We start from the raw sequence: 60,948 nt of genomic DNA on the forward strand, positions 1-60,948 counted from the left end.
GGCAACATCACCCGTGTTTAATATCCTACCCCCCCCCCCCCCCCCACACACACACACACACACACACACACACACATTTGACAACTCCAGCGGTAGCAGCTCAGTTAGTGTCTCGTATCCCTGCCTGCAGGCGAACAGTTCCCCCTTTTTGTGGACAGATAGATGTTCTTCTTGTTTCCTGCTGCATGTTCAGCATACCGAAGAGAACATGAAGGTCAGGCCCTGCCCTAGCCTCTCCCCTCATTTGCTTGATTTGGACCGTACCCCCCGGGTTCACCCAAACACACAACCAGACCACAGTCTCAGAAATGCAGTCACAATGTGACCGACTGTCTTTATGCTCCGCTGTTGTAGCCAAGGACAATCGGGAGTGATTAGAGCAATCCGTAAAGAAGGGGGGGGGGGAGTAATTCACTTTATTGAAATGCAAAAGTTTATCATCCTGTTTCTCCGGTTTGTTTGAAGGACAGTTTGGGCTTGTTTGTATGTCTCTGAGCAGAGTAATGCATGTGTTCATGTGGGTAGATGTGATTAGAGGCCAGGACGGACCGCAGCAGGTTAGGAGGTGGAGATGGAGAGGCAGGGGAAAGCCAGGTTAGGACAGGAGGGTAATTGGCTGAGATGAAAAATGAGAGTCCTTGACCTTTTGTTACCTCGAGAGATTGCTGATAGCTTTAGAGCACATCCCATCGGCACATCCCCATGCCCCTCCCTCGCCCATAAAGATCTTTAACTAGAGGGATGGAGGACAGGAGGGATAGAGGTTAAAGAAAAAGGGTGGGGGTGGAGAGGGGTTGCTGGCCTCCTTTTGGGCGTGGCGGTCTTTAACTGTATGTGTGTGTGTGTGTCAGCACTGGTTTGTGTGCATCAGGGGTCTCAGCTGGCTCAGGATCCATTAGCCACTAATAGGGCTGTCATTCTGGGCTTTTAACTCTGCTTGTTAGCGCAGCAGACAACCAACAAGCCCTCACAGATGCAATCCCACAGATGTTTCCATTAGTATTGTTCCCTTACCAGGCTGCTGCAAACACACACACCTCCCGCATGCAAGGTGAGACTCTTACCTTAACCACAACACCCACGAGGAGAAGGAAGAAAAAAAAAACCTCCAAAGAGCGGCTTTTCTTTGGCACGGAACCTGGGCTTCATAATCTATTGTGAAATATAGTTGTAGCATAAATTCCCAAGCGCCCCTGTTATGACCTTCTGTGTAAGATTGCTGCAAAGTGACAGGTGTGTCTGTTAATTAAAGCTCAGAGGTAATAACAGGGAGGGAGGCAGAAGTCCCCTTTGAAAAGAAAAGAGGCCCAGAGGGTAGAGAACTGCTGGCACGGGTTTACAGAAAGACCTATTATCCTTTTTAGCAACAAAAAAATAACCTTTTTGCTTCAAGAAAAGGGTTTAATTCTGAAATTCTGTGTTTGACTCATTAAAAACAAAGAAAATGCAAGATTGTTATATCTGTAAAGTATAACAGTATAACATGGTTAGTTGATGCTATGTTTCAAAAGAAAATGGAAACTAAAATAAGACAAAGAGGGTTGCAAAACTATTCATGCCCCTCGATTTGGACAGATATTACAATGTTATATCCACATAGTTCAATGTTTTTTTGTTGTTTTTTTGCTTTTGTTATGCTTCTTTCTTTCTGTGGATGGGGGGGGGGGGGGTATGAGGAAGAACTGAATGCACCATGCTTCCACCCTCAATGTCTCTGATATAAATACATGAATTAAAAATTTTCAACATCCTATGAAGGTTTCTTTAGTTTCTTTAGTTTCTCATCTATAAATGGAACAATTAAAAGCAAACCTACCAAAACATCAGGGTTCACCCAAACTGGCAGGCCAGGAAAGCAGAGCATTAATCACATAAGCAGCCAAGAGGGCGATGGTGACTCTGGAGGAGCTGAGGGGATCAATGGCTCAGGTGGGAGGACAGGTTGACAACAATTTGCTGTCCACTCTGCAAATCTGGTCCTTATGGAAAGAGTGGTGAGGAGAAAGCTGTTGTTAAAGGAAACTACTAAACTTCATTCACTGGGCATAGACAACATGTAGAAGAACCTGCGTTGGTCAGATGGGGCTTGAAAACCAACGTATGGAGGAAAACTAATGCCACACATCAAGCGCACCTTTTTCTTTGTAAAAGATGGTGGTGGCACCATCATGCTTTGGGAATGCTTTACTTTAGGTAGACTGGTCTCTCTTTGGTCTTCCTTTAGGTCTTCTTCTAGGTCTCCTGCTTGGCAGATCCAGACTCGGCATCCTTCAACCAACATACAGTCCTCCTCACTATCTCTCCTCAGTACATGTCCAAACGATCTCAATTTGGCCTCTCTGGCTTTATCTACATCATCTAACATGAGCTGTCATTCTGTCCCTATCATTCCCGGCCCTTGGTTCGCTCTGCTCCATGTAACCTCACAGTTGCACTTGGGTCCCTCTTATTCACATGCTTGTATTATGTCTTGCTGCAGCTAAGCTTCATTCCTCTCCTTTTGAGGGCAAACCTCCATCTCTCTAGATTTTCTACTATCTAATTCCTGCTCTCAACACAGATTACAAAGTCATCTGCAAACATCAGAGTCCATGGAGATTCCTGTCTAACTTCATCTGTCAACCTGCCCATCACCGCAGCAAACATGAAGGGGCTCAGAGCCGATCCTTGATGCAGCCCCACTTCCTGTTTTTCCCCCCAGTCTCCTGTCTAGCAATGTGGCAATAAGAATTGTTGTCTTAATGCCAAAAAGAGCTCAACAGATTTTACTTTCACAAGTGGAGCAGTGCGGCTTTCGCCATAGTGCTCCGCTTGATTTATGCATGTAAATAGTTTTATTATGATTCATGCAGGGAGTATTTCAAATTATGTGGACGCTACAATGGGAAAGTAGGAGAGGAAAGGAAGAACAAGAAGAGAAAAAAGAAAGAGAAAAGGCGAAAGAAAGAGAATATAAAAGGGAGAGAATGATAAAACGTCTTCAGTCTGCTTCATCACCTGCAAAGAGAGATGTAAAGAGAACAGCAAAACCAACGGATATAGTATAACAGATACAATAAAGTAACACCTTGATACCATTGCTGAATTATATGTATTATTATTATTTAATCTTACATGTAAAATGTGGTAGCTGAAGTTAAAAATATGGGCTTTCTGTACAGAAGTGAATCTCTAAGTACCTGGAACCTAGCACCTGTAGGTGTTTGTGAGAGTGCACTTGTGTATGTAAAGTTTATCCAAAAGAAAAATACTCAATGGTGGTTGTGAAGAGCCAAAGACCCATCTCCCCAGAGCACCGAGGACCCAAAACACCCCAGACGCCCAAAGGGACCCCCAAAGCAAGGGCGCCCAAGAGGGGCCAACTCAGGAAATCAGCGCCCCAGGGGTGCCCCGCCCCCCGGCGGGAGCCCCGACCAAGCCCCGGGGTGCCAGGCCCCGCGAAGCAGCTGCCAGGATTGAGCCGGCACTCGCCTGGGTATCCGCCCCCGAACCCGAGGACCGCCAATGCACCAGTGGACCAAGGCACCAGCCAGCGGAGGTGGGCAGGATGGGGGCGATGGGCTCCGCACTTAGCTGAGACTTGAGATGTTCTTGGGAGAGGGAGCAGTTCAGACCCAAACCTGACAAGTAAAAAAAAGAAGAAAAAAAAAACACAGTCTCATTGATACCATCCCACCCTAGTGCCCCTCTCACAATGCATAGCCTCTCCAAAAAAAAAAAAAAAAAAGACAACGCCATACACACATTTGCACATAACACTCACATCCAATAATCCCAGGTCCGGGCACCACCACAATCCGACCTACCTGCTTCGGTCCCGACACCCCATCCCATACCCGGACCTGACGACCCCCGGCACAGGCCCCCCGGGAATGGGGCCAACATGACCCGTACGGGCCACACAACCAGAACCTCCCTCCCCTCTAAATACCTAACAGGCCCACTCGCCCCTCCCCCTCCATACCCTAGCAAACCCCTCCCCCCCCACCCCTTTTTGGGGAGAGCAGAGGCGTCAGCCTCAGTCCTAACAAGTCACCCGAGCCCCACAACAACCCTCCGCCAAGACCCCGGACCAGGTGGCCCGCTCCTCCTCCAAGCCCCTGACTCCCGGCGGCAATCGGAGAACGGGGGTGTGAGAAAGACCCCGATCCTCCCTATGCCCGCTCAAATGTTGTGTTGTTGCATGTTGTTCTCAAGTGTGTTTAAAACTGGGAATACCGAAGGGGGTGCCCGGAATAGTCCACCACCCCTCCGGAAGGTAGCTGGTGCCAGCGCACCCCCTCCAAGCAACTACCAAGGACCCTCAATGTTGCAGCTCCACTTCCACCTTGAACTCCTCTGTCACAACAACAGAACACCTCACCACTGTCTTACAGCTCTCATCATGTCCTGCATCACCCTAACAAACTGCTCTGCTAGTCTAGACTCTCATATAATACCACAGCTCCTCTCTCAGCACCGTGTCATATGCTTCCTCTACATCTACAAAAACACAATGCAGCTCCATCTGACTCTCCCCATACTCCTCTATGCACAACCTCAACAGCAAATGCTGTGTCTGTAGTACTTTTTATTGCCATGCAACCATACTGTTGCTCACACAGGCTGATTTCCCACCCCAGTCTAGCTTTCACTATTCTTTAGCATAACTTCAGTGTATGACTCATGAACTCTAGTCCGCCGTATTTGCGGCAACTCTGAACATCTCTATTGTTCTTGGAAATTGGTACCAGCCCACTCCTTCATATCTAAATAAAGGGCAACCAGGTAAGAAAGCCCGTCGGACTGCAAAAGTCTAGAGACTGTGGTGCAGCGTCGCCTTCCAGGAGGAGAAGAGCCATGAGCATACAGCCAGAGCTACAATGTTGCTGGTCACAGACTCTTAATATGTCAATAAATTTAAAAACCATGAGTCATTTTTCTTCCACATCACAGTCATGCACTGCTTTCTATCTGTCTACCAAATAAACTTTCAAAAAAGCCCATTGAAGTTTGTGGTTTTAACATGACACAGTGTGAAAAGGTTCTGGAGGTATAAATAGGCATTGTGAATCAATACACAAGACCGTAACGATTGACCTGAAAGAAAGGGAGAACTCTCTATCCATTTAAACACATACAGAAATGTAGAATGTTGTTCATTAACCAGGTAAGCTGATACGTGCTGGCCAGAAATAAAGGAAAGAAAGTTAGGTGAGGCTTTGGGGGAGAAAAATAGAACAGCGGGGAATTGAACGCCAGAGACCAAGCAGCTGTGAGAAGGTGCAGTTTCTCCTTGTTAAATTCACCGCCATATGGACAGCATCTGAGCTGGTTCTGGGGGTGATTTTTACAACTGCTTTTACAGATTGGCCAGCCTGCAATGCTCCAGTGAAAAATAACCTTTACTACCTGCCAATGCATGGCCGTACAGTTCATGAGGAGGAATGACGGGAAATATTATCCTTACACCTACATCCATTGTCCCCAAAATCTGGAACATCTTTTGGGGCGGGATGCACAGATGCAGACGTTCACCTGTGCATACGGTTCTGCTGCTTTTCCTTGTCAACTTCTCCATCCATCATTCATTCCTTGAAGGCTCCTCGGACGATTAAAGGCTCCCAGGGAAATAAATCCATTTAGAGTAAAAACAAACTGTGCTGATTTCAGTTGTCTTTTTCTAGCCTGATGGATGTGCTGCAGTAGCTGAATGTAAAATAAATACGTTCAGCTGAGTGGGTTTTAGCAGCTGAAACAGAAAACGGTTCAGTCTGTCCTGAGTAGGCCGTCATGTGTATCCCATTACTTAGCAATTACAATCAGACTTAAGTGTTCAGCAACAGATTATGCAACATTTAAAAAACAATGATTGCTGTATTTTCAAAATATGCAACATAAGTTCAGCGCCTAATGACTGTTACGCATATTTTACGTCCTCGAATCGCTTAAAAAACCAAAGTTGCTTCTTAGTGAAACCGTTCTATGGGAACCTGCGCTCATTCAGACTCACACACACATAGTGTGCATTATATCTGCCAAGGAGCCCGTTGCTCTTCATCTCTTTCCCACAAAGTTCACTGGGTTTCCCTGCCGTTGTCATCTGAGTTGTCAAGCCTCTCAAGCAAATTGCATTTCTCAGGCTTTTCTCTCAGCATTTGAACTGGAAGTTTGAAGGGGATCAGGTTTCCATTGGGGGGAATTAGGGAGAATGTGCGCTCTCTTCCCATGTGAGACTTGTGTGGACAGACAGTTGGTCCACGCTCTGCGGGCTGTCAGTGCTCACCAAGTGTCAAAAGTCTGACTCGTTCAACAAGTCAACTAAAACTTTCTCAAAACATTTGGACAAATTGGACTCTCCAGCTGCTGGTGGGAGCGGGTAGGTGTGTTCGTTTTCTGCTCAGCCTCTGAACAACGCTTGAGGGCTTCTGTTAATTCCCTCCATGAATTTCTTTGTACACTCATCTCATTGGCTTCTACACTTGAACAAACCATAGTGATTCAGAATGCTTCCCAGTGAGCACAAATGTTTTGCTCAGGTAAAATAGTTTAAAATAAGCTGATGCGTATTTAACTCAGTGGATTTGCTTCCTCACACCTACTGCAACTTTGTATTATAGCAATGACTGGAACAACAGGGTTTCACAAATATTTCTTGAACAATCCCAGAAGAGCTTTATAGATGCAAATGTACTCTCAGTTATTTTGGAGTAACAGTAAAAAAAAAAAAAAAACTATGAGACAAAACATAGAGGAAACTATATACAGCAAACGCAGCAAGTGTGAAAGCACCTGCTTCAACCAAAACATTAGTTCAAATGTGGTCATTGACCCAAATCTGAGAGCATCTGTGATTTTTAATGAGCCTTAACTGTATGAACAAGTTACAGAACGACACATGGACACCAGAACTACACCACTGAGTTTCAGCCGTTTGGGTTTTGGCTACACATCTGCCTCTTGGCACCACATGATTAAACAAATTACCAAAGAGATAAAGAATTTATCTACAGAAATGAAAACCCATTCTGGTAGATAAGAAATATTCAAAAGCAATAAAATCAACAGTTCTTTTGTTGTCTTGAAATTATCTAACTTGAACAATCTCATTCTGGTAAAAACAGCAATGATGTAACCTAAAACTCAGCAAAGTATGAGTTTTAGGTTACAGAACTGTCGTTACATGCATGCTCGGTTTGAGGGATTGCTGCAAAGCCAACGACAATGCAGGCGACTGTCCGCTGTCGCTCTAAGCTTTTTCAGGACCAGTGAATGTTGCTTGTCAATATCTCAATGCAATCTGCTGGGTTTCCTTAGATAGAAACAGTGTTGCGAACTGGCACTATAAGAATTAAATTAAACTGAATATAAGGGTTGTCATTTTGTATCAGTTTATGTAGCGCTCGAGGCTGAGTAAAATAAACTGGAAAAGGCTTATATCTGTGTACATTTTCGTGCAAAGACAAAAACAATCTAGATAATGGGCACCACAGTAAATGCACAGAGGTGGGAACATGAGTGCAAAACCATGCAAGGAAATAACAATTATTGATAGCACCAGTCTGTTGTTGACCAAATCACAGGGTGACGTGGAATACAGGGCTTATACTTGATTTAAGAAGAATAAAACGGAAAACTCTGAGCGAAACATTTCAACTGTCATGAATATAATAGGGAATCCCTGGAAATGTAAAAGGGAAAAGACAATACCACAATAGATTCAGAATCCTAAACTTAGTTAGGCTTGGACTTTAAATTGTCCATTCTTATGCAAGATTATGTTTTGATTTAAACCCATCCACTGTAACCCTGGATGCTGGTTGGGGTCCACTCCGGCTGGAAGGTGAATTTTTGTCTCAGGCTCAAGTGTTTAGCAGCTCTGTCAGATTATCTTGAAGAACTGCACTGCAGCTCCATCCACATTTCCATCAACTCTTCATCCCCACAACACAATGCTGCTACCAGCATGTTTAACTGTTAAGGATGCTGTTTTTATAGGGGAATGTGCAGTATTTCCAATCACAAGCATTTTGCATTTAAGCCAGAAAGATCTACTTTGGTATCATCTAAAACATCACATTCTTCCGTGACTGCTGTGTTCAAGCTAAGGTTTAAACTGGACTTGATATGATTTCATTTCAATAAGGGCTTTTCTCTTGTCACTCTTCCACAAAGACCAGATCTCTGGTGGGCATGGATAATAGTCGCACAGTTGACTTCAAACTTCAATTGAGCTATGACTCTCTACAGCTCCTCCAAAGTTACCATGGGTCACTTGGCTGTGTCGCTGAATATTAATCTTCTTGACTGGCCTGTCAATTTGTTGGACAGTTCACAGTTTTGCTATATTTTGTTTCATATTCAATTCACAGATAAAGGATGATCCAGCATTGTGTAAGATGTCCAACACCAAAATACTGTTAAAGCCTAACCCTGCTTTCATTTTTTATTCAACCTCTATACAAATTGGCTCACTGAGATCCAAGATCTCATTTACAAGAGAGATCTGTTTTGGTAAAACAAAAACAAAAAACTACAAAAAGTTACAAACACAGTAGCAAAACAAATAATTAAAATGTTCAATTACAATTAAATGAGAAAACAACTTATTAGCTAAAAGCATGAGCAAGTTGAGCAAGAGCAAGAAAATTTCTTTTTTCCAAGTTTTGTACTAATGGAGCACTGGAGGGGACAAAGTCTTGAGAGCAGTCTGTGTCTGGACTGAGTGATATTTTGGAGGAAAAATAGGGCGTGAACAACCCAAGAATTGTTTCATAGATGCAAATGTACCATTGCAAAAGTCTATGAATTGATAGTGATGGCCAGTTGACCTGCAAACATAAAGTACAGGATTACACCCTGTTATGAACCGTAATGCTCCGTGATAGACAGCATCCAACATATGCAGAGATGTGTCATGTGCATTCATATGAACAACATCACAGTAATCTAACAAAGGCTGGAAGGTCATTAAAACAAGATTGTTATTTGCACTTAAAGAAAAGCAAAATATATTTCCAAAGAATAACCCTATGTAATGAATTGTATAAGGACAACCCAAATGTAAGCCGGACACAGAGCTGTAGCTTGAAAAAGGGATTTATTAACAAAGAGGTCCAGGGGACAAAAGAACTGGCTTCAGGCAACAAAACAAGGCGAACTCCAAAAGTAGACGAGCCGAAGGTTAAACGGGCAAACGGACAGGCAGGCTAAACAAAAACAGACAAGGAAAAGTACTCTTACCGGGGAACTTGGACAAGGGGATAATACGAGACGTCCTGACAACAAACCAAAAACTAAAGCGAGCTTAAATAGATGAACGGAACAGAAGAGCAGGGCGGGACTAATTAACTAACACAGGTGGAAATAATAAACGGAGCACACAGACTAATAAACCTAAGGTAAAAAGCAAGACAAAGACTGGACAAACACTAGCCGAAATAAAGACTAATACCGGAAATCCAATACAAAACAACACAACACGGAAATAAATCCTAAAACAGAAAAGTCGACTAACTGAAAATAACCAAAACCACAACAGAACATTACAGAGCCCCCCCCTCAAGGGCGGATTCTAGACGCCCTTACGTCTCTACAAAGAAAGCTAAATAAAAGTCTGACCGGGCGGGTGGAGGGGGCTACAGGCAGGAGGGTCAGAATCTGAAAAAGAAAAACAATATCGAAAATACAAGTCCCTCAACAGAAAACAACCCTCAAAGGGCGGATCATAACAAACAGTCTCTCAGAAAAAACAAGAGTCTGAAGGACTTCCTGGGGAACGGCCCCGGCGTGATAGGTTCTCCGGCGGTCGTCCCGGCGGGCGGCCCAGACGTGACAGGTTCTCCGGCGGTCGTCCCGGCGGACGGCCCAGACGTGACAGGTTCTCCGGCGGTCGTCCCGGCGGACGGCCCAGACGTGACAGGTTCTCCGGCGGTCGTCCCGGCGGACGGCCCAGACGTGACAGGTTCTCCGGCGGTCGTCCCGGCGGACGGCCCAGACGTGACAGGTTCTCCGGCGGTCGTCCCGGCGGACGGCCCAGACGTGACAGGTTCTCCGGCGGTCGTCCAGGCGGACGGCCCAGACGTGACAGGTTCTCCGGCGGACGGCCCCGGCGTGACAGGCTCTCCGGCGGACGTCCCCGGCGTGACAGGCTCTCCGGCGGACGGCCCCGGCATGCTAGGCTCTCCAGCGGGCGTCCAGGAGGCCGTCTACGGAGCAGGAACCTCGGAGACCGGCGGCGGAGCAAGAATCTAGGAGGCCGGCGGCAGAGCAGGAATCTAGGAGGCCGGCGGCGAGGTCTGGAGAGAGAGAAGACAGAATCCGGCGCCGGACTACAGGGTAGGGAAGGCGTCAAACTAAAGGATGCGGAAGGCACCGGACTATAGGCTGAGGAGGGCGCCGAACTACAGGCTGAAAGAGGCGCCAGACTAAAGACTACGGGAGGCGGCGCCGTGTTAGTGGCTACAGGCGGCGGCGCCGTGTTAATGACTACAGGCGGCGGCGCCTGGTTAGTGGCTACAGGCGGCGGCGCCTGGTTAGTGGCTACAGGCGGCGGCGCCTGGTTAGTGGCTACAGGCGGCGGCGCCTGGTTAGTGGCTACAGGCGGCGGCGCCTGGTTAGTGGCTACAGGCGGCGGCGCCGTGTTAATGACTACAGGCGGCGGCGCCTGGTTAGTGGCTACAGGCGGCGGCGCCTGGTTAGTGGCTACAGGCGGCGGCGCCTGGTTAGTGGCTACAGGCGGCGGCGCCTGGTTAGTGGCTACAGGCGGCGGCGCCGTGTTAATGACTACAGGCGGCGGCGCCTGGTTAGTGGCTACAGACGGCGGCGCCTGGTTAGCGGCTACAGGCTGCGGCGCCTGGTTAGCGGCTACAGGCGGCGGCGCCTGGTCACTGGTTCCCGGTGCGGGAGCCTGGCTACAGGCGACTGAAAAAGGAGCCTGGCTACAGGCGACGGACGAAGGAGCCTGGTTACAGGCGACCGAAGGGGGAGCCTGACTACAGGCGACAGACGAAGGAGCCTGACTACAGGCGACAGACGAAGGAGCCTGACTACAGGCGACAGACGAAGGAGCCTGACTACAGGCGACAGACGAAGGAGCCTGACTACAGGCGACAGACGAAGGAGCCTGACTACAGGCGACAGACGAAGGAGCCTGACTACAGGCGACCGAAGGGGGAGCCTGACTACAGGCGACAGACGAAGGAGCCTGACTACAGGCGACAGACGAAGGAGCCTGACTACAGGCAACAGACGAAGGAGCCTGACTACAGGCGACAGACGAAGGAGCCTGACTACAGGCGACCGAAGGGGGAGCCTGACTACAGGCGACAGACGAAGGAGCCTGACTACAGGCGACAGACGAAGGAGCCTGACTACAGGCGACTGGAGGGGAAGCCTGGCTACAGGCGACTGAAGGGGAAGCCTGGCTACAGGCGACTGAAGGGGAAGCCTGGCTACAGGCGACTGAAGGGGAAGCCTGGCTACAGGCGACTGGAGGGGAAGCCTGGCTACAGGCGACTGGAGGGGAAGCCTGGCTACAGGCGACTGAAGGGGAAGCCTGGCTACAGGCGACTGAAGGGGAAGCCTGGCTACAGGCGACTGAAGGGGAAGCCTGGTTACAGGCGACTGAAGGGGAAGCCTGGCTACAGGCGACTGAAGGGGAAGCCTGGCTACAGGCGACTGAAGGGGAAGCCTGGCTACAGGCGACTGAAGGGGAAGCCTGGCTACAGGCGACTGGAGGGGGAGCCTGACTACAGGCGACTGAAAGGGGAGCCTGGCTACAGGCGACTGAAGGGAATGCCTGGCTACAGGCAGCTAACGTGGGAGCCTGGCTACAGGCAGCTAACGTGGGGGCCTGGCTACAGGCTGCTAAAGTGGGGGCCTGGCTACAGGCTGCTGAGGTGGGAGCCTGGCTACAGGCTGCTGAGGTGGGAGCCTGGCTACAGGCTGCTGAGGTGGGAGCCTGGCTACAGGCTGCTAAGGTGGGAGCCTGGCTACAGGCTGCTAAGGTGGGAGCCTGGCTACAGGCTGCTAAGGTGGGAGCCTGGCTACAGGCTGCTGAGGTGGCCACAGGACTACAGACTACAGAGGCCACCGGGCTACAGACTACAGAGGCCACAGGGCTACAGGCTTCAGGAGACCCCGGGCTGCAGGTTTCAGGAGACCCCGGGCTGCAGGTTTCAGGAGACCCCGGGCTGCAGGTTTCAGGCACCAAAGTCAGACCCTTAGCCACCAGGAGTCTCAGAATCAACTCCTGGAGGGTCTCAGAAAGAGACGTCCAATAAAGTCTCTCCCAGAGCTGGCTGTCCATGAGGGCTATCTGGGGTCTGGACTTGTAAAGAACCCCATGAGGCTCTAGGTCTCCAGGGGGTCCCGGTTGTTGCATCCCCTTCTGAGGTCCTGGATGACCGAAGAGCGAAGGACCCCCCTGGGTTCCAACGTCGCAGGTCCGCGACGGACCACTCTGGGTTCCAACGTCGCACGTCAGCGCCGGACCCCCCTGGGTTCCCACATCGGATGTCTGCGACGGACCCCCCTGGGTTCCCACGTCGGACGTCTGCGACGGACCCCCCTGGGTTCCCACGTCGGACGTCTGCGACGGACCCCCCTGGGTTCCCACGTCGGACGTCTGCGACGGACCCCCCTGGGTTCCCACGTCGGACGTCTGCGACGGACCCCCCTGGGTTCCCACGTCGGACGTCTGCGACGGACCCCTCTGGGTTCCCACGTCGGACGTCTGCGACGGACCCCTCTGGGTTCCCACGTCGGACGTCTGCGACGGACCCCTCTGGGTTCCCACGTCGGACATCTGCGACGGACCCCTCTGGGTTCCCACGTCGGACATCTGCGACGGACCCCTCTGGGTTCCTACGTCGTACGTCTGCGGCAGCAGGTTCTGCTGGACCCCCTCCTGTGAGTTGGGTGACGCCAAGTCCTCCTGGACCAATTCTCGGAAAGTGGGCTTGATGGAAGTCGAGGGGTTGGCCAGACCCTCGGGGAGAGACTCAGGAGCCGGGGCGTCGGCCAGACCCTCGAGGACAGACTTGGGTCGGCTGTAGAAAGCCTGTAGTGCAGTCCTATAATGACCCTCAACTTCCTTTAACTTTTTCTCCAGCTCCTCAGAATACTGGATCAGTAGAGCCTCCCTGAGACGTTTGATGATGGGCGCAAAAGTTCTTATTTTACTCTCCAGTGTCAGATACTCCGAGTCACGAACGCCAGCAGGGGGAGCTGTAGGCTTCTCAACTCCGGGAAGCGAGGAACTCCTGTCTGCTGGACCGGAAGTGGGTCGAGCCAGGGACTCGGCAGCCGGGTGAGGCCGGACTGGCTCATCGGGCGGCTGCCCGCCATTGCTGGATGGGGGGCTGGCAGACGAGCGCTTCCTCCTTCGGCGGCGAGACGGCGGGCCTAGCGGGGATGCCGGTTCCTCCCGACGGGACGGAACCGCCAGCGAAGATTCATTCGCCTCCGCGTCAGGAGGGGGAAACGGGACCGACTCAGGGGATAAGTCGGGACGGAGCTCCCAGATCATCTCGGCGTCGACCTCCAGAAAAAGGTTCGGATCCGGGATGAACGGCGATGAGGCGGACTGACAGGGTAAGTCCAGTGAAGAACAGCTTTGAGCGAGGGAGGTTAGTGGTGCGCCGGGCTGAGTTAGCTTAGCTCCTCCAGAAAGGAGATAACGTGTCGGCTTTGGGTTCATGTTTGGTCAGGACGTAATGTAATGAATTGTATAAGGACAACCCAAATGTAAGCCGGACACAGAGCTGTAGCTTGAAAAAGGGATTTATTAACAAAGAGGTCCAGGGGACAAAAGAACTGGCTTCAGGCAACAAAACAAGGCGAACTCCAAAAGTAGACGAGCCGAAGGTTAAACGGGCAAACGGACAGGCAGGCTAAACAAAAACAGACAAGGAAAAGTACTCTTACCGGGGAACTTGGACAAGGGGATAATACGAGACGTCCTGACAACAAACCAAAAACTAAAGCGAGCTTAAATAGATGAACGGAACAGAAGAGCAGGGCGGGACTAATTAACTAACACAGGTGGAAATAATAAACGGAGCACACAGACTAATAAACCTAAGGTAAAAAGCAAGACAAAGACTGGACAAACACTAGCCGAAATAAAGACTAATACCGGAAATCCAATACAAAACAACACAACACGGAAATAAATCCTAAAACAGAAAAGTCGACTAACTGAAAATAACCAAAACCACAACAGAACATTACACCCTAGTTTAATCATTAACTTCTTTACAACATATTCAGTATATGACTTAAACAAAAGCTTTTTGTCAGTTTCCATGCCAGGGTACTTACAATAAAATACATCCATCCATCCATTTTCCGACACGCTTATCCCTGCTGGTGCCTATCTCCAGCGTTCACTGGATGAGAGGCGGGGTTCACCTTGGACAGGTCGCCAGTCTGTCGCAGGGCAACACAGAGACAAACAGGACAAACAACAAGCACACACTCATACCTAAGGAGAATTTAGAGAGGCTAATTAACCTAACAGTCATGTTTTTGGACTGTGGGAGGAAGCCGGAGTCAGTAAAATACAATACAACTTTATTTATAAAACACTTTAAAAACAACACGTTGACCAAAGTGCAGTACACCAATAAAAACAAATAAGATACAGAAATATAAAACAAATAAAAATAGATAAAAAATATTAAAAAATATATAATTAATATATAATAATTAAAAAAACAACTTCTCAAACTGAGTTAAAAAGCCCAGGAGAAATAATGTGTTTTAAGGGAAGATTTAAAAACAGCAATTGAATCAGCCTGTCTTATTTGCAGAGGCAGCTTATTCCACAAGTTGGGGGCAGTGAGTAAAAACGCTCGGTCACATTGTCCAGTCTCACACCCAGGTCTGTTGCTGTTTGAGTCAAATAATTTGATAAAGGACCCAGCTCAGTATGCACTTTAGAAACATTACAGGGCTTGAACGACAATACCTAAGTTGGTTTTTTTTTATTAAAATGCCAAAAATTCTATAACATCCATGCTTAGATTTCAACAATACAATCCAGAAAGGGAATTACGGAGTACTGCTTTCCTTGTTTTAGTGGCATATAAATTTGAATGTCATCAGCATAAAAATGGAAGGCAACATCGTATTTACAGAGAACTGAGCCAAGAGGAAGTAAAAAGAGCGAAAACAGTAAAGGGCTGAGTATGGAGCCTTGAGGCACTCCACATGTAAGGGGCTAGTGATGACTCAACATAACCTAATAGAACACAAAAACTTTTCCATGTTAATTACAATTTAAACCACTTAGAGCAACACCATTAATGCCCACCCAGTTCTCCAAGCGAGTTAAAAGGATTACTTGTAAATCTCAACGTGCTCTATTAGTATGTCTGTCACTGTTTTTATGGAAGGGAGAGTTTGTGGACAGCAAACAGCAATTCCTTTATTTTATCAGCATTCAGGACTAGTCTCAGAGGAAGCAGGTCGAATTGAATAAAGTCAAATGCAGACACCCAAGCACAGCAGTAACAATTTTTGCAGGACAGTAAACCACAGTGTCATCAGCATAAAAATGTACATAAGCAGTAGTGACATTTTCACCAACACTTTTTGCATAAATTGAAAACAGCTTTGAACCTATGAAACCCTGAGTTACAAATTTTGTGATGTTTTCTGACAACAGACCACTGTGTTGCTCACATTGTCTAAGATTTGATAAATAATCAGAAAACCAACATACAGCGTTATCTGATTAATCAATATCAGACAGCTTTTGATAAAGGACAGTGTGATCAAGTAAAAAAATGGCTTAGAAAAGTTGATGAAAAGAGCAGCACAGTAGTTCTTGACATCCAAGGCATTAACAATGTCATTTACAACCTTTATGGTGGCTGTAACTGTACCGTGCTGCTTCCTGAAACCAGATAAGCTGATTAACATGACAAGATGTTGGCTGCACACAGATCATTTTTAAACTTTATGACTACTCCATGATTGCTCTGCTTTGTTTCCTGGTCTTCACGATGCAGGTTCTTCTCTAATGTTATCTAACAAGCCTCCGAGGTCTTCACAGAACAGCTGGACTAATACTGAGATTAAATTACACACTTTCATTTTTGGATGTCATCTAAAAGCAGTTGGTTACAATGGATTATATTTGGGGGTATCAGAAAAAGAGACCAAAATACAAATGTGTACCACATTTTTCACATTTTGAAAACCACGTTCAACTTCCGTTTCTCAGTTATTCGCTGTTCTGTTAGTCTATCAAATAATAGACCAGTTCACGCGTGACGTCAGAGCCAGATCCGGGTCCCGCGGGTAGGCAAAAAACAGTACTGTTCTCGTCTTCTACATGACAAAACGGGTGATTTAGAGCGTACTTTTAGTTAGTTTATTTTTGGAATCTAAACAATGTCTACGACTTGTTGTGCTCCCGGTTGCACACAGAGGCGTTCCAAATCGTCGGATGTACGTTTCTGTTGTTTACCGAAGGAGGAAGGACGAAGAAAGAAATGGATAATTCAATGAAAAGAGTGCAGGCAGACAATCCCAATGGACTGTGGGAGCCATCATACCACGACAGAATTTGCAGTCTACACTTCATCTCCGGTAAATACAACTTAATTCTGCACCAGTCATTGTTCTACTTAAATAGCGGCGGAGGGGAGGTGGCGATCGCTAGACGGGGCCGGGAGAAGCGGAGTCGATGCGCTGCAGCAGCAGCACGCCGCATCATTTTAGTTTTCTTCGTGCAATCAGTGTGCAATAATGTTCACCAGACAGCGGCTGCATTACGCCCCTGTTCACGCGTGCTAGTACGTCTGTGTTTACGCTGCAACGTCGCCGACACCCCCACCCATTTTAACAAGACAAAAACACCAAAATAATCCGTAGTGAACAATGTTTTTTTTTACCTACCGGGCGGGTCTTCCTCTCTGCTGAGGCGCGGTCTGTGTCCGACTCCGCTTTCTGCTGTTACACAAACATGTCTGAACATCCATCCATCCATTTTCTGACCCGCTTAATCCCTCATGGGGTCGCGGAGGTTGCTGGTGCCTTTGTCCCGATATAAAATAATTGTAGCCGTCCAGTGGTTTATGGGGCTTTCGTGCTCTCTCGTCTGTACTGGCCTACCGTGTTTATAAGGCAGCTGTATATCTCGCGGTACGGAACCCTTGGCCAGCATTTCACAGGCTTACTCCGTCCCTTCAGGCTTTTGCTGTATAAATCTGGCAATCTGATACCATCAACCATCAACTTACTCTTAAAACGATCTTGTGATACGTTCTCTAAAGAAGACAAATACGTGGAGAACTCGTCAGTTTCTCTGTTTGCGTCCGCCATTGTGTTTGCCTTTTGCCAACCAGTCCGGCGCGCATGCTCGAAAAACCCGCATCAAAACAATAACAATGAACTGGTCTATATCCTAAATGAGTGCACTTATGTTTCCCTTTGCAGGACAGTGGAAGTTGGATTGTGGTTTGTGCTACATCTTGGAAAGAAACGTTCCCGTTCCAGTACTCTCTCATGCTGCAAATGAAGCTCTAACCCATTTTACATCCTTGTACACCCCTTTTACCTATTTTGATTTTGCACAAAAATTGTTGTGTTCCACAAAGGGACAGCCAAGAACACAAAAGACTCCTGATCAATATTCACAGATGTTCACAGATGATCTTTTGATATATTCTCATGTTACCCGCCACACATGATCATAGAAGTTTATCATTCCGGCAAAAGTTGTGTCTTTGTGTTTAAAACGAGAACCCGCTGACGCACACGCTGGCCGCTGAGGTGACTGAGAAAAGCGATCTTTTATCTCTGTGTCAGGTAACCACAACAGTGGGGGTTGTGTGAGTGTTTACATCACGATAATAGAGCCTGGGCTCACCACACTGCCTCCCTCCAGCTCTCCTCCTCTTTCATCGTGACGTTGTTTGGTGAAACGTTGCCAGCAAACTGTTCCACGTCTCCTCCAGCTTCCCCTCTCCTCCCGTCACGTATAGTCTGACCTTCAGACACTGATTACAGGCCTTCTTCAAGTCTATGCATTTTATTTATTTATTTGTCAGTGGCAAAAATGGTGATACGGGGGGAGGAAATGGTAGTGAAGAAAGCAGCTGGAGCAGAAGAGCTTTAGAAATGTTTTTTATTCAACAGCAGAGAACCATAAGCTGGGAGGGGAACGGGAGGGAAAAGAGGAGCTGAGAAAAAGGGTGGAACACACAGAAATCTGAATCGCTGCCAAACTATTGTAAGAGTAACCGCTCCGCCTGCAGCTGTCTTGGAAATCTTTCCAAAACCACTCGTTTCCCCCTGCACATCTGTCCTCATCCTTCTTCTTTGTCTTCTCTGATGAGGATCTGATCACTAAAACAGACAAGCTTTGTTTGAGCTTAGGGAAATCTTGCCACACACCAACATTAAGGTGCCTTGAGTGATGTGTTTAGGGGGAAATTTAAAAGGATTTATTTTTTTCTAAAGAAAAGGAAGAAGCTAAATTGATTCACCTCCCAACCTGATGCTTGTGGGGAGAGATGGAGGAGCAAGAAGGGGACGTTAAATGGAAAATGGCAGCGTGCCAAGTGGGAGGGTGGCCTTTCAGCTGTCTGCTTCTTTTATCCAGACTCCCCCATCACCGATGTTGTTTCAGGTTAACTTTATTACAGAAACATTAACACTTTTCCATATTACTACCACACACTTCAAGGTGTTTCTTGGGGATTTTATTTTATGGGCCAACACAAAATAGCAGTGGTAGCATCATGCTGCGGGAGTTGATTTACGTCAAGAGGAGCCTGGAAGCTGCTATGACTTAATGAGAAGATGAATGGAGTTATGGCGGCGAACATTAATCAAGGACGCAGCAAAGAGATCCATGGTAACTCTAGAGGAGCTGCAGAGATCCTAAGCTCAAGTGGAAAAATCTGTTAATGACAAACTACAACTTTTTTTTTTTTTTTTTTTGAAGAGTAGCAAAAGGAAGTAGGCTAATTGTTGAAAGAAACCTCAGAGAAGTCATGCTTGAAATTTGCCACAGGCCACGTAGGAGACACGGCAAACACGTAGAAGAAGATGCTCTGATTAGATAAAACCATTGTTAAACATTTGGGCAACAAGCAAAACCCCACGTGGGGGTAAAAACAATAAACTAAGTGCCAAACAGTGTGGAAGAAACTGGGGTAGAGACTGCAAAAGACTGATTGAGGGGGAGGTTCACCTTATAGCTGAACAGTAGTCATAAAAATACAGCTGGGACTACAGTAGAATGGTTTAGATCAAAGCTTATTCATGTGTTACAGTGGCCTAGTCAAAGTCCAGATCTAAATCAAATTGAGTCTGTGTAGCAAGACTTGAAAATAGATTTTCACAGATGCTGTCCATCCAATAGAGAAAAATTACCATCTCTTGATGAGCTAAGCAGCTAGTGACATGTTGAAATCCATGTATTAGTTGTCTTCCACACCACAATCATCCATTACTTTGTGTTAGTGTGTCTCATAAAATCACTATAAGTTACAATTAAGTCTGGTTTTGATATGGGAAAATGTGAAAAAGTTAAAGGGGGTGTGAATAGTTTTTCAAGACACATTGTACCTGCTGAAGATTTTTCTGCTTACCACAAGCTGTAAAAACCTTTGAATCAAGGTATGGGGGAGGGGCGGGCGACTTTAAAGAGGGCATCTTTTGTACAGCAGCATGACTTCCTGTCAGAGACTCATAAAGAGAGGGGATAACCCTCTCTGAGATGCGCCTTTCAGACCTCCTGACAAATGTGCAATGTGTGTGTGTTTCTGTTTAGGATCATTTTTAAAATTTCTCTATCAAAGTGAGGACCGTTTGTACCAAAGTGAGGACATTGTTCTGGTCCTCACTTTGTTTTATATAGCGGGTCGAGCATGTGTGTGTGTGTGTGTGTGTGTGTGTGTGTGTGTGTGTGCCCTCATACATCAAACCCCACTCATCCCAGTTTGCATTCAAAGAAGCAAATTGTTTGCTCTTATCTGTGCATCTGGGCAGAAGGAGGAAGGAGGAGGGCTGACAGGTTAAACTTTTTCCCTCACCGCTCCCAGGCCGCAGATAATATTCGCCTTCTAGGGCTGGCTAAGGCAAACGACGGATGAGCGTATTGCTGAATTATGGTTGACATAATCAAAGAAAAAGAAAAAAACCTGTAGGCTCGTTTGGTCCCATGTGGTCGTTTCTTACAGACTGAACAGATGTCTCTGTGAGCCAGCTTATGTCCTGATTGTCCAGGTCCGCAATACGCCTCCAAGTCTATCAAAAAATGTGTGGATCTTATTACTATAGTATTGTACTGGTAATGAGTTTAGTTATGGCCTTAAATTGGGTAAACAACGTACAGTGCCCTGCAAAAGCATTAGCTCTTGTTAACAGCTCTCATGTTTTGTCACAATACAGCCACAAACTTTAATGTATTTTATTGGGATTTTATAATAATAAGTCATAATAAATCATAATAAGTCAACGCAAAATTGTGAAGTAGAGGAAAATGTCACAAGCGATGCGGGGGACACAGCAAACACGCCAGAGGAGACCAAAATTAAGCTTTCTTGTCCACATGCAAACTTCTATGTGTGTCAGAGTTACACACATAACCCTGAACAGACTGTGGCAGCATCATGCTAAGGAGAGGATTACTTTTTCATCATGGACAGAGCCTAAAATATGACAAAATAGGGAGAAAAAAAAGTGTATGAATTTGTTTACAAGGCACTGTAATGTTAAAATGGTTTTTAAAAAAATGGGTAGAAAATATGAATTACATACTGCAGGGCACTGGTGATTTTCAAAAGGTTTTCAGCTGCCAAGTTCAAGCCTTTAACAGAGTGTGGCGTTACTGCTCCAACACTGTTCGTGGTAGTACAGTGTAAGTATTGTTCCTTACAGTTCCCAGTAGAGCCGAGGAGATGCATTAAAACACAAGGACCCCTATTTAAAGAAGAGTTGTGAAAATCCTGGAGCAGTGTTTGCCCGGTGTAGTCTCCAAGTGGCATCCGGTAGATGTTAGGTTGCTATTTTGGAGAGTTGAGATAAGAGAAATAGTCGAAATTCCCCGTCATCGTCTGTAGCCCTTTGTGGCTGATTGTCTGTGTCCTGACATGAGAAAGCCCGGCTTGGTGCAGGCCAGCTGGAGCCGCCCTGAGCTCTTCTGAGAGCCAAAGTTACAAAGGCCCACTGTGTCGAAGTGGCACACTGAAACTGCACCCTGGCAGCAGCTCCAGGCAACACTTTAATAGTGACTTTTCCCACTGTCTTTAAACTCAATCTGGTTAGTCTTTCTTTATTTTTCCATGTATACATCCTGTTTTTCCCCCCCTGTTTGTCTTCATGATGTTTGTGGTAATGTCTCTTTTTTCCATCTCAGTTTCTTTTTTGATTCCATTTCTCTTCATCTCTGCGTAGGTCCGGTTTCACTTTTGGCAGCACATGACAGGATTTTCGAGGGAACTGTCTATTTCAAAACAGCTTGCCCTTTCACACAGTGTCCTGTCAGCAGCATATACTTTTATGTAAGAAAGATTTTCCAGCTTGGTTTCCACATGCATTTGTAGTGAAAAAAAAAAAAAAACCCTGACAACAAGGCTGTATTGTCATCACGTGAGACTGACAGACCAGGATTACGTGCGCTCAGGTGTAAGCAAGGCACTAATCCGCTGTAAGAAGGCTAACAGTTTGAATCCAGGTGACAACTGAGAAAACAGTAGGAGTTAGGCATCGGGGAAGTCCCTTACTAACCCCAGCCTCCCTGACATCTCGCCATTACATCAAGGAGCTTTTTATTCTCTTCTAAAACAGGTGGCACTGAGCCTCTTACCCACCTGATGTTACCTACCTAATGAGGTCTCAGTCGGTCCAAATTAATAACGTATCAAGGAAAATCTGATTTATTTTGTTAAGGAAACCAGGCTGACCTGTGTAGATTACCTGTGACTTTTAACCGGATTTGAGAGATTTCAGGTATTTTAAGCAAGTAATCCATGCAGGCTAGGGAATACTGTGCTGTCTGTTGGACTCAACTAGAGATGTAATCGTTTTATCTCCTCAGCTGACCACAGAAAGGGGATTCCCAAAGAACTACAAGCCATGTAAAAGTATGAATAACTAGTGGACTTTTTTTTCCATGTCATCAAATTACAACCATAAAGTTTGTGTGTGTTTTATAGGCAGTTTATGTGTTAGATAAACACAGAAAGGGGCATGATTGCAAAGTGGAAGTTTTTAAAACAGAAATGTCACACGTGTTTGTATTTAGTTCCCGTGAGTCTATGAGTCTTTTGCTTCAGTTACAGCTGCAAGTCTTTTGGAGAGACGTCTCTACCAGCTTTGGAGATATAGAGACTACACTATTAAATCCAATTTTATTTGGAAAATAGCTCAGGCTCAATCTGATTGGATGCAGTACACAGAATTTGATCCCCAAATCAGATTGCTATAGATTTGTTAGTCATTCAACGGTATAAGCATCCCAAATCTGAGATGCCATGATTATCATATTATGCACTAATTAAATTTCTATAAAATTTTATTTATATAGTGCACATTCACAACACGTGTCACATCCCAAGGCACTTTACTTTTTCCACAAAAGTGCCACAAGCGCTACTCAAATGTCAAGTTGCAGAGACCCAGAAATGAAATTGATATACTATGCTATGCAGATGCTCTGTCTGCACTGATGAAGATTTGCTCAGCTCTGGATGCTGAATGCTTGGAGTGGCTTCAACTGATTATGTGCTTCCCACTGTCCATCTTGCTTCCTGATTAAATAATTTAAATCTGGCAATTCTTTGGGGGCTCACATAAGGCATTGGGCTTTAAAAACACCTGACGGTGAGTTGATAATTAAAGGAGCTATACGTAATACTGACATCTAGTGGCTCAAATCGGTACAACAGCTTGCCAATCGCAACAATCTAATGTGCCGTTTTTAAACGGTGTGAAACCCTTCTAAATATTTACTATCATAGGATAGGTCTATGATGTTGTATTCTGTTCTATTTCTGGTCCGCTGCTCTTACTGACTTCCATGTTTGCAGGCTGCAGCTCTTTGGCCAAAATAAAATACCAAACGCTGTGCTCTGTTTTGGGAACCCTGGGGTATCTCATAAGATTTGCTCAGAAAAAAAAAATTATCAAGATGGCGACATAAATGGTGACGCAGTTGAACACTGTGGATTATACACCCATCAGCTCAACACACACACACACAACACTATCCAAAGGGTGGTGGATAAATACTTTGAAGTACATATTACAAACACATAACAGGACTAGATGTTCCACAAAATTGTACATAATTTATTTACATCTAGACCTTTTTTTATGATTTTTGTCATACATCAACATACATGGAAGTACATAAAGACAGTGTGGCAACAACTCAAGATGTTTTTGGTTTTTTTGTAAAAAAAAAAAAGTGTGCTTTCAGCTGCGCCTCTAGACAGATCGTAGCCCCCACCCTTCAGATAACAATAAAGGCCAGATTCTGGGCAGTGACCCCAGAAAGGTTTAACCGAGGCTCGAGGACAAGAGACCGAACTGACGCCAGAATCGTGGCAACCGGGTCAGTCAGAGGTGTGAAGCCACTGACCCAACATCTAACCCTATGTCTCGGTCTTTCTCTTCCCAGCAGTCAAACCCAAACACCAAAAAGGAATCAAAGTCACAGCGGCGCACTTGCACTTTGCCATTTCCCCCCCCTCTCAGATCCACAGACCTACCAATGTAAATAAGAATGTGTACAGGCGCTCAAGTCACCTTTCCTCGCCAACATCTCCCATTTCAGATAAACACACGAGTGGGGAGGAGGGGTGAGGGGTTAATAAGGCCAAGTTTAGGAAAGAGGGGGAGAGAGCAGGGAGTGATGGGGAGCTAGAAAGAAGGCTGGAAGGTAGGGGAGGCTCTGGGGAGCTCATTATACTCAGTCGGAGAAGAAGTTAACTTTGTTAGGAACCACACTTCTGAATGATTTTACCTCACACACGGAGACTTATTACTCTCCACGTGTAGCCTATCCTGGCTTAAAGCTTTTAAAGCGTACTTATTGACAGCGGTAGCCACAACGTCACACTGGTTTCTGGAGGGTTGAAGCCTACAAGCAAAGATTTTACATAACTCTAAAACAAATGGCATTTGCAAAATACAGAACTGGGCAAAAACTTTAAAGAAATGTTTCAAGGAACTAGATTTTCCTGCACTGGGGTTTAAGAATCTACTTTTTTTCCTTTTAATAGAGCAACAATTGTTTTCAATATAGGCATTTGTATTTCATTATTGGCCTGTAAAATATATTTCTTCTTGTTTTTCCCTCCTCTAGCGTTTGTCAGTGTAAGCCTGGCTCTGTATATTTACAAGTCCTCCTTTTATGATCATCGCTTTAATTGATAGTTAACTATGGCTCTGCTCCCCCGCTGTTGGATGAACATAAACAAGCACTAAAGCAAAACATGTGTGACTCTCTCCACCCCGTGTGTACGTGGACGCAAACCCGGGGGTGTGAGAGCCAGGAAAGCCAGACTGGTTTCATTATGATCCTAACTAGCTCATTATGGTTTGGGGAAAATCATTCAAACCCTGAACTGTTTCTATGGCAATGCCATCTCAGCTCTTCCTATCCTCTTTTCTCCTTCCTAACCTCTGCAGCAGTCATTTTTTTTTTCATCTCTTCCTCCTCTTCTCGCATAACAAGCTAAGTGCAGACTACACACACATGCGTGCACAGGAAAATGGCACTCTTTTCTCCCAGAGATAAAGTTTCACAGCGACCCTCCCTCTGCCCTTTTACTCTGGCTGCCTTCTGTTAAAGACAAATAAACTAGTGGAAAAGAAAACAGCAGGTTTTTTGTCTCAGTCTCTTTCCTTTCTGCTTTGTGTTTGTCCATTTTTCTTGTTGCTAGTGAGTTTATGGCCCTACACTTCCTCTTGCTATTATTTTCCAAACCAGGGTTGTGTGTGGGACGTAGCAGCAGGAGTCACCCGGTCAGCCTAAACGGTGGTCATTTGTTTTCAGGTAAAGCTGTTTTTTTGTTTTTTTTGAATGGTAGAGTTGCTTTTTTTTTCTCGAATTAAAACAGAAACTGTAAATTTGCTGAGCTTTATTGTTAATAAACTGTTTATTGCAATTAAGATGATCTATGTTTGAATTGTTTAAGGAAATCCCTCATAAGCTATTGCCCACTCCAGCTGCTGGTGGGTCAAACTGACCTTGGAACATGGGGGAGCCAAATCCAAACCCACAAATACTTTTTTGAATAATCTGCCAAATAAGCATTCAAAACGTTGGACACCGTTCACCTAATGCTCACACTTGTCTGTGCTTCACCCAGGGATATTTCAGCTGGGCACAGAACTGGGATCCTCTAATTAAAAGATGAAGAATCCACCTTATAGTCACAGCAGGGCTAACTTCCCTCTACATTCTCAGATCTCAGATACAAGTCAGATCATGGATAAATTAGTCCTTCACTCACCATAAGGGCAATATCATGCTAACCATTTGGCTCACTTTGGCAGAAAGCTTTTCATGGAGATAGTGTGTGTGGAGTTTGACTATTTTCAGAGCTCTGTTCAGACAACAGCTCTGAAACAGATCCTGGGCAGAGGGAGGCGACACTCCAACGACCCTCTTTGGTCCCCTCACTGTCTTCTGCAGGGCACGCTTGTCTCTCGAATGGCAGCTGGAGTATTATGTTGAGATGCAATCAACACTGTTTGCACTGTATGTTATTAAAGGGTGTCAGAGTAAAGACACCATGCCACACCTTTTAGTTTTATTTATAAAGCATTTTAAAAACCCTGCATTATTTTCATTCCAACCATGTGCTACCATTACAACAGTAATTTTACTGACGTTTATAGAGCATCGGGCAATCAGAAGACCTTTAGCACTGAGAACATGAAAAAAAAATCTAAAATGATAAATTAGAGAGGGTTATTTTTTTTGGCATATGCGTGTGCATATGCACATGTATGATGTCAAAGTACGTTGGGAGCTCAATAGCTGGGATGGGGGACGGCGCTCTTTTGTAATTGAAGGACAGGGGCTCAGGAAAAAGGTTTGGAACCACTTGTGCGTCACATAAAATCGCAGCGAAACGCAGTTTGTGGATGTAATGTCATAAAGTATGAAATAGTTCGAGAGGTTGAATACTTTCAAATAGGCGCTGTAGATGTTGCTTAACAGACTAGCGACATTCGGTTACAGGTGAGGGACTATCTAAAGCAATCATGCTCCCAGGCTGAAAACATTATTGTATGATCAATAACCTTGTGTGCGTACATACATACAGTAGGTACACACACAAGGAGTCACCCTTCATCACAGGAGCGACCATTTGCCTTGTCACCTTGATGAAGCTCTTGGCGCCTCTCTGGAGCTTTTTTAAAGCCCAGACATCCTTAGCCATTACTCAGGTGATACGCCACCGGCCGGTGATCAATGTGTCTCTAATAGCGGGCACAAGATGGAGCAAAAAGCTCGAGAAAGGCAATGAAATTGATAGAGGAAGATAAAGAGAAGCACTGAGAGGGACTGCACTTTTACCACCTCGTTTATCACCCGGCTCATTCGGAGCACTAACCCGCTGCTGTAATAGCCTGCTGTCTGGATGGAGTATTTACAAGGTGCCATCAAAACAGCTGCATTTATCTGGGCACTTGAATCATACACCTTTATCATCGCGCCTGCAGGCCTGTGTGCGTGTCCGCTGAAAAGGACGGCTGACCCTTGCTTTAGCCAGAGTGGGAGAAGCGTCAAAGGCGACGCTCGACCGTGAGGCAGATAATGTTCCTTAAAGTTCAGCCAGATCATGAGGTCATCACTCACGTCGCTGTTTGCCCGCCTGCCTGACCTTCAGTCGGCTTATCTGTCTTACTGCCCATCGGTAAGACTATCGCCTTCGTAATGCTCTTGATGTGCAACACTTTCAGAATGGGAGGCCTGTTAATCATGAAGAAGGGGAGGATTGTGAGAGAGGGGGGAAAAAAACAAAACAAAGGGAGAAAAAAGCGCATGTGCAGGTTTTGGTTTATGCATGGGAAAGGGAAGCTGAAGAAGCAGAAAGTTTGATAAGAAAGCTGAGCGAGATGGAGGAGGGGATTGATTCTGTGCGAGTGTGCAAAGTGTGTGGGAGAGACGGGGGAGAGCGGAGGGTGCCAGGCAATCCTGGAGGGAGAGCGCGAGGGAGGCTGGGCGTCTGGAAAGCATCAACCTGTAGCTCAGCGTATGTGTGAGTGTGCACCGCGCAGCTCCTCTGGTCTCTGGCTCGTTAACCTGGGGGTCACGGGCAGCTTCAGGTGATGAAGTCAATGCCTGGCACACAAGATGGGAATAAAGACCTCTCCCATGGTGAGCACATGTGCATGAATAAACACACATATTTAGAAGCTTATATGCCGCGGCCTCTCTGCACCACAACTCTTTTAAGGGAGCAGTTTGACATTTAAGGGATTGTGCTTATTCAGTTTCTCCCAACCCAAGAGGCAAATAACAGAATAAATTCAGTTTCATGTCAGAATGTTGAAGACTTTGTTAACGTTCCTTCGCAAAGGTTTTCATATCCCTGGAACCTTTCCAGATGTTTTCACGTTAAAACCTCAAACTTTAGCGTATTTTATCTAAAGCTGGGTGTGATGGATCAACACAAACTTGTGTAGAAGTGAAAAGCAAACAATGCATGTTTTCTAAATTCGTTTCTGAAAGGTGTGGCGTACATTCAAAATCAGCTCACTTTACTCTAACACCGCTAAATAAAAGTACCGCTTAATGCCTTCAGAAGTCACTCAGTTCATGACTAAACTTTTTTTTTCTGACAACAAATCCAGTTGTTTGGTGAAGAGAGGTTTATTAGAGAACATTTGTGAACAAACAGCATCGTGATGAACAAAGAACAGCAGACTGATCATGGAGGAAGTTGTGGAGAAGTTTCACGCATGGTCAAGTTATTAAACAAAGGTTTTCAGCATTTCACCTCATTGTTCAGTCCATCATGTGACAATGGAAAGAGTTTGCCTCAGCAGTAAATCACATGGTCATCCATCTAAAGAGCAATAATCAGAGAACAATCAAAGAGGTCCATGTTAGCTCTGGACGAGCAGAGTTATCTTCAGCTTAGGAGGGAGAATCTATTATCAGGACAACAATTTATTTTTTTATCTATAAATGTATTTTTTCAGAGACAATGCAATCAGAACAAAGTAACTGGAGAATAAAACATATTACAGATGTGTTACATGCAGGATTATTTTGCCAGCAGCTTTTTTTAATTGCTGTTTAGGCATTTCCACTTACAATACAACGATCATCTTTATGAAATTCCTTCATCTACGAATTACTAAACAACACATTAAACATTTTTAAGGAGGTGCTCTGAGCAGATGAGATCATAACTGAGCTTTTGGGCCCAAACTACACCGCATGCAGAGTAAAATCTATGCTGCACCCTGAACACATCATCAGCACCATGAAACATGGTGGTGGCAGCATCATGCTGTGGGGATGCTTTTCTCCAGCAGGGACAGAAGACCAGGTGAGAGTTGACGTGACGATGGAGGGACCTAAAAACAGTATGGGGAAGAATCCTAAACACAAAAGTATGCCACAGGATCTCCAATTCCCTGATTTTCTTTTTTTTTTTTCTTTTTTTTTTGAGGGAGACTGTAAAACTTTTGAAAAACCATCTAATATTTCTTTTCATTCTTAACCATGTACTATGTTGTTTTTGGTTTGTTGATCACAATACTCTGAGGTTCATAGCTGTAATGTGTAAAGTAGTGGGAAATATTCCAAGGGGTATGGATGTTTTTACCAGGCATTATAGACAGGTGAACTGATTCAGACCTAGTTTAAGTATATTAAGCATTTAATATGTTCTGGAATAAAAGATCGTAACGCTCCCAACCTTTAAATTTTTTCAGAACTCCCAAAAGACAGGAGCTCAGATCAGGTGTAGTCTGAATAATCTGAACCCAGAGGGTAAACCACAAAGCAACCAGGTAGAACATTTTGATTTTGAAGACCATTCCTTTTTCTAAAGTTATCATTCAAAACCCTCAACATCAGAATGCGTAGGCTTCTAGTTTTTAACATCTTAGATCTGACTTATTTTGAGAACCAGAGTTTGAAGAATTAAGAAAAAAAAAAACAGCTCTGTATTCATGTGGATTGTGCAGTCATAAAGAAAAAGACCAACAACTGGTACGGCGAGTGTATTTTGCCTCATGAGGCCTGGATTGGGGTTGGTGTTGAATTACTTGGAGGAGTTTGGATGAAGGAAGATGGAGTGAGTTTGCTCAATAGCCAAGAAGCGAGGGATGACAGAAGAACAGTGTGATTTGAGGGGGGGGGGGGGGGGCTGGTTTGGTACTGGGTAATTAAGCCAAAGTCTGACACCCAAAGCTGTTCTCATGCTCTGGCACAAGCCATTGTGGTCAGGAATTTGAGAAATGCATTTGATCAGTGCGGTGTGTCCGTGTGGGTGTTATTTTGGATGACTCCTGGGGACAATGAGGCCACTGGAGAAGTGAAAGGGAGACGAGAGGCAGCGGAGGGCTATCTGATGCATGCATCAACTTCATCAGCACCCATTTGGGAACTCTGACATGTAAATCCTCATCTACATAGCATTCATTCAGCAGAGGACGAAGGTCTTATTAAGTTCAATCACTGACTCAAAGGAAGAAGATAAACAGAATCACAGTTCAAAGGAGTAAATAGGAGACCGAAGGACGTTTCGCTGGACCCCTTTGCCTCCCACCTCACTCATCTTTCCCTTTTGTCCTCAGCATCATAGTGAATGTGCATGTGTGTAAGATGAGTGTTCCCCTTTAGACTAAAGAGTTAATATGATCCCCAGCTCGGCGGTTTTGACAGCTGAATAACTCAAAGAAGAAACAGACACCCTGCTCCTGGCTTCAGTTCCTTGCTCAGAGAAAAGGCCAACCTGGTGGGAGGTGCTGGGATTCTTTTTGGTTATGGAGTGCTGTGCAAATACATTCATACCCCTGAAAGCTTTACGCATTTCATCGCATTGCAATCCCAAACTTCAATCTTTTGTGTTGTTTTTGTTTTTTTTTGTAGCAGACCGACCCAAAAAAAGCAAATAGTCAACTCAAAAGAAAATTAATCTTTTTATTTAAAGAAACAAATCTTTAAAATGCGGCACGCATGTGCTTTCAGTCCCCCTGTGCTATGTTATCTTTATCTAGAAATCCAGTGCAACCAACTGCCTGAAGAGGTCGCTTCATTAGGTAACAGAGTCTATGAGTGTGTAATTCAATCCCATGTAGATGAATGACCAAAACTGAACTTTCCGCCTATGTGTACATATGCACCTGAATACTAAGGATCACCATGAATGCACCATCAGTGTGAACCATGGTGGTGGTGGCATCATGCTATGGGGAGTCTTTATTTAGCAAGGTCAACCATGGATTGACAGGACTGAATACAGGACAACCCTGGAAGAAAACCAGTTGAAGGCTGATAAACGTTTGACCATGTTCACCTTCCAGCAGGACGACCCTAACCAGAGCTACAGTAAAATAGTTTTAGATCAGCAGATAATTGGGTTTTAGCATGGCCTGGTCAAGACCTAAATCCATTTGATAATCTATAGCAACATTTGAGATCCATAAAAAAAAAAAAATGTTTCATTTTAAATGAACATTCTGTTACAGCATTTTCCAGAATATGTATGAAAGCCTTAAGAAAATGTTTATTACCAATGTCCTCAGTATGGTTCCTCCAAACTCTGGTGTCAGATCCCTTTAAATGTTCATACAAGGGCTGGTGAGGTCAGGAGATAAGGAAAAAAAGAATATCCTCAAACTCAAGGTTGATGTTTTTCTCAACTTAATGCCTTGCAAAAGTATTATTTTGAGTGATGTGCATGAGGGTTACAGAGGCAGGGGAAGTTACATGATTGTTTAAGAAAAGATGCGGCTGCCATGTACATGGAAAAATTAAACCGCTGTTTTGATCAATATCGCTGTATTTAGCATCGTCCAACAGTTTCATAGTACCCACTGGTGAAAAACATCCCATAGCATGATGCTGCCACCATGGATACTTTTGCAAATCTGTACTCATTAGGTACAGCCTAAATGTGTACTGTACCCAAATAAAAAAAAATAAAACAGTGGGAGGCAGTGAAAAGTTGAGTCATAGCTTCTTTTTATGCGCATGACTGAATATTCACCTTTTTCCCCTCAATTAAGAAGAACTTGATCGTATTTGAGTTTCCTAAAATTTAAACTCACAGCAAGTTAATTGTTTAAATGCATTTCTTTACACAATGTAGACTCAAGTTTATGTCAACATCTGAAAGTTCAAACTCGTAGCAGCCAAACGGGACTCAGGAGTCCTACATAAACACTTACAGAAGGCTTTGTGTTTATTTGGCGAAAGAAAAAACAAAAATGGAGGGAAAGTTGAAACTGATGAAAGTAGACAACTCAAATAAATCCGTTATTCTCCCTCTTAGATGTGGCTTAGAGTGTAAATAGTAACCAGAGTTTATGACTATTCTTGTTTTTAGTTTTCTGCTTTCACTCCGATAAGAGGATACTCGAGTTAAGGTGTACGCTTAGTGCCATCTACTGGCAGAGGACGTTACTGCAGGAAAATAGTTCCTTTTGAAGGTTGGAGAAGGACATCTAGTGGTGCACAAAGCTCTACACAGAATCAGGTGAGTAGTAACTAGATACATTTACTTAACTTTTCGGATAAAATGTAGCTTTACTGCTTTTTAATTTTAAGTCATTACTCAAGTATCACTACTCAAATGAAATTTGATACTCTACCTGCTGCAAGTAACTCTAGGTTTGTCTCTCTGGTCTGTTTATAGTTAAAACTAAGTGTCATTTATTCATAGTGTTATTTGTACACAAACCTTGTCATTTTAATTTTTTACCTGCTGACCTCATTGAGCCATTTGGAGGTTAAATGAACAAACAGTAGATAGTCATTGGAAGTACTTTGCACTGTTCCAACACTATACATTACCTGCAGTAAATATTGCTTTCAACTTTAATGTTGAAGAAAAGCATTTAAAGTGTTTTTCCCTGAATTTGTCATTTGTATGTTTTAATTTGTCTTTAAAATATGAGAATTTGCACGACCTAATTCTTGTCCAACTTTTAAATATTAAGTCAACTGTTCTGATTAGTTACTTAGTACTTTAATCATTTCTTGGCTGACTACTTTTTACTTTTGAGTAAAAAGATGTAGTGCTACTCTTGAGTAGCATTTTGGCTACTCTACACACAACGAACAACATTAGCATGAGAAAGCCAAGTATGGGCAAGGTATATTTTTATTTCTCCATCTTCAGATCTGAGTGTAGCGCAGGTATTTCTTCCCAGATGGCATCTCTTTGGTTGTTACTCCATTGGGGAAGAGAGTGGTCGCTTCAGAATCTGAGAGTGAGGGTACAACCACGACTTTCTCACCAGGCTAAAAAACAAAAAAGCAAAACATTAAGTGTTAAAATAAAATATTAATCCACTCTTTTTAAACAATAGACTGTGCTGACAGTATTAAGCCAGCTGAGCAAGTCTGCAACAATAGTTCTGGATCCACGTGTGCACAATTTCAGCTTGGTACCTTCCAGTCGACGGGTGTGGCCACCTTCTTCTGTGCCGTCAGCTGCAGAGAGTCAATAACTCTGAGGATCTCGTCAAAGTTCCTCCCTGTGGTGGCCGGGTAGAGGATGGACAGCTTCAGCTTCTTGTCCGGACCGATCACAAACAGCTGAAATGAAGCCAGGTGGCACAGGTTGAACATTTAACTTTGTGAACAGGTCCAAGGGCCAGTGCTACAAAATAGGATTAGTCATTCATTGAGGCAGAGTATAAGAGTTTCAGTATCATGACTCTTAGAGCTGACCGAAGAAAGCACTGCCTCTAAACCAAGCAATGCCCTTTGAAAATTAACTGAAGGACCACAGTGTGTGATTCTCGCTCATCTATTAGAACTAAAATTCTTACTGGAAGTAGGGAGAGGGTTAATTGTTCTTAAATCAATGCCCTCCTCTGTGTATTGCATGTTCAGGCTGCAAGCTGTAATCTATCCCTGACAAATATAATGTGGAGGGCACCTTTGTGAGACTGATAAAATTTAAAATATCTATACCATCATTATGCTTATGGTAAAGTTAAACTTGAGGACTAATGGACTGGCAACCTGTCCAGGGTGCACACTGCCTCTCACCCAATGAGTGGAGAGAAGCTCCAGCAACCCCATGGATAAGCAAGCATAGGCTTGTGAAAACTGACCTTTAGCAGACCAGCAGGATTTTAAAGAGTTTGTTTGAAAGGCACGGTGTGAAAAGGTGCTCTGTGATAAAAAAAAGGGGCTAGTGAGCCAAGAAATTAAGTTTGCCAATGAAGTTCTATCGTCAAAAACATAACTTTAGTTTTGATTCAAGTGAAGAAACTTGTTCTTTTGAAATTTAACACGTGTCCTACAGGTACAATATAAACAAAATGGGGCCTAAAGCTGGAACCCTGAGGGACTCTAATTTAGGGGTGCTGCCAGAGGAGCAGTGATCAAGATGACCAGAACCAATCTAAAGCAGCACCCATCAAGGCCAACATAGCGCTTCAATTGAAATAAAGGATATAGCCTATAGTGTCAAATGCTGTTCTCAAAGCCAACTGTTAGAAGTATCATTGAATACTCTAAGCAAACCCATTTTAGAGAAATTGTCTAGAGGGGGGGGGGGTAGAAACAGGTATAAACTTTGCAAGAATACAGTGGTCCAAGTTTTTTTTTAGTGAGTGGGTGTACCATGACATGTTTGAAGGCAGCTGGGCCGTGACCAGTCAGAAGAGAAATGTCTATCAAGGTAAGAATATATGGACCAATGGCAGCAAACTTCTTTAAATAACCGAGCAGGGGGACAGTTCAATGGACAATTTGTCTGTTGAAGTTTAACTACACTAAACAGACAAGAAAACTGGCTCAAACTGATCAAAACTAGCTTTACATTGAGGCACTTCCAGGGGAGCCAAGACCAGCAAAGTGATAGAGCCCCTTAGGGCTGAAAGTTTGTCAGTGAAGAGTTTTAAAAGTTAAAGATTGACAGAAGCTGAGGGGGCAAGTGTATTCCAATGGTTAGTTTATCCAGGACTAAAAAACTTGAGGCCACCAAAGCAACAAGGCATTCTGATTTAGCAGATTTTAATAATATTTTGGTAATTAAGACTTTTTCAGAATTTCAAAAGATACCCATGTCATCCTTTATCCAACACCTCTCAGCTCACCTGCAGTCTTGCCTGAGAGCACATGTAGTTTCATTAAACCGAGGCTCAGAAACATGCCTGAATGGCAAACGGTTGCAAAAATAGGCCACATGTATGCAGAGGGAAGTCCTTTTTGAAAAATTCCAAAAGATGTGGGTGTGTGAGAACAAGCAGCACCATGGCATGCTGACTGACATGCAGTATGATGGGAAGGTGAGTTTACACTCCTTGGTGCAGCCTGTACGTCACTTCTGGTTCAGCTCAAGGTTTGCTTAGTCTGCCATCGCAGATGTTTAGGTGGGCATCAGGTTATTATTGCCTTCAGTTATGAAGGCACCAATGTTATACAAAAAATGTACATGAAAGCGTTTGTATGCTTTTGACTTTAACTTGTGAGAAGTTGGGGTTTGGTTAAAACCAGTGTTTGTATGGACAGTTCAAGCTACAGCCCCACTAATGAATTAAAGTGCATTCAGCTACATTGGTTATTTGGACTCATCTATTGCAGTTGGGTTAGAATAGAAAAACTAAAGTAAACATCTAAGGGCTGTAACAAATGACTTTATCTCAGAGTGCAATCTTCATTTGAAAGGTTAAAAGCAAGCACTGCTATAGACAATGGATGATTCACTTAGGGATGTAGAATACAAGGACAGTAGGGAGGCAAGACACCAGGAAGGTGTAACAGCAAAACAAAAGTGAAGGCGGAAAGGACAGACACTTGAACAGGGAATAAATTCCGAGAACATTACCCCAACACTCTATTTTAAAGCTCATCCAGAGCTGAAATATACCATAATCCTATTCCAGAAGCTTTTCTTTAAAATGTTCTGTTCAAAGCCTGCTGTTCATTTTCTTCATGCCTGCAGAGGTTGTAGTTTTGAGTTCAACAGAACAAGGGGCAATTAGAACATTACCTCCATTTATACAAAGTACAGAGAATATGCCATTTGTTGCTTATGGTCCAAACAAGTTGATGTTTGCAGATATGACGCACTGAATTGGGAAAAAACACACACCAAAACAGAATTTTCAAATATTTGCCCTATAAATTACAAGTCAGACCTGACCCAGGGGAAATTGGCAGACTCGCCATTTCACATTAGTTTTGCAAGTGAGCAGAAAGCACTTACACAACGAGCAGTCAGGGGTTGTCCATCCTTGTCTCTCTCGTCAGGATCCAGCATGCCCAGCTGGACTGACAGCACTCGCTTGTCATCGGCGATGATGGGGTAAGGCAGAGGGCTGCCGGCCTCATCGGCGTACGCCATCACATCCTGCAAAGAGGCGTCCGACACATTTTACACATAACTTGGAGCTATAACTGTTTTTTACTCAACTGTACCAACAAGAGATACAGCAGCCAGCTTGACATTTGTACCAAGTTAAGACAAAGTGCTGCAGGTGCTGTGAAGCAGCACTTTTTAAAGCCAACAGAACATAAAGGAATTACAAGCCTCTCTCACCATTAATGAATTTAAGCCTACATCCCTAACCTCTAAATAATTTAGAACTGCAATTTAATAAAAAAAAATAACCCAAGCACTTGGTTGATGCCGTTAAAGATTTAAAGTGGTGAATTGTCAATTTTGAGTCAATTAGGCAAGTGAAAAAAAATTGTACTGTAGCTGGAAGATCACTGATCATGAAGACAAAAAAAAAAAAAAAAAAAGGCTAATTTAACCCCTCTATATTTGGTGCCTTACTAGTAGTGACATAATCTGTCTGCATTTACTAAGAATCTGAACACTAAAAGTACCTCTTAGTGTTGTAATTTTAGGCAAAATCTTAGAATTTCCCAAACTCATATTTCTTAGAAGTTTACCTCAGTAATAAAAGTTATTCACAAAGAATCTTAAGCCTTCAGAGAGCTCCTAAAGTAAAGTTTTAGGATTAGTGAGGACTTTTAGCCAGCCTAAGAGTGTCTGAAACAGAAGATGGTGGAAACAGCTGTCTGAGCCACTAGCTAAACAGTTGAGGAAATGAGGACAAGCTTCTTTAATCATACAGTTATTAATGTCGAAAAGATAAATCATTCCCATATAGGGAAATCAATTCATTTCAGTGGCCTGACAGGCTAAAGGCACAACTCCAGAGATGTAATTTTAATCAAGGAGAAATATTAGGGGGGAAAAAATACTGAATAATCATGAACAACAAAAGTCATACAGAAAGTATTTTCTGGATTGCATGATAATGCCAATAACCTAAACATTCATCTGTAATTTTGCTTGTGTGATGCCATCTCTGCTCTTGATTGCCACACAGAGGCTTCAGGGAAGCTCTGGCTCCAATGTAGCTCACCACCATCAGGGAGTGAATGTGTGCATAGATGGGTGAATGACTAGTGTTATGTTGGTTGCTTTGCCAAATACAACTGCTTTATACAAGCAGGTAATCTCAGTAAAATGCTGACAGATGAGTGCATTAATGTCAAACAGCCCAAGGGTTAAGATGACTGACTGATTTTTTAACCATGTCCTTTAATTGCTAGGAGCGCATTTGTGGCCATCTTTCCTGTACTATCAGATAACCTCAGCTCTTGTGACAGTGTCACACCTAGCAACGGGTCAACCATACCTCACCAAGATAAAAAATGTATGTCATCTCCTTACTCAGAGTCGCTCTAGCAGTGATCTGAATCATTTAAGCTCAGACTCCTAGGTAGGATTTTTTTTAGGTTAAGAAAGAAGCTCTGAGAATCTTTGTGAATACAAGCACAGGTTCTAATGTGCAAGTCCTGCTCATCTCTGCAGCAATCAATTACATACTGCGAGTCAGAGATCAAACTAAAGTTAGGGTTTCTTGTTAAATATTTCTAAAAGTTTAAGATTACAAACGATGTTTGGAACAAAACCAGAATGTGCTTTGATGAATATTTTAAAGACATTACTTAACACGTAAAAAAAAAAAAAAAAAAGGAATGGAGAGGCGTCTATGAAATAATTGAACTTTGAGCCAACAATAAAAGTCAGGGAGCACAAGCAAACATTGATCCCATAAATCAAAATACAGATCCAATTCGAAGCTTAATGACATGATACTGCCAGCCATGACAGGAATGAAAGATGATATCATGCAACAAAACCAATGTTACGCATTCACCGATAATTAGCCGTCAACCCACAAGCACCTTGGGCCTGCGCCGAGCTGGAGTCACACTGCTGCTTATGCGCTCGCGCTTCCCTCACCTTGCCCCAACTTTTGTGATCCTCGACGCTGTCAATGGACAGGGCGATCATCTTCACCCCTCGCTTCTTGAACTCATCGCGGAGTTTGGCGGCGCGGGCGAGCTCGGTGGTGCACACAGGAGTGAAATCCGCCGGGTGGGAGAACAAGATACCCCAACTGCAAGAAAAATAAATAAAATGCATCATCTCTACTGGACAGATAAACTTAAAGCTACATCATGAACAGATGATTAAAACCCATGACTGCACCACAACAACAGGACCTCAGTGAAGCCTAAAGGTCAGGGCACGTCATTTGAGTCACATATTGGGAAACCTCAGGCTAAGGCACATGATTGTTCATGCTTCCAAAAATCCTCTGGAGGCATAAAAAGATATTTAAAAAAAAAAAGGAAGGGGAGAATGTGCAAAACATATGATCGTGTATGGGCGAGATCAAAAGCAAGACATCCCATTGTTTTATGACTTGGCATCACATGCAGCAAAGGGAATAGAAAGCCAATCCCTCTGGCAGCATGAGGATCACCTGATGCCTGGATGACCAGAGTCCAGAAACCCTCTGGAGCAGGTTTTAAAACTCTGTCTAGAAACAAATCCTTCACACAGACTTACTAACTTGCTTTCCTGTGATTCAAGCTCCCACATTCACTGGCAGGAGCAATTTTAATTGATGAGAAGCATAACAGAAAGGAGGGGGGGGACAAAAACTAGGACACAGCTTTAACAGATGGCTGCCTGTTCCGTTCCAGCAACCTTTCCCACAGAGAAATAAGTTATTGTCCAGTTGGGATGCCTCCTTCACGCACCTGTGCTCATCTACGTGGCGTCCACAAACGCAAAATTTGAATTTAAGAGTTAGACAGGTTTTTCCTGCTTTGCCAGGATTGTGCCCCTGAAAAACTGAACAATTTGTTAGAAAATTATAGAAGTCACAATATATCAAGTTAACTTTGCTAAACGATTCTAATCAGATTGGTTCACGCCCAAAATCATCCTTGTGCAGCATGGCAAAAAACAAAGACTCAACATGCGCACAAAAGCAATGTTTTTTTTTTTGTTTTGTTTTTTTTAAATCAGTCATCCAGGTATGTTGGAGTCTCAGCTTGTTTAAGGCTTTGCATGGGTTCGTTGCTCTTAAACAAACGAAACATGTAGACTGTTATAGGTCTTGTGTAACCCCACAAACTGAGAAAGTACTACTGGGTCAGACAGTCACAGTAAAACGCTTCTCCATGGATCCACTTTAAAGATCACACTTTCCGCCCTAGACTCTGGCCACATGTTACTGTCAGGCCCGCACACTGAAAAGCTGCAGAAGATCGAGTCATCGAAAAAGGCGAAAATTTAGAGCGCTGTGGAGGCTGCGCACTTACGAGTCGCCCAGAAAATCGTGAAATTTGATCCTCCCGGAGGTGGTGTCCGCCTCGAAGTTTGGGAACTCGTCCCCCAGCAGGATGCCAGGCATGATCGGCTCTACACGGACGCTGACACGCAAGGGAACTCCTGATAGATGAGCAGCAGGCAGCCGGGCACAGCAGCTCAGGAGCAGATAAATGTATCCGGGAAGGGGCGTGGCTTAAGAACCGCTCGAAGGCTGACCAATCAGAAAAGAGGCGTTATATACGCTTTTTATTATTATTTCTTTATTAGTAGCGCAATTGATTTATAAAACAAATTGAGATATGAGAGCTGGGAACGCAAATACAAACAGTAAGCGTAAGAAGCATCTTATGAGTTTTCCGTATTTTGATTCATTATGCTTAGTCTTGTAAAGGTGTTTTAGGAATAGTTTTCAACGGGAAGGGAAGCAGAGAGATGCTGATTCTCAGTAAGGTGGCAGAAAAGTGTAGAAAACGTACAATAAACATGAGGAAGAAGGCATTCTAGTCAGATAATTTAATAATTTTTCAGCCAACATGCAGAAACTCACTGGGAAGCTGATCAAAATTAATTTTTTTTTTGCCAACTTCTATACAGCAAATGCTGTCTCAACCCTATTGATCAGGCATGTCCAGCTCCAGTCCCCGAGGGCCGGTCTCCTCCATGTTTTAGATCTGTCCCTGCTCCAACACATCTGATTCAAATGAATGATTTACCTTCTCATTAGACTGTCATCAAGGTCTGCAGAGGCCTGCTAGTTAAGCACTCAATAGGTTCAGCTGTGGTGAACCAGGACAACACCTAAAACATGCAGGAAATGAGGACTTACTGGACTTACTGCTCCTTCTGTTTCTTGACAAGTAGAAAGCACTAAAAGATGCCCCTGTTTGGAAAATTTAGGTCAAATAATTCAGAGATACAGAACAATAGTGTTAAACCCAAGTTGTTCTTGACCTCAGTCCTGTCACTGGTTATTTTTCAGAACAGGGTGCTGATTTTGATCTTTAGACTGGATTAAGATTCCAAACTTGGGGCTCAGTGGCATCTGATTTAAAGATTTATATTGATGGATCTAGAGATCCAGGGTGTAACAAGAGCAATACTTTGTGTTTTCATTACTCGTGTTAACTTTAAAAGATGCACACAGTGTGATAAAGGACTCTCTGTGTTTACCACAGCTATTTGTTTCTTTGAGAAGTGCATCAGCTTAAGGATACTTATCCAGTCAAAGCACTCTTTTGTTCTGCCCCATCAGCTGCATTACTGTGCTTAAAAGATGAAAAAAATCTTTGTTTTATTTTCTCTATTAGGCTGTGTGTTTTTGTTCAGATTTAGGGTAATTGGGAACTCTGTAGTCACAGGGAATGGACCTGCTGGTAACTTTTTCTTTTTAAAAATCAATGTTTCTACACCAGTGGGATGTAGAAGTGATCATAGTGAAAATCAAAAATAATGAACTGGATAGGAAAGAAAAGAATGCCACTTATTTTATGTCTGTCTGTATGATTTGATTAAATTTGACTTTGTAAAGGGCCTTGAGATGATTTAGTTGAACTGATGTACAACAAAAACACCACATAAAATATTCAGGAGGGCATAAAGATTTTCCTATATTAAGGGTTTAGTTTAAATAATTTTTTGAAGTTAGGAAGAAAACATGCATTTGGGCTGCGTGAATGTCCCATTTGAGACAGTGCAACATTCTGCTGAGCCTACATGTTTTCTCCTAAATGGACTGGGCTCAGAATGGATGGGTTGCTTCTTGGATGGAACCTATTTGGGTCAGCTGAAGAAAAAAAACAACTTGTTGGCAAATACCCCTCAGAGGGCACCAAATGGGTATTAGGAAAAATCAGCTCATGATGCACAACACATCTAGAACCTGTAGGAGTCCCACTTTATCTCCAAAATTGTTTTGTTCTGCCTGGACAATCCAATCTGACCCCATCATATAACACGTCTGCTTCCTTCCCATATGGTTCCCATATGTAAATGTTGGCTTGGTGATAAAATAGATTAAAAATCAGAACAAAATGTATTTAAAGGATTATTAGATATCAGGATGTCACTGACTTCTATTAAATCTATGCATGGCCAACACGAGAACAATCAAATGATGGTAAAGGCAGCTTGAATCATCCAGGCGGCACGTGACGATGGACCCACAAGTACCGACAGGAGTAGACTCGATTTCCCAGAGTGCTTTGCAAACAGAGCAACAAATATGGCGGCTCGCTTCCCCGGTACCTGTGGACGTGACGGGGTTTATCAACAGATGAGCTAAGGGAACCTCCGCCGAGCTGCTGACATTATTACCGCTGTTGCACAGCCGCCATTCCTTTCACTCGACTGCACAGGCTGTCCGGCCCTAAACGGAAAGAAATGCCTTCTCCCAAGACCAAGAGCGCCGGCCGCAGGGACGGAAGCCCGGTGCTCGGCAGCTCCTTTGAGTTCGTGTCGCTGACGAAGCCGCTGAACCGGTCCTCCTCCCCGCCGCACCTCCTGCAGCGACAGGGCTCCGACCCGACCGCGGCCCGCCTCCGGGCCTCGGAGAGCCCGTCGCGCCGCCGCGGCTCCGGCTCCTCCACGGGCTCGGCGAGCGGCCAGGGGCCACCTGAGGAGGACGGCATCCGGCTGAACCCGTCGCTCATCGGCATCTCGCTCAGCTCCCTGCTCGCCATCGACCTCTGGCTGTCCAAGCGGCTCAGCGTGTGCGCCTGCGAGGACTCGTCGTGGGGCAGCGCCCGGCCGCTGATGAAGCTGATCGAGGTGTCCGGCCACGGCATCCCGTGGCTGGCGGGGGCTGCCTACTCTCTGTACAAGAGCGACAGCGCTGCAGGGCAGGAAGTCATGCTCAACCTGCTCATGGGTAAGTGCGCTCCGCCGTGCGCGCACTGAGGGGAAAAAAAAGGGAACCAAAAGTGAGTTAAAACACTTAGAATGAGTGTTTTTTCCTTGATTTGAGCAGGTAAATAAGATTATCTGAGTGTTCTGACCCGTAAAATAAGTTAATTACTGCACTTTGAAACGTGATGGAGATGATTTGTTCCCGTTTTAAGTGCAACAAATCTCACTCCATTGGCAGAGCGTTTAAACTTGCCTGCTCAAATCAAGGACAAGTACGCTCATTTTAAGAAAATGTCACTTTTTGTTCCCTGTCAGCAGCGGGATCGTGGCGTTTTTACTCCGTCTCTCATGTATTACTAGTTCAGATAGGAGGGCCTCTGCTCCTCCTCCCGCCTCCAGATCTTGCATCATTGCTATAGTGATGCTGCCGGTCATGATCATTAACCTTTCCTTGGTATGTGGTGGCACTACTCCTTTAACAGCCATCTGTTACACATTTTGACTTTGCTGCCTCTTTGGCCACAGGTTCCCACCGCCCTGCTCTGATCAGGTGCAGATGTTTTCTCCTTGGCTCCTGAATGTGCTGCTGGAACCCAACAGGGAAATGCAAAACGGCCAAATGTCCCTTTGATCCCCCAAAATACATACATTTGACATTCTGGCATTGATAGATTTAGCGGAAGTCTTGGGTTGGCAGGCCGTTCACCCTATATAAAGCATTCTGTACTACCTGAAATGGAGCGAGTTTAAAAAAAATGAAATAAAAGGCGGAGGGAATAGAATGCACCATCTTTGTCTGCATATCAGCGAAGAGAAAATCCTTGTTTTTTATTCATTGGGTGGATTCCCTGCAGCTTTTGGCAGAGTCACCCTCAGCATTGCATGAATTTTTTAGTACTTCAGCGCTTCAGGACTTAACACCACCACCACCCCCATCCCCGAAACAGCATCCTAGAAGCCCTTCTAACCACTGCTGCTGTTGTCGTTCACTTTCATCTGCTGGGGAGATCTCTCCACAGTCGTGGTCCAACGGCGACGTGTGCCGTCGCCACCTCGGCACACAGTACCCGGCTGTCAGATCGAACGGTTTATAACGTCCGCGTTAAGGGCTGGTCAACGTACAACGCCTGCGTCCTCATGCTGTTATTGATTATTTTCATCAGAGTAGGTTATGAGAAGAATGTATGAAATTGCTCCAAGCTGTCGGTGTTGGTACAGGAGGCGCAAAATGATAGAGTTGGTGCAAAACGTCCCGTTGCAGACGGATCCAAAAGGATGCAACGGTGAAAGCGCAAAATGACCTACGCCCTTATAAAACCTTAATATTTGTAGGGTTTGTGTGTGACTTCTCTAGCTGTTAGGTTAACTTTAAAAAAAAAAGAGTAAATGGGTTCAAGAAAAAAGAAAGGCGACTAGCAGAGGGCCAAATCTTTGGTACTGAGTAATTCAATTCAACTTTATTTTTATAGCGCCAATTCATGAAACATGTCATCTCAAGGTACTTTGAAGTCAAATTCAATCATATTATACAGATTTGGTCAGATTATACAGATTAGTCAAAAATGTCCTATATAAGGAAACCAGTGGATTGCATCAAAGTCCCGACAAGCTGCTTTCACTCCTGGAGAAGCGTAGAGGTACAGGTAGAGTCTGCATTGTCCATGGCTTTGCTGCAATCCCTCATACTGAGCAAGCATGAAGCAACAGCGGAGAGAAAAACTCCCCATTAACGAGAAGGTAAAACCTTCTGCAAGAATCTGCTGTAAGACGTGGTCCTGTGCAACTTCCCTGTTTCATAATGTCTGGTTTTTAGTAACTGGGCAACTTCCCTGCCAGCAGCGCAGCTCAGAGGCTTTCAGTCACCAAGGTTGACTTTCTGGATGACTGAAAGGTGGAGTAGCAAATTGACCCGCTACATGAAATAACTGGAGTCAAGGGCCCCTGTTATTAAAGGGCCCGCCTGTATGACTCCTATCGTGGCCTGTTTCTGTTCAGTCGTCTTGAGCTCCGTGTCTGAGACAGAGTTTCTGCCGATGCCTGAAGTACTCCAACTTTGCTTCTCAGTTCATTTAAAGCAAACTAAACATTTCTGTTTATTATTAGAATGAAAAGATCATCACCAATAAATTGAGTAACTGTGACCTTTGCTGATACTGACCCGTTTTAGAACCTAATGAAGGTTAACATGATTCAACAGTCTTCAGTTTACCCCCAGGTCTGTTCAAACTGAACACAAAAAAATGCCTTAGAGCATTTTAAAATGAAGGCATATCAGGATTTAAACATGTGCAATATCGGCAGACCTGTTGGCTGCAGTATTTAACATCAGTGTCATGCATTCAGTTTATGCTTACCACTAATATATCCACAAGTAATATTGCACTTTTGCTAAGATGTATCATGCGGCCTTCACAAGAGCACCATTGTTGGCGTAATCATTAGTCTTGTGTTAAAACGTGCAGCCGCTGTTCCAGTCTTCTCTAAATCAGCGTTGTCGGTTCTGCGTCGTGCATCAGTTGGGAGTTGTGGTGAGGCCTGCTGTGTTGTGCATTTATGAGGAGTAGCAGGCTGCACCAGCGTCACGCTGGGCGGACTTATTAGGACACTTGGAGAAAAGCCTCGGTTATTATTAGCGCGTGTAATCTCAGTTTTATGTCAAGTCTGGGTTGGAAAAACAGTTGCAGGAGAACAGAGAAGGTGGCGCTCTAACGAGGTTTAATCACGTCAGGCGTTTTTGACACATTTGGCATATTTGATGAGGTAATGCGGACTCGTGTGAGGATCCTTGGTCGTTTACTGAATCTGAACTCTTGATTAAGATGAGTAAACTTAGAGTAAGGATATATAAGAACATACATATTGTCAAATTAGTTCAAAGCAGGAAGCATGCAGTTGTGAGACTTTAGCACTGGTGTCTGGCACTTTCCTTGTACAGCCACCAGATGGCGCCAAATAAATGATTTCTAATCGCTTGTCGCAGTGATGTCCTCTATGTGGAGGTAGACTACCTCATCATGCTGGGGATGTTAATGATCTACAGCACAGCAGCTATATTTCTTTTATTTTGAACATACAATAAAATAAAATGGATAAAGACATGACAGTTTACATAAATAATGCAAAAAGGAGCAGGTAGAAGATAAAGTAATTGAATGTTTTTTTGCAAATTTTATCAATTAATTTAAATGTGCAATTTTTGAAAATCTATGAAGATTTCATTTTGGGGAGATCGAGATTTATTTATCTATTTATTTATTTATTTATTTATGCCAATACACTCTTAGGGCTTTCATTAAACTTTGTACTCCCAAAAGGGGTTTGAGAATTGCTTTAGTAATACCAGGCAATGTTGAATATATGTTTAAGAAAATATGTCAAAATACTCTGGAGGAATCTTGTTTACCATAATACGAGTCACTTTAACTAATTAGAATATTTTAATTTGTAGTTACACTAGTGAGGTGAAGCCTGTTCTTAGCTCACTGTGTCAAACCACTCAGAGAACATTTTGTGTTATATTTTCATTGTTTCCAACAGCAGGGCCGCCATCTTGTTTTACAAGAATGTTTCACAGCTTGTGTTTAATTGCATTTTGAATTCAGGTCAACTCCCAGATGAGAGGATTAGAATAAAAGCGAGTTTTTGAAAATAATTTCTGTAATTTATCTTATGAAACGAAAGGCAGAATTATTATTTTCCTCTCTGTTATGAGTTTGTCCTTTTAAAAGTTTGGTTGTGACGTTCATTCATGTCTGCTTTCACCTTCTGCGTCACAGGCCTTCTGCTGGACCTGATCCTGGTGGGCATCGTCAAAGCAGTGGTGCGTCGGCGTCGTCCTTCTCACAACCAAATGGACATGTTTGCCACGTTCTCCGTGGACCGCTACTCCTTCCCCTCCGGTCACTCCACCCGAGCCGCCATGTGCGCCCGGTTCCTGCTGGCTCACCTCGTGCTGGCCGCGCCCCTGAGGGTCCTGGTCTTGCTCTGGGTGGGCCTGGTGGGGCTTAGCCGTGTGCTGCTGGGCAGGCACAATGTGACCGATGTGCTGTTTGGGTTTTGGATGGGTTACTGCCAATACAACCTGGTGGAGATACTGTGGCTCTCTCCTCAAACTCTACAGGGGCTACTGGGCCATTTAGCTTAATTGTAAAGACTATAATATGAGAAGAGTGCGTTTAAAAGGTTTTTACTTTAAGGTCCTCTGCACATTTTTATTTTATTTCTACATCCTAAGATGTTTTGCTTTGGGGTAGGGTCGGGAGAAGAGTTCCTCAGAGTGCTGCTTCCTCCTTCTACTTTCTGGTCTTATTTCCCTTCTAGGTTTGCAGTTTCTAGAATAATTATAGTCAGGCAGAACCTGAGCTGAATCTTCTGAGGGGTCCTCCTGAACAGTAGAGTCGGCTTGTTTTTAGGATATGGAGTTCAGCTCCTCACTGAGAATCTCACATACACCATCCTGGTAAATGGTAGGATCCAAACATCTCTCCAGGTGGTTGCAGTAAGATCGCCGGCATTAGTCACAATGTTGTGGCTGATAAGTTCAAGGATTTTAATCACAGAAGAGACCAAATGGGAAGAGACTCGGTTTATTTCTTAACCAAGTCACTGAGCCCTATCGACCAACCGCTTCATCAGGATACACTTGATTACTAAATCCATTCTTAGGACCAAGCTTTGAATATGTTGATCTGACTAAACACCAGCTATACCATAAAGCTCCAACCATGAATAACTCACCTGTGCTTAAATAAAAAAAATCATTACATGATTGGATTAGTGTTAGTTTTTCCTTTTTAGTTAAGGCAGAGCCAAGCGAACATTAGTACAGTTTGTGTAATAGAATCCATAAGAAAATAAAAACGTTGCATGTTTCGGTGTTTTCTATTTGTGAATGAAGCTGCTCACCGTGTCACTGCTGTGGTAAACTCGCTGCTGTCAAACTGAGATTTGTAGCCTTGTTTCAGACGTGTGGGCGAGGCGGACCGTGTGATCAGGTATATGCTGCCAGGAGGGGGTCAGGAATAATACCAGCCACACGGTGTCCTCCTCCTCCTAGACGTGCTGCCTGTTGCAGTCGGATATGTTTACCACGTTCTCTGTGGACCGCTACTCCTTCCCCTCCCGTCAGAGTAGCGCCAGTAAATATGAGCTATGTTATTTTACCTTACGTTGATTAGGTATCCCTTTACAACCAAATCAGATCCACACACTGAGAGCATATTTTAAAGATTTGTGTGGATGCTGGGGTATTTAGATCCTTTTGGGCCTGCGTGCGTGGATCTCAGTGGATTTTACTAACTTCTCACAGCTGCCAGGTTGGTGTACTTACTTCACCTGGCAGGCAGTGGTCATAATGTTCTGCTTCATCGGTGTATTCTGAGCCTTATTAATAATCTCATAGGGAACTTGTTTAAGTTTTCAAAGCCTCTACTTGATGTACATTAGTACTAAAAATTGGTGCCTGCTTTGGGTTTTTCTTATTTTCTTTCACTAGGTTGATATTTTCTCTTTAACTAGTTTTTACAGTTGGTTGATGAGGAACAAAAAGTCACCTGAATTTTTAGGACGATTTCCTGAGAAGAGCCGATTAAATACATGTTCAATACAAGCCAGGTCATGCGCATTTTTAGACAGACTGAATTAACCATTTGCAGATATTCTCAAAAGAGAACTGCACACATAAGAGTGATTGAAGCTTTCTGAGGCTTATGGTTGTTCTTCCATCTTGGCAGATCCGTCTGGGAATGTGCACCCTGGTCCTGACTGCACGCCCTAACACACAGAAAAATCTGTGTAAAAACAAGATCAAGTGGGAAAATAATCCCGGTCTGATTTGAAGCGAGGCTTTTACACGGTCAGGCTCACACCGACAGCTCCTGGGTTATTTTTTTTTAAATACCAACTGCAGGGGTGAACAGCATTTTCCAGCTAGTTTTAAGATTTTGCTGCAAAACCTCCAACTAAAATAACGTTAATATTCCAAAAATCTGTTGCTAGATGCTAATGGATCAAAATTCAGAACTTTTCCAGTTAGCGTGTCCGTCCTCGGCCGTTTTCCAATAGTGAGCAGGTGGTTCTGTAAACATAGGGCATCGTCTGCAGCTGCTGCAGTGTGGGCATGCTAAGATGTTTGCCCGCATGCCGTGGAGAGGCTGCATGTCTTAGCAGCCATCATGTTTACAAGCCGTTTATCCGACCACCTCTTGTTCACTCTGGTGGAAAAAGCTGAAAACTCACCTGAAACCCTGAGGCTGTTTAAGCATATTGTTTGTGCAGCTTTAACTTCAGGGAAACTAAAGGCACAAATCTCAGATTTGCTTCTTAATATAAAAAATGTTCCATGTGCGGCGCATGGTGTATGGATTCATGGCTGTTTCCTACTTGATGTTAAACATTTAAATCAGTGGAACAATTATACACATTTCAAGGAAAAAGGCAAGAGGAGTCAGACGACAGCTAGGGTTTTAATGAAGACTTGACTTGCCTTTTTTTTTTATTTCATCACCGCAGGAGCCAACTTTAAACTGTGTCAAGCCTGAGCTCCCAGCTCCGGCTGAAGCAAGCCTCTGTGTCAGAAATCAACCTGTAAATAATTACTTGACTGTGTGACGATGATCTTGACTGTAAGCAAGAGCCAAGAGGACGAACTGAGCCATCATTATCCGACCTGAGGCATCACCAGGCATCTGTAGTGGAAATACTACCGGAGAGATGCTTCCCCATTCAGGAGGCCATTCCAGCAACGTTAGCAGGACTTTTAGCCTCGTGAAGGCCTTTTCTTTTTGATTCTGACTCGTATCATTCGGTTTTACTGAGGCTCATTGCTCAGGCAATTTAAGTTCGCAGGAAGCGTTAACCGTCTTGTTATGTAACGACGAGAAAGTTCAGAGAGGTCAGAAGGTGGTGTATAGTTTTGTACCTTTCTCTTACCACATAAAGTAATAAATACAGAAACCTATCTGCGTGTCTGTGCAGCATGCCAAATAGAAATTTTCCAGTGCAACGTATCTGCACCCGAGCTGATGTATGTTATATAGCGTTGAACCAATTAACAGGATTGTGACATAACCGGACAAAGTCTTATTTCCTTTCTGCAAACTACCAAACTTAGCCTTTTTATGTGAATGTGCTGGTGGTCTTATATTTTAAATTCCCTGATAATTTCCCCCTCAGATCTCCTAAGGCAATAACCTGCAAATGGGCCAGACTAACATCCAGGTGTCTAAATATGACGAGTCTTCCCAGGCTTCACGGTGTGTTTCGGGGTGTGCATGCACAGGGGTTAATTTTTACTGGCATAGGGCCGTCTGCTTTAATCTACATGGGAATCGGGTTGCTTTTACTTTTCTCTATAAAAAGTGTGTTTGGTGCTGAGGTCACGTCTCTGCAAAGCTGTAATCCTGCGCACTGACGCCATCAGCGGAGGCGTGGCAGCTTAGATGTTTGTTTAATAGCAGCGTGATCATAGAGGCTGATGACCCTTATCAAAGTCCTGCAGGGCATGGGGCAGCTCTGGTTAACTGTTTTGTGTCCTTGCACAGTCATTTAGGAGTTTACCTGCATACGGCTTATGCAGAAATAATACTTTCAGATTAAGTGAAAATTTGTGGGGTGACTTTCAAACCCTAATTTAGGTGTCAGGATATGTGTCGTATTAATGCGATTGGTGAGCATAATGGGCCACATTTCTTCCAAATAAGGCAGCTAGGTGTCAAATGAGGCAAGGGGTTTGTCATACATATACTATATGGTGACTTGCAGAACTATTCGTACCCTTTAAACCTTGGAAAAGGTGACAGGTTTTCTCCCAGGATTTCCCTGCATTTAGCTCCATCCACTGTCCCATCAGCTCTGAGCAGCCTCCCCACAGCATGATGCTGCCACCACCGTGCTTCCCTGTGCAGATTGAGGGTTCAGGGTGCTCTTAATGAAACCCACATTGTCGTGTGTGTGTGGGCTTTCCTTTCCACAGATTCTTCCATCTGAGCTGTGGATCTCTGCAGCTCCTCCTTAAGGCGACTTTTTCCTTAAGGCAGGAAAAAGTTTGTAAATTTAGTGGAACAAAATAAAAAAGTGGTATGAATACTTCAAAGATTTAGTCATTCAAATTATTCACAAAGTACAACGTGGATTTTATTGTTGCAAATCTGTCCTGGGTTTATTGACATGGAAGGTCAAAGCAGGCAGGTGGAGGTGCCCAGACACAGAACAAATATCTAAACATGTGAAAACTTTGCTTGACTATAACAAAACCCTAACGCCACTAGAATGTCTGTGACCTGGATCAAATGGTCAAATAGTTTCCCTTTGCTTGTACTTGATTTATTTTGCTGCTCTTCGACAAAAAGAATGCTTTATGACATAGTGGTATATGTTTGTTTTTTTTTCTTAGCCTACATATTTTATTCCTGTTTCTGGTGGAGTTTTGACAGCGAGCCAATCCATGTGGCTTTTCACCAGTTGGTTTGACCCAGACCAGATGTTTCATCAGCAGCTGTTTGATTGAACCGTGTCATACTGTGCCCTCATTCTGCAATAACCGACCGACGGTCCTTTCCCAGTACATGCGGCCCGGCTGGCGGCTCTCCAGTCTTTAGCCTTATCCGTCGCCTCTGTTTTATGGTTGTCTTACTGTGAAGAATATAAATAGGTCTTATACAGACGTTCAAGAAAAGACAATGTAAAATAAGTTGCTACATTGTTAATATTTGAGTGCTGGAGAGATTTTGCACTTATCAGTTGTTTTCAGATGTGCTTACTGAAAAACTATGTGCTGTATTGTAGCTTAATTCTACAGACCTTATCTTGAAGTGTGCAGACGTTGGTGTGAGTGCTTTGTGGTGTGTCAATAGATATGGTTCTGCTGTTAAATATTCTGTAAACTTTGAATGTAAAAGATTTATAATTAAAAGGGAACACGTCTGAAACGGCTTCATGTCATTTCTAATACATTTGTGTGCCCTATCATTAGGGAAGTGAAGTTTAATTTTTCAGGTGACAGATTCTAGTTTACCAATCATTATACTTCATATTTGATCTGCTTTATAGAGGTGGCAAATCTGACATCAGTGATAACTTCACTGAATCTCCTGCTATTTATGCAGACGCTCTGTCTGCACTGATAAAGATTCACTCACTACTGTATGCTGATTATTTGATGTTCAAACTGCTTTCCAATGAATTTGGCACATTATTATTTGACCCTTTGTGGGCACGCAAGGCTTTCTAGATCACTGAAACGTCACTTTATTTCCTCATATTTAGACCAACATAAAACAGATTTGTAGATATGCAACATATGTGACACTGTAAGAAATTATGTCAGCAGCTTTACTAATGGAGTTCACCGGGGTTCTATGCTTTGGTCAAAACTTTTTACATTATTTAAGCTTTGATCAGACAGTAATTTATCAATTCTATCGCCATACAACTATTTGCCTATTTTAGTTTCTTAAGCAAAATAAGACTAATCAACAAATTACTAGATTAAGCTTAAAGCTTTCCTTAAACTGACAGAAAAAAGCAAAATGCTGTACAGAGCACATGCTACATTTTCAGAACACAAAGAACTAAAACAAGGAAGGTTACAACAATTAACTTTTTTTTTAGTCTGGCAAAGTTGCCTTAGATCTGAAGGTCTTTAGGACTTTTTTAAAGTAACTTGGAGTTATTTTTCTCAGTTAATGTTATTTCAAATTGTACAAAAGACTAAAACTGCTGCCTTCTCTTATCTGCCTGCTGTGAATGTATTTTAGTGAGAGATCCCACTCCTCCAGTTTTCTCTCCATTGTCAAATACCTGCTCAAATGGACCACGGTAATGCTCCATCTTGTCTTAAAGACATCGCGCTTCTATATGTACTCATCAAAGCTCGTAACATTCACTCTGCATGCTTACTACAGGTGCTAAGAATTTCAAAAAGAAAAGGAGCCAGAGCTTTTGGTTAGTTGGCTTTTTACCTTTTACTCTTAATTTATGTGTTTAAGTCAGAGAACTCTTCAATCAGGTAATTTCTCTCTTTGAAAATGCTGAAGATTAGGCCTGGCTTAGGTGTCCCTGACTGAGTTATAGGACTTTCAATACACAAAAAGCCAGTTTGGAGGAAGCCAAAGACGAGAGGTGATCGTAGACAAACCCCAGCTATCATTTGTCTGTGAATGCAGGCAGCATGAAATGGTTGATTAATTCCCACAATGTCCCAAATTAGTCAGATAAATCCCATCATTGTTTTTTTTCCCTCTCTTATCTGTGTTGGTGTGGGATTACATCAGTGCCATGGCGAAGAGCATTAACACTTCAGTAATGGCAGTATATATATAGTATATTCTATCACATATGCTATAGCATCATTGTAGAAAAGCTGGCTACATTTTGAGTACATTATTTTCAGTGGCAAAGGGCTATTCCTGCACACGAAAAAGCACAGAATGAAACCAAGAGTAGGTTTCAGGTTTCATCAGTACTGCAGATTTTTCCATAACAAAAAATCAGAAAAATGTGCAACTGTTTGAATATTTGGTTTAGCTGAAGGAATGGAACAAAGTAGGTCTTAAATTCATTATTTTGAAATGACAAGGCGGAGAGCATCATCATTCTGCAGAGCAAAAATTTTCCTTTTGCAGTTCACGTTATCCAGGCTTAAAATTTCATCTGGATTTTATTTGATAAACCAACAAGGTCAAGGAGTATTAGTGCTTTTTCAAGCCCTTGCAATATAACAAATGACATTTAGTCAGGAAAAAAGTGAATTATTTTGGGTTTATAATGTCTACAATGAAAAAGATAAATATTAAAAACTCTTCAGACGCTGCTTCCAGATAAACTTGCCCTTCATGCTTCAAAGGTAGCAGTCAAGAAGGATGCATAAGTCTTGGTGGGTAGAGTAAGTCAGGAAAAACAGACATACCATGGAGAAAAGTCCTTTACTGAAAGTCTGGTATGCTTTCCATGTTTCTACAGATTGAAGCTTGGAAATATGCAGTGAAAATAAATGTCCTAATACCCACACCTGATACGCTCGTGCAGACGCATCCGTAAGGAGTGATGTTGGCACTGACTGTCACACGTTCAGCCACCTCCCACCCAATTGACTAGAAGACAAACTGAACTTTAGTCAAATAACTGATTTGTAAACATTGCTCAAGTCAACAGAAGCTTTTTTGTGCAAATGGGTTAAAAAAAGAGAGAGAGAAGACAATGAGCCTCTTCAATGGTCCCTTGGTGTATAAAAGGCATTCGGGTGAAGCTTCTCCATCCTGACAGGAAAGCAGCACACACGGATTATCAAGGTAAGAATGATAGAAGGCATTTCAGATTTCTGCTCGTCTTTGATGCAGAGGATGGTAGTCTTTTTCGTAGTTTTATAAAATGAAACAAAAGGGTTCAAGGAGTTGGCGTTGACCTGATCAAAGTGCTCTAAATGTAAAGATAATATGTTGCAGGTCATGTTGAAATCTAGTGCTTTCAGGGAATTGTCAGATTACCTCTGCTCTGCTTTGGACTTCTAAGAACCGAGATGATTTTATGGCAGCGCGTCAGATGAAAAGCTGATAAGAACACGATGCAGACAGTGGGTGAACCATTAATTGCTTTTGCAAGGAGTCTGAAAGGGAACTTGTGCAAAGGTGAACTTTTGGTTTAAAATGTCAATGAAGCATTTTCAGACCGACGCCGAAAGTGGATAACCTGCACACAGGTTATCAAGGATGTGAAGCACTCTGGATAATACAATAGATGGAAAGACAAAGAAAGGTGTTTTCCCGTTTTTAGCAAAGGCTCTAAAAACACAGCGAGATTGGAAAGAAAATGAAACCTGTAGTTATGCATTTACAGCGCATATTGTTTCTAAAATTCAGTTTATCTTCTGCCCTGCTGCAGCTCCATCATGGTGCAGAGAGTCGCAGTGATCGGGGCGGGCCCCTCTGGTCTGACCAGCATAAAGGCTTGCCTGGATGAGGGCATGCAGCCGACCTGCTTTGAAAGCAGCGATGACATGGGGGGACTCTGGAAGTTCAAGGCAAGACACCTTCTTTAGTCGAACGGACATGTTTTTCATCGCTAAACCAAACTTGGCAAAAGTTTTCACACTCATTTTCCACCCTCCAACTATGAACTTCAATGTATTTTATTGAGATTTAATGTGCTAGATTTATAAAAAGTTTTGGAAAAGTCTAAGTATTCTTTTTTTTTTTTTTTTTTTTTTTGCAAATAAAAACCTATAAAGTGCAGATTGCATTTATACTCTGTTGAAGCTTCTAACAGGGTTTATTACAGAATCACCCTATAAATAATTCAACTCAGACTATCTGCTGGGGGAAAAAAAAAACACTCTCGCCAGAGGCTCAATGCAATCTATTTCTAAAAAAAAAAGGTGTTAAATAAATTAACTGAATTGAATTGGACAGCTGGATTTTTTTTTTTTTACTGTCATTAAATTATTCACAGGTTGACTCTATTTACTATATGGAATCTGAATACAGTTGGCAGCACTGGACTTTATCTAGGGATAGTAAAGTGGGATTAGGGCTGGACGATAATTCAATTACAATATATAGAGAGATTGTGTAAGGGACCAGACTTAAATAAGAACAAAAGGTGTTCCAACAATTGGAAAAACTTAAATTTAATAATGTCAAAAATGATTAGCAAAAGGGTCAAATTCAATACAAAATAACTCAAATAATAAATAGCACAAATTTGGGCCCAACTCAACAGAGGTCAACTAAACAATAACAAAACGCAAACAAAACTGACCTCCAGACAAAGAGGCAGCTTAAATAGGGGTGGAATAACCTAAACTTTCCACATGAGGGAGGCACAACATGATAGAGGAACAGCAAACCAAAAATATGAACACAAAAACAGATAGAGCAAAATCATCTTAACTTAGCACAAATAAGTGAATATTAAAAATAAAATAACTAAGGTCAACTTAAAAAAAAAAAGTTCCTTCCCCTCAGTCTTTTGGAGTAGTGGTATGTTCCTGACCTCTCCCTCCAGCTGATTTGTATTTGCAGGACCTCAAAAAAAAGAACAAGTATAAGTAAACCATTCAGACAGATATTAACTAAAGTGTGCACCCATTAGAAAATACTTGTTTAAATAAAATATCTTGAGCTTACCATACATATACACACAGTGTAATCTGGAATCAATAAATGTAAATTATGAAAAAAAAAAACAATACTAACACTTGGTGGTGGTGGTGATAGAAGGATCCACCACAGATCGATAGACGTATATCGATGACAGCGACAAAAGGGTCAATAAAAAGTTCAATAGAACAACAGTTTTCCTTCTTTATGCATTTTAGCCATGTAGGTTAATATTACAGTCACTACATCCTCACAACCAACCACAGGCCCTGGCTGTCACCAAGCTCCGCCCTTCTGAAAGAGTTCAGAGAGCACACATTCTTTTTTCTTTTTTAAAAACTTGTAGTTTTGGTAAAAATTTGGTTGAATAAAGGGTTTAGTTTGAATTCAATGTTTGTGTGTTCTGTATCTAAAAAAATAGGTCGCTAAGCAACTTGTTGATAATTGTCAATATCAACCAGTGTGATATATATTTTATCAATATGTTTTTTTTCCATATTGTCCAGCCCTAGGTGGGTTGCTGGCAAGTGCCACACTTCTTGGATAATAATTTTTTTTGTAAAAACCCATTAACGTTCTAAGCGGCAATCTGAAAACAAAATGTGAAAAAGTTAAATAGCTTTAAAATGTGAATCTGTGTAATTCAGTACGGCCAAGTTTTACCCAAACCTCCAGCCTTTACATTGAATTGTTTGCCCTGAGGTTAGCCTCGGCTTCTGTAACGTATTTTTTTTTTCTGTGCAGGAAGTATCTGAGCCCAACAGAGCCAGCATCTACCGCTCTCTCACCATTAATATCTCCAAGGAGATGATGTGCTACAGCGACTTCCCCATCCCTGCTGATTACCCCAACTACATGCACCACTCTAAAATCCTGAAGTACTTCAGGATGTACGCAGAGCACTTTAAACTGCTGCAATGCATTCGCTTCAAGGTAAAAAAAAAAAAAAAAAACAGCTATTTATTTAGAACAGCTGCTGTCAGACCTGTTTTGAGAACTTTTTTTTTTTTTTTCAGACATCAGTGAAGAGAGTCATGCAGACACCAGACTTTTCTCGCACCGGTCAGTGGGAGGTGGTGACGGAGAACAAAGATGGGTTGGAGGAAAGGCACGTCTTCGATGCAGTTATCTGCTGCTCGGGTCATTACACGTACCCTAACCTGCCCCTCAAAGACTTCCCAGGCATGTCTTGGTTATGTGTTGAGGGTTTTGCACATATCTATATACCGTATTCTGAATGAAACAATCATGGGGGATTTTCAAAAAAACAAAACCAAAGAAATTTATTCTTGTAATACTTGTTGGAAGGAATTGAGACGTTTGATGGAAAGTACCTCCACAGCTGGGACTACAAGGGACCTGAGGACATGCACGGCAAGAGAGTGGTGGTCATCGGCATCGGTAACTCCGGAGGGGACATCGCCGTGGAGAGTAGCAGAGTAGCAGAGCAGGTTCGTGTTTCCTCCTGTCCTTTTTTTTTAGATAACACGTCGCTCTATTAGTGGCAGGAACAGCCATTAATTTAATCGCCGCTGCCCAGGTGTATTTGAGCACCCGTCGTGGCGCCTGGGTGATCCGCCAGGTTTCAGATAACGGCCTGCCGGTGGACATGAAGTACAACACCAGGTTTGTCCACATCCTGTTCCAGCTGCTGCCCATGAATTTCTTCAACTGGTTTGGAGAGAAGAAACTCAACGCCATGTATGACCACAGCATGTATGCCCTGAAGCCGCGGCACAGGTGGGTGCTCTCTGGAAAGCATGCGATGCCTGGCAAAAGCATTTGTCACTTTGGTACAGTTTGTCACGTTACACTCACAAGCCTCGCTGTAATGCTTTGGGATTTCATGTGGAAATTCAAATAATATAAGTGTGGTCGTCATTTTTATTTAAAAATAATAAGCCAATACGACACCTCTCACTGCAATTATAGCGTTGTAAAACCATGCATCATTTTCCTTTCACTTCACAATTAAACACAATTTCTTGTTTATCACATAAAAACCCATGAAAATACATTGATGCTTACGGAGCCCGGGAGAGCTCACTTTAAGTGATATTTTTTTTTCAGGTCGTGATAATTCGTGAGCACGTTTCCTTTAATTGAGCCCTCAAATTAGTAAAACGTGAGCACGTTTTCATTTAATTGAGCCCTTGAATTAATAAAACTTATTCGGGCACACGTTTTAATTATTCGTGGGTGCGTTTTGGTAGATGGAGATCTCGAATATACTATAACGTGCTCATGTTTACATGTGTCAAGACAATATTGAGTGCATGTTTTACATATTGTGGCCACGTTTAAGTAGATCGTGCACACAATGTTCTATAACCATGTTCACTAAATTGTGCTCTGGTTTTAGTAAATCGTGCGCTCGTTTGAGTAAATAGTGCAGTCGTTTACTAATTGTGCTCTCGTTTAACTAAATTGTACGCTCGCTTTACTAAATCGTGTGCACAATTTACTATATTGTGCCCTCGTTTTACTATGCTTAAAATGAGAGCTCAATTTAGTAAAATGAGCTCACACTATAGTAAAACAAGAGCACAATATAGTAATTTGTGCACACAACTTAGTAAAACGAGCGCACATTCTCTCAACATGCAAAACATTTTGCGATGACCCTACTAGGGCTCCATAGATGCTTGTTATGACAAATTGTAAAAAAAAAAAACGTTCAAAGCACTGTTGATTATTTGTCAGGATCTCCTTACTGGCTGATGTGCGTCTTCGATTTGATTGGTCATTAAAATATCACACAATCTCTGCTAAATCCTGCATTTCTTTCTCTTTGTTGCCTCCACAGGCTCTTCAGTCAGATACCAGTGATCAACGATGATCTGCCACTAAGGATTCTTTCAGGGTCCGTCATCATCAAACCAAACGTGAAGGAAATCTGTGGCTCCACCGTGGTTTTTAGTGATGGCAGCAGAGCAGAAAATGTCAGTATCTTGCTCATAAATATCTTTTAGAGATTTCTTTTGCATTCCTTTTTACGCTTTTCATGGCTCTACCCCCTCTTTCATTACAGGTGGACACAATTGTGTTCGCCACAGGGTACAACTATGACTTCCCCTACTTGCCGAACAACGTTCTATACAAGTCAGGTCACAGGGTAGGTCTGTACAAACACGTTTTCCCCCCCAACCTGGAGCATCCCACTTTAGCCGTGGTGGGCTTCATTCATGCCCTCGGAGCCATCATGCCTCAAGCTGAAATGCAGGCCCGCTGGGTGACACGTGTCTTCAGAGGTGGGATGCAAGCCTTTCCTATCTCCTGTTGCTAGTTTGAATCCTTCAAAAGCGTTGGTCACCCTAAGATCCTTTGTATGTCTTTATTATTATTCCCTTTAAGGACTCAAGAAGCTTCCCTCAAACCAATCAATGATCAAAGCAGTTGAGAAGGACACTAAGGACATTGAGAAAAAGTAAGCATTACTTTTCATTATCTTCTTTACTAAATATAATAGTAGTTGTTGTTCTTAGCCTTGCTTAATCTTACAATAATTGGTTGGCCCTCTCCGCAGCTATATTGTGTCAAAGCTGACACCCCTGCAGGTGGATTTTGTTTCCTATATGGACGACATCGCTGGAGAGGTTGGAGTGAGGCCAAGTCTTCTCTGGCTCTTCTTCACAGACTACCAGCTCTTTAAACATGTACTCTGGGGCCCCGTCACTGCCTACCAGTACCGGCTGATGGGACCGGGGAAATGGAAGGGGGCTCGCAAAGCAATCCTCACCCAGTTCAACCGCATGTGCGAGCCTCTAAAAACCAGAAAGGTCTGAAAGGAATACTATTTCCCACGTGCTCTCAAATTTAACCTCTTGCATGAAGCGTTAAACTCATCTTCCATCATTTTGTTTTCAAAATGAAAACACGCGTGTTCTCGTTCCATGTCCCTCCAGCTGGATGAGCAGCATTCCTCCATCACTGGCCGCCTGGTCAAGCTGAGCCTGCTGATCCTGGGGGGAGGGGCCGCTGTGTTCTACTTCCACAGACGTAACCCAGACACCATACCCACCCTGCTGTCCAACCTCCGTCCACAGACAGTCTGAGCATGCGACGTTCTAACGATGAGAAAAGAACCCCGGATCACAGAATCCAGCCGGCTCAGGAGCCGTTCAACTATGTGGTTATTAGTGCATGGGTCAGGATTGTGGCGCTTCTTGTTTATGTCATTGTTAAATGAGCAGCTGATTGATGGCAGTGATATTGTTGTGGGTTTTTTTATTACTGCTCTTTGTGGATTCTTGAAAGCAGATTGCCAAATTGTGTTTCTTATGCATCTGTTTTAAAAATGCAAGTGTAGATTAAAAGTTTGAGATTCATGTGTTTCAAACAGGTCAACCAAACTGCACACTGCCTGTTGCATTGTTGGCAACTAGGTCAAGCATGTTTGTTTGGGTCTGCAATTTCCCTTTTCTATCACAAATGCAATAAAAAAAATACAAAGACTATTGCAATTTTATTCGTTCATCAATTTTTGTTCTTTGAATCATTTACTTTTTGAAATATCAGATTTTTACCTATTAGCAACGTACTGATAGAATTTTGCCTTTATTTTTCAAGAAAGTTCATTTCTTTTTTTATACTTTTCAAACATAAAAGCCAAAGAATTCTTCACAAAGAAAACATGAAAATAAAATCATGATTTAAAAAAAAAAAGCTAACCAAATGACACAGACAATGAAACACAAATATACAATAATGTTTAAAAAGATCTTAAGGAAAATATTCTAGTATTCATGGGATCCCTGGAAGAGAAAAAGGCCCACAGCATCACAGATTATTCTGCGTTGTCCTTTATGCATCACCATTATCAAGATGGATGCAAGTTATTATTCATCTAAACTTGTTCCTGGTGTAAACAAGTTAAGAAGCAAAAGGGGGAAAAAAGTTTTAAAAGAAGAAAAATATCTGTTCCTGGTCTCCACAACCTTCAATTCTGCACAAGGGTCACTTGGTTTGCTCAAATAAGGAACAATGCTAAATGCAGTGTATCACGAATCAACAATCTTTTATTGTCACCATGTGTTACCATGGTGAAATTTGTTTTCGAGACAGACACTGACTTATGTGCACAAACAATATATACAGGTGGACACAACAGATAGACTTTTTTTCAATATAGAGATTAGGTCAGTCCGTTAGCTACTCTGGTCAACCACACTTACTGAGACACCCAAGCGTGCAAAACAGTCTTTAGGATCAGCCAGGACTTTTTAAACGATATGATTTACTGTGTTGCATGAATTAATCACTCAAAGCTTCTTTGATGATACATTCATGCCTGCAGGAAATTCTGTGCAATATCCTTAAACCCATATATACACGCTGTGTCGTATGTCATGCTCTGTTGCAGTTTTTCTGTATCTGGTTAATCGAACATATCACAGCGTCATGCTTGTGTACAAAAACTATTAGGTTACTGAAAACAATATACTCATAGTAAGAGCACCCTCCATATTTGTAGGACATCATATTTTGATATCTGGACCTGTCATTTTACAATGCTTCCGACAGACTTTTTAGAGAAAATAGTTTTTGACCCATTTGTTGTCCAAAAACTGCATTGTCACTTGAGAATTCAAAGAGAGACATCTAAATCTGGCTGAATTCAAACAGCATCCTAGTGCGCCCCCTGGTGCTGATATGTCAACATGCGCTGGGTGTTCTCCTCAGTTTGGGACTTTCAAAGAGGCGTTCAGCTCAAACTGAAGCTGCTGTAAAAGTGAATGTTGCTTTAAGAGTGCAAGTCGACGCTGAGCTGATGAAATCACTCATTGGCCTCAAGGGCCTGTGAAACTTTTCCATGCACTTTCACTTGCTGAGGAGTTTTTTTTTTTTCCCAGTTCAACACAAAGGGGGGGTTTCGATCAAAGCAACCCAGAACCTTTATCCTCTGGAACTTTTTCTGCAGCCGGCTGCCTGGTACAAAGAGCACGCTTGTATAGCTTCTCTCATTAATAAGTAACGTTAGCAGTAGATTTTTTTTTTTACAGTTGTTTAATTTTGAGGGTTCCAGGGCTTATAATATTGCATTCTTTATGTTATAATGTTTTGTCTTTTATTGATTTAGTATTAATATGAGCCAGTGCATTTACCCACTGGTAGTCCCATTAAGAGTAGTTAGAAGTACTTTATTCACACATGTTAAGGCACCTAGCTCAGTAAAGTGCCAGGGACAGAAGTGGAAT

The 60,948-nt window shown here is 43.2% G+C and overlaps 3 protein-coding genes across 3 annotated transcripts; 2 read left to right on the plus strand and 1 right to left on the minus strand.

Annotated features, from left to right (window-relative positions):
- Positions 1-32,291: 32,291 nt before the first annotated feature.
- On the minus strand, positions 32,292-38,978 carry prdx6 (peroxiredoxin 6). The gene is made up of 5 exons (XM_012866440.2): positions 38,804-38,978; positions 37,431-37,587; positions 35,373-35,516; positions 32,600-32,746; positions 32,292-32,449 (listed from the first exon to the last, which is right to left on the minus strand). The coding sequence occupies exons 1-5, from the start codon at positions 38,893-38,895 to the stop codon at positions 32,324-32,326; spliced, it is 666 nt and encodes a 221-aa protein (XP_012721894.2). The 5' UTR covers positions 38,896-38,978; the 3' UTR covers positions 32,292-32,323.
- A 1,812-nt stretch (positions 38,979-40,790) lies between these two features.
- Positions 40,791-46,414, plus strand: plpp6 (phospholipid phosphatase 6). The gene is made up of 2 exons (XM_012866439.3): positions 40,791-41,679; positions 45,434-46,414. The coding sequence occupies exons 1-2, from the start codon at positions 41,193-41,195 to the stop codon at positions 45,799-45,801; spliced, it is 855 nt and encodes a 284-aa protein (XP_012721893.2). The 5' UTR covers positions 40,791-41,192; the 3' UTR covers positions 45,802-46,414.
- A 6,428-nt stretch (positions 46,415-52,842) lies between these two features.
- On the plus strand, positions 52,843-59,206 carry LOC105928900 (flavin-containing monooxygenase 5). The gene is made up of 11 exons (XM_012866435.3): positions 52,843-52,945; positions 53,535-53,673; positions 55,496-55,684; positions 55,768-55,933; positions 56,060-56,202; positions 56,292-56,491; positions 57,558-57,693; positions 57,783-58,002; positions 58,106-58,178; positions 58,278-58,530; positions 58,657-59,206. Exons 2-11 carry the CDS (start codon positions 53,542-53,544, stop codon positions 58,804-58,806), a joined length of 1,662 nt encoding a protein of 553 aa, XP_012721889.2. The 5' UTR covers positions 52,843-52,945; positions 53,535-53,541; the 3' UTR covers positions 58,807-59,206.
- The last annotated feature ends 1,742 nt before the right edge of the window (positions 59,207-60,948 follow it).

This window comes from Fundulus heteroclitus, chromosome 9 (assembly GCF_011125445.2).
Source record: "Fundulus heteroclitus isolate FHET01 chromosome 9, MU-UCD_Fhet_4.1, whole genome shotgun sequence".
NCBI classification, from domain to species: domain Eukaryota; kingdom Metazoa; phylum Chordata; class Actinopteri; order Cyprinodontiformes; family Fundulidae; genus Fundulus; species Fundulus heteroclitus.

Bases quoted from the DNA above. Each gene is read 5' to 3' on its own strand.
- prdx6 (XM_012866440.2), bottom strand. From the start codon at position 38,895: ATGCCTGGCATCCTGCTGGGGGACGAGTTCCCAAACTTCGAGGCGGAC. The intron at 37,588-38,803 runs GTAAGTGCGCAG...TTTTTCTTGCAG, and splicing joins CACGATTTTCTGGGCGACTC to TTGGGGTATCTTGTTCTCCC. The intron at 32,450-32,599 runs GTACCAAGCTGA...TTTGTTTTTTAG, and splicing joins CCACACCCGTCGACTGGAAG to CCTGGTGAGAAAGTCGTGGT.
- plpp6 (XM_012866439.3), top strand. From the start codon at position 41,193: ATGCCTTCTCCCAAGACCAAGAGCGCCGGCCGCAGGGACGGAAGCCCG. The intron at 41,680-45,433 runs GTAAGTGCGCTC...TCTGCGTCACAG, and splicing joins CATGCTCAACCTGCTCATGG to GCCTTCTGCTGGACCTGATC.
- LOC105928900 (XM_012866435.3), top strand. From the start codon at position 53,542: ATGGTGCAGAGAGTCGCAGTGATCGGGGCGGGCCCCTCTGGTCTGACC. The intron at 56,203-56,291 runs GTTCGTGTTTCC...GCCGCTGCCCAG, and splicing joins GTAGCAGAGTAGCAGAGCAG to GTGTATTTGAGCACCCGTCG. The intron at 57,694-57,782 runs GTCAGTATCTTG...CTTTCATTACAG, and splicing joins ATGGCAGCAGAGCAGAAAAT to GTGGACACAATTGTGTTCGC.